This window comes from Peromyscus leucopus, chromosome 15, assembly GCF_004664715.2.
Source record: "Peromyscus leucopus breed LL Stock chromosome 15, UCI_PerLeu_2.1, whole genome shotgun sequence".
In the NCBI taxonomy this organism is placed as follows: domain Eukaryota; kingdom Metazoa; phylum Chordata; class Mammalia; order Rodentia; family Cricetidae; genus Peromyscus; species Peromyscus leucopus.
The window spans coordinates 79,150,776-79,222,864 of NC_051076.1; positions in this window are offsets into that span (position 1 = coordinate 79,150,776).

Here is a 72,089-nt window from a genome sequence, read left to right on the forward strand (position 1 = left end):
ATACACATATCCATATAAATAAAATCTTTCAAAAATTAAGAAGAGAAAATTTGTTAATTTATCTAAAGTAAATTAAAACTTATTGAAAGAAATTAAAGATGTAAATATTTAGAGATGTGTTTGATGTACAAAAATTGAAAAACTCACCAGTATGACATGGTCAGTAGTACTCAAGACATTATATGGACATAAAATTCATGTGAACATATTTGCAGAATATGGCCATCTTACAATAACCTAATGAGTGTTTAAAAGGAAAAACAGGGGCTAGGAAAATTATCCATTGGGTAATTTGAATATTGTTCAAGCATAAGGTTCTGAATTCAGATCCCCAATACCTAGTATCCCTGTAAAAGCCAGGCATGTTGGCACAGGCCTGCATATATAACATGTTGGAGTAGAAACCGGTAGATCCAGGATACTCACTGAGCAGCCTGTCTGTCCACTAGTGGGCTCTTGGTTCAGTCAGAAATTCTGTCTTAAGAAAAATAATCAAGAGGAAAAATAATTGAAGAAGACATTTCAAGGTAAATCCCTGGCCTCAATATACACGTGTTAGGGCAATTGCATGTACATATAATTGCATAAACACACACACACACACACACACACACACACACACACACACACTCACACACACACAAATAGTAAATTGGAGGCTTTATATGTTCTGATTCAAAAATTATTACTGTCTTAATTAGGATTTCTAATGCTATGAAGAGACACCAATGCAACTCTTATAAACGAAAGCATTTAATTGAGGTTTAGTCCATTATTATCATAAGTGGGATATGGCAGTGTGTAGGCACACATGATGCTGTAGATGGAGCAGAGAGGTCTACACCTGGATCTGCAGGCAGTAGAAAGAGAGAGACACTTGGCCTGGCTTGAGCATATTAAACATCAAAACTTTCTCCAACAAGGGCACACCTACTCCAAGAGAGCCACACATCCTAATGCCAATCCCTTAGCATTCAAATTGAGTCTATGGGGGCCATTCTTATTCAAAACACCGCACTTAACAAGCTATGTTAACAAAACCTGGCAGTATGATAAAGATAAATATAGAAGAGCAGAGGATGGAGGAGGGACCAGAAATAAAGCCATTGTGCACCAGTCATTATGAGAAATGTCCTGAGGCTATTCTTTATTAAAAGACAAGGTTCTATCTTTTTGCTAATTTCTTTTCTCAAAAACAAATTTTCACTAGATATATTCTGACTATGATTTCCCATGCCCTAACTCCTCTGAGATCCTCACCACCTCCCTTTGGATATATACCCTTTCTGTATATCATTAGAAAAAAAACTAAAAAAAAAAAATAATAATAAAATGAATTAAAAGCAAAACAAAAAATCAGAATTAGAAAAAACAAACAAAAGAACCAAAACAACAACAACAAAAAGCACAAGAGACACACATACATAAAGACAAGTTCACACATATAAGAATCCCATAAAAAATACAAAATTAGAAGATATAACATATACACAAAGGACCTGTAAGGTAAAGAAGAAAGGAGTAAAGAAAAGAAATAAGAAAGGTCATGACACAACTTTATGAGACAAAGAAACTCCATAGATGCCTTGAGCCATTCTGTGTATATTATATTCTTCTGGGTATGTACATGGGGGCTCTCCTTAAGAGTGACTTGCATCTCTAGTGAGAACCTGTTGGAGAAAAAAATTTTTCATTTGTGATTTGTTAGAAAAGACAGGATTTATTTTCAATAAACAGTGTTAGGGAAAGTGAAAATCAATGCACAAAAGAATGAAGTTGGATCTTAGTTTATCCTGTGTATCAAAGTTAACTCAAAATCAATCAGATGCCTAATGAGATCCCAAAGTCTACAACTTCAAATATCTCCATGACATTTAATTTGGCCAGAGAATATACCATGAATACACAAGAAAATAAGACAAAAATGAATAAATAATACTATACCAAAGTACAGAACTTTGTTCAAAAATAATAATAATTAATAATAATAATAATAATAACAACAACAACACAGGGAAACAGTGGTGTAGAGACAGGGTAGAGCCTATGCAGGTTACTCTCTTACACTCTGCCATTCTTTTTTTTATTCTCCAAAAATGAACAAACAGAAGGTTATTCCTATTCCCATGATTAAAAAAAAAAAAGAATCAACCAACCAAGTAAACTAACAAAACTTTTTGTTTCTGTTTTTTTTTTTTTTACTCAGCATTCATTGGTAGCCATACACTTATGATATTTTCAAGTAAATTCATTGAATCTGATTTATTTTGATACCCAAATATCAAATATGTGGGGCATCGCTATACTTCATTTACAAAACCAAAGCCCCAAATCTTTCTAATCAAGGGCAAAGTTGAAATGACTCATATAAAAAATAAATAAGCATGTGAGATGATGCTCTTAATGACTATTTTATGAAAGGAGAGAAAGTTAAAATTGAAATGACATGTGCACCCATTAGAATGCCCATTAAAACAGAGAGATACTGACAAGTGGTAGGAAGAACGTCATGAAAAATTGAAAATGGTTTCAATTTTTAAAAATTCCTTCTATTTTTGAGATTATCATATAATTGCATAATTCTACCCTCCTTTCCCTCCCTCCAAACTCTTCTATATACCCTTACTTTCATGCTTTTGAATTTCATTAATTTATATACATATATGCAATTATTTACCTACATACACATATGTCTTAGTAACTGTTCTATTGCTATGAAGACAGAGAGAGAGACTGGGGCTGGCATAACATTTTTCAACCTCAAAGCCCACTCCCATTAACACACCTCCAACAAAGCTATACTTGCTCCAATATGGCCCCATCTCATAATATTTGTAATCATTTCAAACAGTTTTATTCCCTGGTGACCAATCATTCAAATATATGGAGGACATTCTTATTCAAACCACAAGTGTATGCACACACACACACACACACACACACACACACACACACACACACACTCATTTATACATATAGATTCCTAAATACAACCTGCTCAGTCTGTATAATGTAACTTGTATGTATGTTTTTGTGATTTACTATTTGGTATTGGATGACCAATTGGTGTATTCTTTCCATGGAAGACTTTCTCCCACTCTTAGTATTCTTTAGTTGCTGGTAGTTGTTTGCAACTTTTTGACAGTTTCATCTATCTATGTATGTGATGTATTATATCTTCCCCATTACACTCTCCTATCTCCCCTACTCTGGGGGATATCATTTTTCTTTCTAGCTATTCTTGTCTTTAATGTCTTTTTGTATATATGTACATTTTATCTGTTCATGTTTACAAAGACCATATCATGCCTAGAACACAGCATTTCACTGTGGTCTTCCCCATCCTCTGGCTCTTAGATCCTTTCCATACTCCCTTCTCTGATGTTTCTTTGGCTTTAGAGTGATATAGACATCCTCTTTAGGAATAAGCACTTAACAGTCACGTATTCTTATCACTATGATCTCTTACAAGCCTCTGCAATAACCATCACACACTGTATGAAAAGGAAACCACACACAGGGTTCATGAAAGAGCAAATATTGCAGCTCATGTGAAGCACTATGGCATTTCCTTAAACCATTTGAAATCAAATCTAGTAATTCAGCAGTCGTACTTCAGGGTATATCCTCAATATCTGGTAACCAGGATCTTGAGGGGATTCTTGTACCCTCATGCATATAGTTACACTGTTTACAATAGTTAGGAAAAAAAATGAGTTAACTAATAAATTTGTAGGCAAATGAATGGTTCTGGGCACACACATGCATTGAAAATTCAGCCTGAAAAATTGAATTTCAAATAAATGTTATAGGATATTACAGGATATATTAGGACATTATTATAAGTTAAATAATCCTGCCTTAAAATAAAATATTATGCTATTCCATTTAAAAAGCATGCTTCGGAGCCGGGCGGTGGTGGCGCACGCCTTTAATCCCAGCACTCGGGAGGCAGAGCCAGGCGGATCTCTGTGAGTTCGAGGCCAGCCTGGGCTACCAAGTGAATTCCAGGAAAGGCGCAAAGCTACACAGAGAAACCCTGTCTCGAAAAACCAAAAGAAAAAAAAAAAAGCATGCTTCGGGTGCATAGAATGCATATAGACAGAAAGTAGAAGGATGTCAGAAAAGGAATGGGTGATTGTTCAATGACTGGATATATCTTGATATGGTATGTATATCTACAATTAGGTAGATGCATTGAATAATTTGAATCTGTAAATTAATAGTTCTGGTAGTTATGGAACAGTGAGAGTATACTTCAGGACACAAAATTCTACACTTTAAACACAATAAAATTATATAAATAAAGGAGAGATGGAATAAAGAAAAAGAAAAGGAAGTGATAGTTAGAGCAAAGAATGAAACAGAGCTAGAGACCTGGTTGGATCCAGAGTAAGTTATGGTTACTCTACCGTGCATATGACATATGAGTGAGTGTTATATACATGTGGGTATGCTATATAAATGTGTGTTTGTACACACTGATGTACCTGCTTGTGCATATTCACGTGAAGGCCATCTTGTGTTTTTGGACATCTCACTGAAACTATGTGTAAGTCATGACTCAGGTAGGCTGGCTCTGAGAGGCTGGCTGGACAGCACAAGGGAAATATTTGGTTGTTGCTGCCTATCCTTTTCCTTCACATCAGTGCTGCAGTTACAGGTAGAGGCAGGTTTCTACCTTTTTACATGACTTTCGTGGTTCCAGCTCAGGTACTTATATTTGAACAAAAGTCGCTTTAATACATTTAAGTTTTTAAGAGAAAAAATTGAACATTTTGTTTTGCAAAGTATCAGATGTTTTAGTTTCTTATGAATACTTCTAGAAAAGTTATATGATTTTGTTATATAATTCACACTGAGCAAAGTGTGAGCAAAAGAAGCCTCAAAGCCTGTGGCTCTTACAATAATACACTTCTTCCAACAAGGCCATACCCATTCCAACAAAGCCCTGCCTCCTAATAGTGCCACCCTTTTGGGACCACTTTCTTTCAAACCACAACATTCCACTCCCTGACCCCCAAAGGCTTTATAACCATATCATAATGCAAAGTATGCATTCAGTCCAACTTCAAAAGTCCCCATAGTCTATAACAGTCTCAAACTTGTTTCAAAGTCCAAAGTCCAAAGTCTCTTCTGAGGAGCATGGCAATCTCTTAAATTGAATCTACCTGTAAAAATCAATATCAAAATGAAGATCACCCACTTCCAACATATAATGGCACAGGACATACATTGCCAATCCAAAATACAGGGAGGAGAATATAGTAAGCAAATACTGGACCAACACAAGACCAAAAACAAGCAGGGTAAACTCCGAATTCTGCATTGCCATGTCTAATGACAAAATGCTCTTCAGATCTCCATTTCTGTTCAACTTTCTTGGCTGCAACACATTTCTTCCTCTTGGGTTGGTTCCATTCCCTGTTAGTAGCTCTCCTTGGCAGGTATCCCACAATTCTGACATCAATTAGAATGTAGATTCACACTTGTTATTAATGTAATATATGGTGGATTAATACTTTGTTGCAATTAAATTTTACCATCTATCTAGAATGTATAAAAATTTAACTCAATCTCTTTTCAAATTCTTGACATCTTGAAACTTGTGCATGGGCCACAGTAGCTGCTTAGAGAACATTAGAGTGGAATGGGCAGCATATGTCCTTATGAGCCATGTTATGAGGGTCAGTGTGTGTTCCAAGTTTTGGGGGCCAACTTAGGGTGTGTCTGTGGGAGCAGACAGCACTGCTCAATAAATGCTGGCTTAAATTCATAGCTTGCATTATGTTTTCTTTATTATCAACCATTCACATGCCTGGATTCAGGAAATTACCACAGTAAAACCATTCATAACTGGTGTTATCACTTTTCACTATGTGGAGATTGCATACTACTTGGCCAAAGATCTACAACTAGGGGATGGCTAGAATGGCATTTCCAACCAAAGTTTAATGGATGGAGCCCTTATTTTTTGTGTAATACAACCCTATACTGCCTAATTACAATTGAAATGCTGATGTGGGTAGATTTTAATTGGAGAATTCATTATCTGTTGTCCTTTGAGAATGAAAAGAATAGAGAAATAATGCCAAGAGTCAGTTGACCACAGATTCTAATAGTAATATGCTCTATTCTGAGATTCCAGTGGCAGGTCCATGTGGGTGATTAGAAGAGTTTACCATTCTGTATTTTTTCATTATTCCAGGGCCCATGACCCAAACTCCTAAGCTGACATCACCTCTTTTAATTGGCCATTTTTCCTCCCCATTTATAGCCCAGCAGATACATCTATGTTAGGCAGGATGGTCAAGCTACCTAAACGTGATTCATGTGCTACTTGTATTTATTTATATTACAAGAAGATGTATTAGCCACACTTGAGGCTATATCATTTATCCAGTAAGAATTTACTGCTAGCCTAATGTGGGCCAGGCCTGGTGGGAAGGTGCAAAATGAAATGTATCTTAGTGTTCTGCTGCTGTGAAGAGACACCATGAAAATGACAACCGTTATAAAGAAAAATATTTAATTTGGAGCTGGATTACAGTTAAGAGGTTTATTCCATTATCATTATTATGGGAAGCATAGTGGCTTTCAGGCAGAGACAGTGCTGGAGAGGTAGCTGAGAGTTCTATGTCTGGATTGGAAGGCAGCCAGAGGAAAAAGACACAAGGCCTATCTTGAGCATTCAAAACAACAAAGCCCACCCTTAGTGACATAATTTCTCTAACAAGACCACACATACTCTAATAAGGCCAAACCTCTTAATTCTGGTCAAATAGCTTGACTCCTTAATGACCTATCATTCAAATACATGAGCCTATTGGGGGCATTCCTATTCAAAACACCACATTCAACTCCCAGGCCACATAGACTTGGAGCCATATCACAATGCAGAAATGTAATTCAATCCAAATTCAAAAGTCACCATAGTCTGCAAGAGACTCAACACTTTTAAAATGAAAAGTAAAGTCTCTTCTGAGACAAGGCAATCTCTTAACTATAATCTACTATGATCCAGAAAAAAAAGTAGACTACATATTTCCAACATAAAATAGCACAGAATATGCATTACTATTTCAAAGGGGAGTAAAGGGAGCATATAGAGGAAATGTTGGATTAAAGCAAGACTGAAAACCATGTGGGCAAACAATAATCTCTTTATCTCTATGTCTGGTGTCTAAATGCTCTTCAGATTTCTGCCTCCTTTCAGCCTTGTTAACTGCAAAACATTTCTCATTCTTGGGCTGGTTCCACTTTCTCTTAACAGTTCTCCTTAGCAGGTACCCCACAACTTTGTCATGTCTAACATTTTGGGGGCTGCAAGGTAATCCATTCTTTACCTTCACAGATTCACAAAATGGCCTTTCTAGGCCTCTATGCAGGGACACCCCTCACACATGCCTGGCCTCATCAGCTCTACTTACTCACTTAAGGAAATCCCACACCCTCGTTCTTGTTTTCTTGACTCTAAAGCTGGAAGAAAGTGTTCAAAGCTGACAAGATTTTCTGCTTATTGGGACAGGAACATGGACTCTCATTCATATATATTTTCACAAGATTTATGTTTTTGACTGTTTCCTTCACTGCCTAAGCTTTGCTGTCTGAGAATCTGCTCTATAGTCCAATCTGTCCTCAAATCCAGAGATCCACTAGCCTCTGGCTGTAGCTGGAGAGCTTCTCTCTGGGTTCCGCCGAACCCTGGCAGTCCGACAGCCCACTTATAAAATAAACACACAGATGCTTATATTATTTACAAACTGTATGGCCATGGCAGGCTTCTTGCTAACTGTTCTTATAGCTTACATTAATCCATTTCCTTAAATTAATCCATAAATCTATACCTTGCCATGTGGCCCGTGGCTTACCAGCATCTTCACATGCTGCTTGTCATGGAGGCGGCTGGCAGTGACTCCTTCCGCCTTCCTGTTCCTTCTTTTCTCCTCTCTGTTAGTCCCACCTACACTTCCTGCCTGGCCACTGGCCAATCAGTGTTTTATTTATTAACCAATCAGAGCAATTTAACATACAGACCATCCCATAGCATCTGGCTCTCCCTCCTGAATTCTGGAATTAAACATTTATGCCACCAAGCTTTTCTTTAATTCCATCCCATAAATTGGAAACTTAGCTGAGTGGGTTCTTACCACAAGGTCATCACTTCCTTTATTCCATTTAGAATCAGGATATTCTTTAAACTGTTTTACGATGATCCTTTTCTCTTTAAGATGCACATTTTGTATTTTTCTTTGCTCACCTTGCTCTTTTTTATTGTAAATATGCATAAGACTGGTCACTAATAATAGACACAGAGCATAGTCAATACTAGGCTGTTTTGAAATCTCTTGTGCCAATGTTGTTAAACTAAAACCTTTCAATTTAACTTCCAGTAAATTTTTGGACAAGGGTAGAAAAGTCATGTTTTCTAAAATATTACAGGCCTAGGCTACTTACTCACTTACTCACATTATTCTCCTCTGACACCTCATAATCTGAATTGCTCTCTAAACCACTGTCTTCTCTGCTCCTACTATTATGACCCATTAAGTGTTCAATTGCTTTCTTAATCCAAAATATCAGAGTTAACCTTACTTCAAGAAACAGAGTCCAGACTATCATAGCAATACCTCACACACAATAACAACTGATGTCTTTGGATTTCTATTGCTCTGAAGGGACACTATGACCACAGCAATGCTTATTAAGGAAAACATTCAATTGGGGCTGGATAACAGTTCAGAGAAGCCCATTTTAATCCCTTTTAGGCCTTATGGAAATTGGAGAGCACTGTGTTGGTATGCCAAGAGACATTGATTTGATAAGAAGGAAAAGTTAATAGTGACAGGGGATGATTCCCAACAGCAAACTTGGTCCTCTATATCCATGTCACACACACTTTTTGTGTGTACACACATGCAAACATGCATACAAACAGAGGTGAATATACTACCCACAAACATACATGTTTGTGCATGTTCATACACATACAGGGGACTTCATAGAAGATACAGGCAGAAAAAAATGAGAGCAAAGTTTATGAAGGACTTGTGCAAAGCAGTGTCTTCTGGACCTAACTGTGCCATTGCACTTACATACTCTGTAATCCTCTCATGAAGCTTCATCATTTGGGTTTCAGGGTCCTCTGACTTGGAAAGTTTGAACTTTAAGATAAAACTTTTATGGTTAGTTATGGAAATGGTTCAGTGTGTAAGAACATTTGCTAGGTAAGGATGAAGGGTTGAGTACTAATTCTTGTAAGTCACATAAATAACCAGGTATGCTCATGTACCTACATGTAACCCTAACAGGATGTACAAGAAACAGGGGGAAACTGGGGCTTTCTGGCCACCAGTCTAATACTGGACTCACTAAAAGCCATGTCTCATCAGAATAAGATGAATATTGATAGGGCAGAACATCCACACAACAACTCTATGGCTTCTGCTTAAACACAGGTTAGAGCATGAATGTACACACACACACACACACACACACACACACACACACACACACACACACACAATTTCAATGAGTAACTGTTTCCTTAGGAAACTAAGCTGATAATTGGACCAGAAGCATCAGCAATTCATGAAGAGAAGCAGGGATGCTTAGAGCCTAAACTCCACATGACTGTATTCCCCTATATATTGCTTCTTGGCCAATCAAACACATAATGTAACTTCCTAAGTGATTTAGAACTTCTGGTGAAGAAAACCATCCCCTTAATCTTCATCTTCTTATCATTTTTCCTAATTTATAGCAATAAATCTCAGTAATGGAGAAAATATCATATCTATTTAAGAACCTCACATATTAATCTTGGGCCTTCCACCCCCTGTATTTCTGTGACCCTGGTTCATCAAAGTCTATCTTTCCATCTGCTACCAGAGGATGTTACTGGACAAATAGAATGCAAACAACTCACAGGGCAAGAGAGATTCTTCTCTTAACCTGAGGCTCTATCTGTGCGACTTGTTCACTTGCAAGCTCTCTGAATCTTTCCACTTTTGAAATATTGTCCCAGATGTGGCCTGTGTAAGAATCACACCTCCAAATAGGATCCTTATTCCACTTCTGCCAAAGCACCTGGGAGTCTTCAAATTTAACAATATTGCAAGGCCAGGGGGACGGTAGAGGAGTCTGTAAATTTACCCTTATTCCAACAAACCACACATCCAATCTGGATTGTTTGTGGATCTGGGAGTCAATATTGTGATTGGGTATCATTTTGCATTTTGCATGGCTGCCTCTGCTGTCAGCACACAGCAGGTAGCTGGAGGTGGGAAACTTATGAAAGCTATTCCCATTACAAAGCATTTATTTCGTGTAAACAGTAGAAATAAAGTCTAAACTCTTCCAGGAATAAGATGCAAGTATTAGAACTTTATTTTTCAATATGAATTTATGCAATTGCCTTTGAATTAAAATAAAGAATAGCTTTAAGGCATCTCAAAGTTTTTTTTATATATTTTTCCATGTTGCTGAGTTCTGCTGAAAATCTATTCTCCCAACTGAACTGTACAGATTCCTAATAAATTTTCTAAATTTTTGGTTTTGAAGGCTAATCTCCATATTAACAAAATATGAAAGGAAACACTTAATAATAATGAATAATTAGAAAAATAACATTTTCAAAATAGAATGAAGTTAATTTTTAAGTAATTATGCTCTATCGGCTTTCTATTTTTTTCTTTTCTTTCATTTTTGTCTTTTTATTCCGTTTTCATGTGCATGTGGCACCATAGCTAGTGTGAGTGTGTAAGTGCAATGGACTGTTAGGTCCAGAAGACACTGCTTTGCAGTAGTCCTTCCTAAACCTTTGCTCTCAATTTCTTTCAGCCTGTATCTTCTTTGAAGTCCCCTGTATGTGTATGAACACACACAAACATGTATGTTGGTGTATGTGTATTCACCTCTGTTTGCATGCATGTTTACATGTGTGTATATACAAAAAGTGTGTGTGACATGGATGTAGAGGACCAAGTTTGGTATTGGGAATCATCCCCTGTCACTGTTAACTTTTCCATATTATCATATCAATGTCTCTTGGAGTACCAATGCAGGGCTCTTCGATTTCCATAAGGCCTAAAAGAGATTAAAATGGGCTTCTAAACACAGAATAATGGAGCCAAAAACAGCTTTCTACTTCACATCTCATGTGGGTTAGATATAGAGATGCCAAGGCACAGAAGCATCATGGTGTGTAGACTTGAGATATAGTATGGTGGGTACACAGTGTATGGGCTTGAGTACAGCATGGTGGATTCCTGCCACTGTACACAGTGGTGACTGCAAGCCACACAGTATGGTGTATGGTGGATATAGCTTTTGGTAGTACAGACAAAAAAAGAAAAGAAAAAAGTTTCCGGGCTACCTGGTGCTGGATGGAGGCATGGACCCACTGCCTCCCCAAGTCAGCAGACACCATGGCTCTCAGAGCTATAGGTGAATTACCTCCATCATGTTGAAATGTTGAAATGGACAGAGTCAGCAGCCAAGGCTACTGCTTCAGTCCTAAATATGCAGTTTGGCAGGTTAAAATTTCTTTTGGTCAGAGAAGGATTATAGATTCACAATGAGAAAGATTCAGATGAAATAAACCTCTAAATGGGTTACATTGTGTGTAAAAATGTACATGGGCTTGGAAGATAGAGGACAAGCAGGATGTACAATTATATAAAGAAATAGTTTTTAAAAATAAAGTCTTTAAAAGGACAGTAAAAGTAATAAAAATGAGCCATATAAAGATGGAAATCACACAGAGTGTCTAGATTATATTGTCTTTGGGATTTTTAACTGTAGAGAGACATTTGATTGTAAAGGCTGCTCAGTTAAACCCATATTTATATTTTAAAAGTATCTTGACATCAAAATTTGTGTTTATGGATATATTGCTTTGGAAAAGAGGCTCTGCTTTTGTTTCCATGGGAAGCAAGAAGCTATGTGTAGCTGGAGTTATTTCTCTCCGGGTCCTGCCAAGCCCTGGCAGTCTGTCAGCTCACTTATAAAATAAACAAACAGATGCTTAGATTATTTAAACTGTTTGGCCTAATGGCTCAGGCTTCTAGCTATCTAATTCTTACATCTTAAATTAATCCATTTCTATAAATCTATACCTTGCCACCTGGCTCGTGGCTTACCAGCATCTTCACATGCTGTTTGTCATGGTGGCGGCTGGCAGTGTCTCCCTCCGCTTTCCTGTTCTCTCAATTCTCCTCTCTGTTAGTCCTGCCTATACTTCCTGCCTGGCCACTGGCCAATCAGTGTTTTATTTATTGACTAATCAGAGCAACATACAGATCATCCCATAGCAGCTATGGATTTGTTTCAGGTTAAGATGGATCGGATTTGATCAAACCAGACCTCCTGAATCTTAACATATGGCACCTATCAACAAAGGTTATAGCAGGTCTTTCCAGGACTTGACCATTGTCTCAAATTTTCTCAGGATCCGCATAAGACTATCCATGACCCCTATCACCAGAAAGTAGGTTAGAACACTACATCCACTTTCCCCAAGCAAATAGATTATGGGTGTTTGTCTTTGTTTAGGTTGTTGATTACAAATTGTTTTGATCATAGTCAATCTCTTTCTAAAAGAAGAAAGGGGATTTGATATATAAATATAGGATATAGATATGATAGGATAAAATGGTAGATTATTGAATCTACTTTTAAAGAGCAACAACTTGTTTGAAATGTTTTACATTTCTATGGATTTTAGTTTATTGATACAAGTTTAAACATAATTTTGTTATACTGCATGTATATTTCTACTCTTGTTTAAGTTATTATGTTTATACAGCTCATTTAAAATTGTAATGTATAATTAATAAATACCAATTAATAATTAGTCTTCTATGATAGTCAAACTTATAGTCATGTTAGTTAAGTTTTCTAGGTATACATAGATATAATTCAATTAGGTAGGTAATCTTCAAACACCTTAAAGACCTACAGAATGTGGCATTTAAAATGTTTTAAAACAAACTTTCTAAACTTTGAGACATGTCTGCTCCTGGCAACACTGAATTACTTCAAAGAACTAGATGGATGTTGAAGTTATGCCATTTAGAGTTTATCTTCTTCTTGGTAAAAATAGTCATTTGGGCAAGAAACTGTTCCTGCCTGGACTGTTTGACAAAATATTTTATCAACTGGACATGCAGGACCCATAGGAAAATAACCACTGAATTTGCCAAAACAAGGCAATATGGTCCTTTAGGTTCCTGCTTCTCAGAGGAGACTACCAGACATTCTACAGATCACAGAAAAAAAATGACTGAGAGAATAGGCCTGTGGGCTAATGATAGATGCTCCAACATTACAGAGGAACTTTGGATGACTGTCCAGGCAGGGAGCTGTCTCTGTCATTTCCAGAATTTTAGAAGTTGCTTACAATGCATTTCCTGTTTAACTTGGGTGATATATTCTTCTGAGGTCTTTGATGTAGCCAAAGACTAGATAGTTATAATTATAATTTTATTTGTTTATGATAAAAGATAAATTAGATATGAAACTTTAGACTCATAAATATAGGATAGAGTATATTATTTTTGCCAAATACAAATGAACTAGATATTATAATTATAATTCCTGCTTGATAATTATTATATTATTATATGTGATTTTACTATGTTAAAGTTAAAACCTTCCTTTTTGATTAGACAGAAAAGAGGCAATTCTGTGGAATAATGTTTTTGTACACTGGTTTAATAAAATGCTGATTAGCTAGTAGCCAGGCAGGAAGTATAGGCAGAGTAAGCAGATGATAATTCTGATAAGAAGAAAAGTTGAGTCAGGAGTTGCCAGCCAGACACAGAGGATGCAAAATAACAAGGCAGAACTGAGAAAAGGTACCAAGCCACACAGCTAAACATAGATAAGAATTGTGGATTAATTTAAATGTAGAAGCTAGTCAGTAGTAAGCCTGAACTAATGGCTGAGCAGTTATAATTAATACAAGTAAGTTTCTGAGTGATTATTTTATAAGTGGGCTATGGAGGCTTGGGGGGGCCAGAGAAACTTTTCAACTACAGTCTCTCAGTCTGAGTGCTCATAATGACTAATCTTGCAAGCCAGCTTTCCCTGGGGATACCCTAGGCTCTGCTTTCAGAAGCTGGAATTTCACGTGGGCTCCATCCTGATCATTTATGTGGGTTCTTTGGATGCACACTCCAGTTCTCATGCATATGCACAGCAAGTACTTTAAACACTGAGCCTTGACCCTGTATATCTAATACACTTTCTTAAATGAAATTATGAGCTGTAATTTGTCTTAACATCAAAAAGTTTTCCATGGCAAAAAGGGTATAGATACAATTTCCATCTCACAAAAAGCAAACAAAAATAAAAAAGAAGTTTGTGTTTTTAAAAATGAATTATAAAATAACTAAGAACATTTTTCTTTTACATGGAATAGTATAGTGCATAGGCCTGAATGGTCTTTAGATGGTCAAAGGATCCCTTAGAGGAACAAAGAGGTAAGTTAGTAAAGAGGAAGGACTTGAGGTTTTTTTCCAGAACCCACATGAAAATGCTGGACATGGAGTGTGACATGTGATGCTAGCACTGGAAAAGCACTTGACACAATCTCTCAGTAATAACATGATGGGTAAAGTCATTTTCTCTTTAGTTATTGTCCATCGTTCTAAGACCTTCTGTGTTTATATCCTATTGCTTGTGCTTTCCTACTCCCTAGAGCCTTCTCCTGTTCTTTCACCTCAGACAAATGATATTTCTATTCATAACTGAATAACATGAAGGCCTTGATCAGTCTCTTCTTTGTCCATTAAGTATCAACTAGGACTAGACAGTAGAACTGTAACAGAGATACTCTTGCACACCCAACTGACAACATACTGACATACCCAACATACAGCACCTAATTATCTAAATGAAAACAGAAAAGTTCTAACATATATTTGAAATATGTATTACATACTATTTATTTTTAAATATATTTTTATTTATTCTTTGAGAACTCATACATTTATATTTTTATCATACTCATCACCTCAATACTCAAACTCTTCCCAGAGATACTCATTGTATTCTTCCTCTAATGTCATGTGCCCACTCCATAATTCTCTAAGTATAATTAGTGTTGTTTGAATATGTGTTTAGAGCCATGCACTGGAACATGGACAACATACTAGAGATCAGCCTTTGAAACTCTTGATTCCCTCTCCTCCTCTCACCCACTAAATAGCTCATCCAGAGGCAGGGCTCATGACTTCTACCCTCCTTGATGCTAGAATGTTGACTGGCTTGATATCGTGCAGGTCTTATTTGAGAAACCAGTTGCTATCAGTTTTTAATTGCAACAGTCCTGTCTTGTCTAGAAGACAGTGTTTACAGTAGTCCATCAAATCCTCTGGCTCTTAAAGTCCTTCCATTTATCTTCCTTGATTTTCTCTGTACCTTGAGGGGAGGGTGTCATACAGACTTTAATTTAGGGCTGAGCATTTCAGCATTACATTTTCTGTCTACAAGCTCTCACTTTAGAGGTGGGATGGAATCCCACATATAATGGTAACACTCATAAAATGGGATTTAAGGGAGGAAACCAGTCTTCAAAAAAAGTAGCATAGAAGCAGGCTCAAGATGTGCTGATCACACCACATAGCACAACCCAGAACCCACCATTTTAAATGCACCCTGACCTGGACTGCTCATTGTTCAGCAGCTCAGAAGACACAATAAACTGTAAGCTCCAGACAGGAAAAAAAATACTAACAACTCTTCCTGGGTGATGCAGGTGTTTTAGTATTGAATCTAGAAATATTTCACAAGCTATAAAACTAACAACTTACAATGTACACTTCAATTCCTCTTACCATACTCACAGAGTTGTGGGTTTATTACAGTGATTGCATATTTTCATTACATTGAAGGAAATTAAACAGTCTTTGGCCATTATTCCTCAATTTAAGATTTAGCTGTATGTTTGTTAGAAAGAATTTTATGGTTTTATCCCATATGTTTTCTATATGACCTGCAAACACATCTCAGAGACATTATAAGCTCAGTTTCAAACCACTGCAATAAAGAAAATACAGCAATAAAGTGAGCCACAAACAGTTTTATGATTTCCCAGTGCATGTAGAACTTTTGTTTATACTATGGCCTATGTTCTCCCAATATGTTTTAAATTTGGATGACTTTTGTGATGATTAGGCAAATTTTGGTACATTTTCAGGCTTAATTTTTTTGCCCATGCACATGCATGTGTGAGTATACACACACACACACACACACACACACACACACACACACACACACACACACAGTGTGGGAGGAACCATTCACATAGGCAACACACTGGTGGATTAAGCTATTATGTGGGCTATTGGTATAGTCGGAAGAAGAGACTTCTAGATTGGGATGAGCAGAGAAATCTTTCTAAAGGAGGTAGATACAGGTCTTAAAGCATAAAATAATTATCAATAAGTAAATAAAGAGGTATCATTTATAGGTATGAGAAATTCTATGAAAAAACTTGTGGGGTTGGATTTGATTATGACTAAGAGATATGTAAAATTTCCAGGGTAATGCAGATTGCATAAGTAGCTGTAACAAATTATTAAGTTATATTTATAATTTTTGTACATGTTTTTGATGTAATGACTAGTGCAATGTCTAATGAACTGCTAGAGTTCATCTTCCTGTACTACAAATTAAATGAACATCTCTTGAGTGTAGACAAAGAGGGAAAATGATTAAGAAAGTACTTATATTCATTTTAATGTCTCCCAAAGTGCCAAAACTTGGCTATCCATAATCATGGAAAAACATACTTAATACAGCTTTTTGCGTGAAAATGGATTCTCTTGTTTGTACAAATTAATGGTGAAAGAGGGATCATGTGAAAAGAATAAACTTTCAAATTCCAAAAAAAATGTTCAGAAGATGCATAGCTAGATATTGTGGTAGATCTATTTCAGACTTTAAAGAATCTTCACAATGATTTCCATAGTGGCTGTAGAAGTGCGCATTCCACCATCAATAAAGAATTATTCCCCTTTCTTCGCATCTTCACTAGCATATGCTCTCTTGTTTTTGCCATTGAAAAAAACCTTATTTACTGCAGAGTTGCTTGCTCATCCATGTTCATTGGTGCTTTATTCACAATACTGAAGATTTAAAAACTGCCTAAATATCCATCAAGTGATGAATGATAACAGAAAATGTGCACTTTAAAAATGGAATATTACTCAACTATTAAAAATTAAATTTAAAATTTGTAGGTAAATAGATATGTAGTGGGTAGCCATTCCAACCTTGATCTGGAAGTTCCAACCCCCATTGAGGCTTTGGTAACTGTCATGCCTACAAGGCAAGGCCAAGAGAGGACCCTGAAGACCCGAGATCTGGATGCACTGTCTCTCTTAGTTCCTGGACCCTGGACGCTGTAGGTAGACTGAGCAGAGTTCTCCAGAGAACACCATCAGACTGTGCAGTGTCTTTCCCAGACCCTGCAACCTACTTATCCCTTCATTTGCAAGTTATACCACTAAATAAACCTCCCTTTTAAATATGTGGAGTGGCCTTAATAATTTCACCAATATAGATGAAACTTGAAATAATTATCCTGAGTGACATATCCCACTACCAGAGAAACAAATATCTCTTATTTTCTCCCATATGTAGGTGTTAGCTTTTAAGATTTAGATCTGGATGTTTTATTGGAATACTCACATAGACTGCAGAATTAGCAAGGTTCCAGTGAAGGGTGGATCTTTAATGGAAGGATAAATAGAATTTAGTTTTATGAAAGGGGAAAGGGGAAATTAAAATAGGGGAAAAGTACATGGGGATGGCATGGGGGTGGCATGGAGATGAGAAGACAAAACAGAGGCAAAAGCATGGGAAGAAGGAACGAATACTAAAGGTATTTTTGAGAAGCCATATAGAAAACAATTGTTGCGGATTTACTTTAAATATAGAAACCCTATAATTAGGCAACAGTACTCTAAATACCATACATTACCAAATAAGACATCTAGTGAGGAATGAGTTACCTCTTTCTGAGTTGTTAGTCACTGAAATTCCACCAACACTTTCAAGTAGTGCAAACTATTGCCAGTTCTATCAGTTACCCTACAGAATTTATGTTTATAACTTATTAATAATGGAATCACATATTTGAGTGATGGAGAAATCCAGCTGGTAATCAGCTGGAAGCTACATCTATACTGGGTAATATTAGTAATGCTGTAAGATGGTATATATGCTACCAGAGAAGAGAATGCATCATCAATCTCACCCAGCTGAGAACCCTGTAAGCTACAACAATGATCTGCCTCTCAATATATGCCCACTGGTGCAAACTGGCATGAATATTCTGGGAGTAACCAACCACTTTTCTAAAAATTTGTTTAAGGTTTGCCCTATGAGATGGAACCTGAACCTTATGCTGCCAATATGCCTGAGAATTCTAGCCAAGATAGGACATGGTCCCTAGTGGAAAACCTATTACTATTATTCTGTTGAATAAATAAAATAATAAAATAGCCCCTAATTACATATTGCTACATCCATGGATGAATACATCATTCAATTTTCATTAGAGAAACTTCTTCTTGAAGTAGATGGCAATTAATTTAAAAACCTGGTTAAGGTGCAGACAAAAAAGTCTTTGGAGTGACCAGACCTTTGTAGAACATATATGGAATACTCCTTTCCTTATGGTTCAAGAATTTTTGTGAAAAAAATTATGAAAAAATTGTAAGAGTCAGAGGTAGAGAATGACTTCAAGAAAACAGTATTTTGCACTTAATTGGAAAGATGCACATATAAATTTATAGCAACTATATCAGCATACACAAGTCTTTCACACGTTCAAGTGAGAAAATATCTGAGCTTTGAGAAGGGGAGACGAATACAAAGTACCAACATACCTGAGCTATTCCCTAAATGCTTGCAGAGAAAAGTTTGTTTTCTCCAGTGGTGTGGCCCTAGTATCTTGACTACATTCCAGAGCAGACTTCAGTCAACTTAAACTTTACTCAATGTGTTTATGGGAGAGAGAAAAATAGAAAAAAGAAAGAGTGACAGAGAAAAGAAAGAAAGAAAGAAAGAAAGAAAGAAAGAAGGAAGGAAGGAAGGAAGGAAGGAAGGAAGGAAGGAAGGAAGGAAGGAAGGAAGGAAGGAAGGAAAGAAAGAAAGAAGGAAGGAAAGAAAGAAAGAAAGGAAAGAAGGGAAAAAGGTTGAGTAGGTAAGTAGGAAGCTAGGGGAAGTAGATGAATACAAGAAGAATACATATATGGAACTCTTAGATAATTAATAATAACTTTATTAAAAACAGGGTAACTTGTTTAATTTTGATACTTTGTTTTGTCATCAGAAAATATGACATTTTATTGTTTAAATAATATGGTACTATCTACATTGAGGTACTAGTAGGAGATAGAATAAAATATGTACCTGGTACATATGTAAATATATATATATATATATATATATATATATATATATATATATATATATATATGGTAATTTGAAATAAATCAAACTTAGGAGTGTCAGATTATAGAATTGTTTCTGATGTATCCCCAACCACAATGACTTGCTTTACTTCTTGTTTAGATCCTGAACAATGGGCTAAGAATGCAAAAAAAATCTAATATTGTTCAACTCAATATGTAAAAGGATTTGGGTTCCTTTTCTTCCAGAAGAATTTAAAGTTGGTCTTCTCCTTCCCAGTATGGATCATATGGCCATAGTAGAAGTTAGTTTCATTTCATCCAACAAGTTTCAGATCTTCTTCAAAATCTGAATAACCAGCTTATTTCTTTGATGTAATCTGAAAAATAAATTCAAACAATTATTGAAGAAAGGCTTTGTATATAAATCAATATAAAAGGAAGATATATTAAATACTTGTTTTCATGCTGAAGAATTGGATCAGTATAGATCAAGTGCTTGTTTAGCAAGCATGAGCATCAGAGTTCAGATTTCCAGACCCTATGTAAAACCTGAGCAGGTGTGGCAGCCACCTGTTACCTGAGAAAGCAGAGATGGGGGCTCAGTGGTGGCAAGCTTGACAGCTAGATTAACTAAACTTGTAAGATCTGGGTTAGAAACAAACCTTAATAAGTAAAATGAAGAAAAATATAGGAAGATAATCTAATGTCAAATTTGGGTATCTACAGGCACAGGTTTATTTGCACAGGCATTTGCTCACACATATACATACATACATCTGGTATATGTGATATTCATACACATACACATTTGGTTCCCCCTACATAATCAATTTTATGAAGTTCTGTATCTATTATTTGCCTTAGTGGTATCCATTTCAATTTGTACCTTCTTGTTTAGGTTTAATTTCTGGCTCATCCTTCTGCCCCTCTTCATACCTTATTTTTATGATGCTACAGGCTCAATTGTTTTGTTCAAAGACAATGAAAATTCCAGCCCAAAACACAAGGATAGACATAATTTGATAAATCCCCTAGTTATTTTCAGCATATTTTATTGCACAGTTACCTGCAACTCATTAAGGAGTTAGCTAGTTAATGGATTAAATAGAGTGATGCCTACTGCTATCACAGAGTAACTCTTGAAAAGAACATTCTAAGAATATGAGCAAGAAATATGACTCGAGTACCAAGGAGAAAAGAAAAAGTCAATCTAGGTTTCACCAGTGATGGACTGCTCAGCTCTTTTGTAGTTGGTTTTCATACTTTATTGGTTCAGGAAGCTAACAAATACTGGAAATGATATTTGTTATAATAACCACCAAGAAACATATAAACATTTTCAATGTTTTTGAAATTATGCTATTTAATCTCATGACAAATTCAACATTCAAATGTGTAGATGTAACTCTCTTCTTAAATAAGAAACATAGAGCCGACTCAGAGATAAAAGCCAAGAGGTCAGAGCAATAGGTAAGAGCTGAGATTAAAAACCTTACCCTTTACTGCTGCTGCTGTCCTACCTCTACGCTAGAGACCTTTGTCCTGTGTGTTTGTGCTTTTTGTTGACTTTCTATTCTGCCTTCTCATTGGTTGTAAACCCAACCACAGGACCTCCTCATCACTGCCCATCTGTACAGACCTCCAGGTCTTCTATGATTGGTATTGAGATTAAAGGCATGTGTCTCCATGCTGGCTGTATCCTTGAACTCACAGAGATCTACCTAGCTTTGCCTCCCAAGACCAAGGATTAATGGCGTCCACCACCACCACCCAGTTTCTGCTATGGCTTGCTATTAGTTCTGACCCCCAGGCAACTTTATTTATTAATATACAAATAAAATCACATTTCAGTACAATTAAAATATTACCATACAAATGTTTTTGATTTTAAGTGTTAATAATAAGGGTGCAGTTTGCTGAAAATAATGAGAAAAAAATAAAGGTAATTCATCAATGTATTATTCAAAGTTCTCTAAAGAAACAGAACTGATGTAATGAAATAATATATGTATAGTTATGGATACACACACACACACACACACACACACACACACACACACACACACACGAGCCACATGGCAAGATATAGATTTATAGAAATGGATTAATTTAAGATATAAGAACAGTTAGCAAGAAGCCTGCCATGGCCATACAGTTTGTAAGCAATATAAGTCTCTGTGTTTACTTGGTTGGGTCTGAGCGGCTGTGGGACTGGCCAGTGACAAAGATTTATCCTGATTGTGGGCCAGGCAGGAAAACTCTAGCTACAAAGAAAAGCTGCAGGAGCAGAATAGATAAATTTTTCAGAAAGGGTGAGGACAAGCAGTTATAAGCCAGCTACCTACTTCCTTGTCCTCTTATGTGGATGATCACCAAAAGGTGCCACTCGTATGGGGGGGGGGGTCTTCTGCTTCAAATTATCTGATCAAGAAAATCCCTCATGAGAGATTCCAGTGGCTTGTATTTGAAATAACTCCAGGTCCATCAAAATTTACAACCATATTAGCCTTCAGTATCACATTGTATCTTTACATTTTAGAGCCTCTAGTGTTTATCACTTTAAACTTGGTGTTTCTTATTGAATAAACATGATTTTTCTAATTAAAAATAAAACTAGTCATCCCTACTTCAAATAGTTCCATTAAGATTAATTAAAATGAAAAGCCTATGAGAGAACCTAACTTGTTTCAAATGATGGGCACATTGACCTCTCTTTGCCTTATATTTTTGTGGGCACAAAGTACTAGGGAACTAGGAGTGTTAATCATGCAGTGGTCCTCAATGGGGGAGATAAAACCAAATTCCCTAATTCCTTCCAGAAAGTTGAGAGTGCATTTTGGTAAGAACCTGGTGACCTCTTGGCTATCTGTGGAGGTAAAGCTCACCCATGCTTTGGCTACAGAGGCAGAACTCACACAAATCACCCAGAATGTTTATCACATACCCTTCCTGTATAGATAGACCTCATCCTTAGGGGAATGTCACATATAATTTATCACCCTCTAACTTCTATGCTATCACACAGTCAGAGACCACACTGAATTCTAGGCCTTTTAGCTATAGACCACACTCTCATGTACACATGTACTTTGTAAAGGAGTTTCTGAGTAGTCACATGTTAAGATTGCTTGTGCAGCTGTGACTATTAATGATATTAGCATCATTAAAGAGAAACTACTTTGCACAGAAAAAATAATAAAGGTTCCTTAAATTCAAGAAGCCACCCATGGAAGGCTCCAACTCATGAAAAAGAAAGATTGTTTGAAAAGAAATACTGTAAGCTAAAAATGCCAAAGTTTTTCCCTACTCCTGAAAAACAAATGCCTGTAGAGGTTCTTCTGATCCCCAGTACACAGAGTAACTGTGATCCATGTCATGCTGGCAGCAGATTCTGGTAGTATCATTCTCATAGTACTGGTTTTGGAGGGAGATGAAACATGAAAAATTGAGAAAGTCTTAGAGTCTAGCTTCATTATTCTGGAGAGTTACTGTAACTAAGCAATTTGTAATATTTTGGAATCCCTACAAGGAGGCCCTGAGATAAAGCTGCATAGAGTTATTAAGGTGAAGTTTTGGCTTTATTGGAGACCACAAATTATTAAAGATGCCAGAGCCACAGGAGGTGTGCCAAGGAGAGTTGAATATAAGTGGTGGATTCAACCCAAGACAGATGTTGTGTGTTGCATACAACAACTCAACAGGGGACATGCCATCTCCTATTAGAGCTGAGCTGTTTTCATCATGTGTCCCAATGCTAGACTCAGAGTTCCTGGATTTTGGTATTTTACATGCTGAATTTGGTTTTGTTTTGCTTCAATTATTTCTCTGCTATGAGTCGATTATTTTCTTTTCAGGACAGAAATGTTTATATTATAAATACTAATATATTAGAAGTATATAACTTAGTTTTGATTTTGTAGGAACTCATACTTAATGTCTTAAAACTGTTAATGACTGTGGAGATTTTGATAGTCAATTTATTGCATTTTATTTTATAAGGTCTATGAGCTTATGGGGACATAGGGTGTAAGGTCATGACTTAAATGTGGTATTCTTGAGTATCAGATTGACAAAGAATGGAGTTGTGATTGTTAGTGTTGATTATGAACTTGACATAATCTACAATCACATTGGAAATGGTCACTGAGCAAAGTCAGGGCGCAGTTGTGAAGAATTATCTAGATTTAGGTTTTTGTCTGATACCCTCCGTAAGGGATTGTTTTGATTACATTAACTGATGCATGAAAGCATATGTATATTGTGATAGGGATCATTCCCTAGGCAGGGGATTTCAACTTACAAAACAGGAAAGGTAAGCTGAGCAGTAGTGTTCATGCTTTCATTATTCTTTATATTGTGGCTCTGGATTCAGTGTGACCAGATGCTTTAAGCTCCTGTTGCCTTGATTCTCTCCATAATGTAATATATCCTTGAACTGTGTTATGATGATTTTTTTCTTCTACAAGTTTCTATTGTATGAGTGTTTTTCATATCAGTGAGAAAGTAACTAAGACGCTTGTGTCATTATGCTGCTCTGTAATTAGCCAATGCACATTTAGCATTCTTCCAAAGTTCAGTTAGCAAAACCTGTTTACATTCACTCAGAAAAGAAAGAAATGACATTCTGTTTCAAGGTCATCTGAGCAGCCCCTGGAAAGTGACCTGTCACATCATTATGGTTCAGAATTTCATTCTGTTCTCATTCTCTGCTGATGTTATCTGGTTTTATCATATCAATGTCAATATAGTTATTGGTGAATATGATACCCTGTCATAGTGAAATGAGTGAAGTCATCCTCACAGCAGAGGAACCAAATTAACATCCTCTGTCGAAGCATCAAGTGTTCTTAGCCACTTAGCATCTCTTCAGCATATTTAACTCAGCTTTAGTGAGTGGTCTAGTGGGTAGGTTGGACACTGAGTGAGGCTATACTAAACAAATAAGGAATAATATTTTGGTCAAAACAGACTTGATTAATTCAAAATTTTACTGTTCTGCTCTGCAAAGTGTATGATTAGAAACCTATATACTGAGTATTTTTATAATTATTTACTTAACTATTTCACACCATGGATGACCATGAGTAACTGGAACCAAAGATTTTTGGGTAAGTGATGGAAGGTTTTTGCTGACTGGTTGCAGTCTCCACATGCCCTGGCAGCTTATCTCAATAGCTCAACAACATGGGACTCTGTCCCTCACCAGCAGAACTTCCTGCCTTTACCTTCCCTTATGCAGAGAATGTCCCTGGGCCTGGAGGACTGACTTTATCTGAAAGCTGTCTAGAACCAGATACCTATCTCTAAACCAGATGCCTGTCTCTATGCCAGATGCCTGATTCATCTTTAACTTGACACTAGGCACTGATTCCTGCTAAGAACATCAGTGTGAGGAGCAATGCTATAGGAACCTAATGCCAGATGCAGAGCATTGTGATAGGAGCATGCCACTTAATACAAATTAGTCCCCAGGCTTCCAAATTCTATATATTCCTTATATTCTGGAAAGAAGTTAAACAGATTGACTGAAGTTTGTCTTCTGGAGGATTGTCTCTGTTCATACCCACAGCCATCTTGAACCTTGTTCCTTGCTTCTGTTCCATCTAACTTCATGAAGCACAGTAGTCGATGATCTGGAGGAACCATAGGTAAGGAATGATGTATATGAATTATTGAATATAACATTTAACTGGTAACATATATATTCTGTGTGTTTAGAAAAATAATGCATGTAGAAAGTGAGGATTACAAAAATGTCATAGGCAATAACATAAATACAATGGTGGCAATTAATAATTTAGGTGTATACCTACAAGATGAATAACTTTGTAAGGAAGGAGCCTCATCAATAAAGGCTTACAGGACCACACTCTGAAAACTGGTTGCTTCTATCAGTTATTTTTTCTCATGTTTCACTACATTTCTTCCCTAAAAAATAGTTACGGGTATTTTCCTCACTGCCTGTGTGTTTATCTTGTGTAAATATTCCATCTGTTGGGCACACACATAACTTTGGATGGTCAGGAAGATGATGTCTTCCTAAGCTGTAGGATTTCGATAAATAGAAATAATACTAGGATATCTTTCATAGCTCAGGCTGGCATAGGCAACTCTTTATACATTTATCTGACTTAAGACATCAGAGAAAATTCACAGTAGACTGGTTGCCACTTCAAATGAATTGCAGAAGGACAGATTTCCAGGTGTCTGGTTGTTGACCCAGGATCAGGCATAAAACAACTTTATTGTCAGTTCTTCATTTGCAAAAGTCTGGCTGATAACATTAAAGACATAACCCCCTGCACAGATTGTCTCAGCAACTGACTGTCTGCATGTACTCCTAACATCAGATTTTTGATGAAGGACTCAAGGTACAGCCAAATAACTCTTCATTGTTTAGGTCCTGAATTTCAATGTCATTCTCCATTGAGAAATCCTAATAACTCAGCCTATGGTCTCCTGACTCTCTTTTACAGACTGCACATCAGGAAATTTTGCTGACAGCCAAGTACTACCATCATTGGCTAGTTAGCAAGACATATCTAGCTTTAAAGAAATTGTGTGATTTTTTTCCATGTGTTATAAGAATTCTCTAACCCTCAAAATGTAACTCATGTGTGCCCAGTGTTTTTGCCATTGGAGAAAGCTGTGTAGAAAAGAGATTTGTAGCTATGTAGAAGAGTGATATGTAGCTGGATAGAAAAAATATGTAGCTGTGTAAGGAGATATGTAGCTGTGTGGAGACACAAAGGTTTTTCAGAGGAGAGTTTTTGAAGATAAAGTAAAAGAGAAAAATACCATCAGAGCACCTGTGTTTTCTTTTCTATTACCCTCTTTATTTTGCTGACATTGTGTTTTTGTTTTTGTTTTTGTTTTTTTTGCATACCATGTGCTACTGGAGGCTGGTCCTCTAGTGCTGTGGATATCATTTTGTATAAATAAAACACTGATTAACCAGTGGCCAGGGAGGAAGTAGGCAGGACAAGGAGAGGAGAATTCTGGGAAGTGGAAGGCTGAGTGAGGGAGACACTGCCACCTGCTGCCATGACAAGAAGCATGTGAAGACACCAGTAAGCCACGAGCCATGTGGCAAGGTATAGATTTATAGAAATAGATTAATTTTAGATATAAGAATAATTAGCAAGAAGCCTGCCATGGCCATACAGTTTGTAAGCAATATAAGTCTCTGTGTTTACTTGGTTGGGTCTGAGCAGCTGTGAGACTGGCGGGTGACAAAGATTTGTCCTGACTGTGGGCCAGGCAGGAAAATTCTAGCTACACTCTAGACAGCAATATGATTATATAAAGAATGTAGAAAAAGAAACTGAATGAAATATTTGAAGCTAAAATATTCAGTAATATAATTCAAAATTGAGAGGGTTCAACATCTGAATATAAGTAAATAAAGCAGAAGATTTAGTAAAATAAAAATCACATCATTTAAAAATACATAGCTCAAAAACAAGAAAAGAGAAAGCAGGGAGTGAGGAGGAAAGGGAGGAAGGAAAAATGGCAGAGAGAGAGGGAGAGAGAAAACTAGGGGGGCAATAAGGATGGCTGAAAAGAATCAAAAGAGGAAAGGAAGAAGGAAGCAAATAAAAACTACAGAGATGGATAAGAAGTTAATTGCCCATAGTGTTCTTAAAGAAGACTCAAGTTCAAAACCCAGATTGCACATTAGGTGGTTCAAATCTCCTGTAACTTCTCAAGGGTACTCTGAGGGCACCTATATTCACATACACATAGCCACACAGACTTTCACATAATTAAAAATAAAATAAAAAACTAAAGCCTTTAAAATAAAAAAAAGAGAAATGAAAAAGAAATAAAGAAAAGTCAAGTAAAGAAGGAAGGACAAAGGGAAGGAGGTGAAGAAGTAAAGGAAAAAAGGAAGAGAAAGGGAATATAGACTGGGAAGATAGCTTACTGTGTAAACCACTTACTGCCCACACATGTACACACAAAGTTAAAATAAAAAAGGAAAAGAAAGAGGTGGTTGAGGAAAGGAAAGAAAAGAAAATTAATTAAAGTGTGATCTTACAAAAATCAAAAGATTACAGAAGAAAAGAAAAAAGAAAGGCAATAGAATATGGGAACAAACATCATTGTCATAGCCTTCCTTATATCAGTAATCAGGAAGTCATGGACAACGACAATGTCATCCAGCCTATAGCATATAGGAGGTGCCCAGGAATGTGCCCTTTGGACTGTGGTAGCTGAGTTTTCCTACCTCAGCTGTGCTAAAGACAAGAGTTGAATTTCACCACTCTTATATGTGTAGGTCTGTGATAACCAGTACTTAAAATATTCCTGCATATCAAATAACAGAGACCTGCAAATTGTTAATAGTCACTCTTAAAATGGTCAAGATTATGAAAGGGCAAGGAACTGTTTTATCTAACTTAGTTACTATTCTAAAATGCATGCTAGATGCTTCATAAATGTTAATTTGTTTAGTTTAAACAACAGGCATATATGGAACATATCAAAAGCTTTCTAGTGTGCATGGATATATGTACATGCACACTGGCATATGAAGAGGAAAGCACCTTGGGTGTTGTTCCTCACTCATCAACTATAATTTTTTGAGCCATGGTCTCTTACTGGAATTGAACTTGAAAAGAAGACCAAAGTGACTGTCTTTTAACTTCTCTAGTTGGCAGCATGATCATTAATAAACAAATAAATGAATAAATAAATGCCAGAGATGGTTGATTTTATAATGTCAGTGCTGAGCATGATCATGGGAGAGTTGGGCCTAAAATTGAGAGGAATAAAGTCTCATGCAATAGCCATCTTTATTCAGATCACCGGGCATTTTACACTCTCAGTTTTAGAAGAATAACATGAATAATGTGTTCAATCACAAGGACAGCCATGTGTGGAAAAATAGGTTTTTCCAAAGAGGTATATGAAACCAACAACAGCTGAAGTAAGTTCACGCCTATCTGGATCACATGAGAGGAGCACAAAAACACATTCCAAGGACAATTATGTTTTCTGAAGAAGCAGAGGTCACAAGACTCTTGTCCTGTTTTCTTGGAGTTTTCTCACAAGCATTCAGAATTCTCCTTTTATGGCTCCATTCTTGGCCGATGCTCTAGCCGCTGACCAGTGAGCCCCAGATCCACTGTGTCCACCTGCCCAGCACTAAGATTACAAAATCTACCATCACTGGATTTTATTTGTCTATTTATTTTTTAATGTGGTGCAAAGAATCAGATTCAGGCCTCCATTCTTGCAAAGTAAGTGCTTTGTAAACTGAGCTAGATCCTTAGTCTCCAGAATATTTTTCTTATGAAATTCAGAACATTTACAAGTATATCCGAATTTCACCTAGCTTTGTAGATTATATGCATACAGCATTGTCTTGGATTTTTAAAATTTATAATTTTACTCTCTTATCAAAACCAATTCCATTTATTGGAATATCGTCTGAGACAGGCTTCTGCCTATGCATGTTCCTTTTGATATTTGGTTCTTTCTGTGTTCTCTCTCCCTCTCAGTTCAGTCTACATGAGAAGTTTTCTCTAAATAATTCACAAATGTGCCCTCTTCTCTTCCATTTTATAGTTCCTAAGCTACTCTGTTTTTTCATCTAAAAGCACATCAATGGGTCTTTAAAAAATAAATGATCTTATCTAGAATAAGAAAAAGTATTCATTTTTTCATGTATTTATGTATTTGGTGGTAGGATGTGGTAAGCATGTTATAGCACGTGTGGTGTTCAAAGAACAGCTTCCAAGACTTGGTTCTTTTCTTCAACCATGTGTGTTCTGCAGATTCAACTCAGGTCATCGGGATTTGCTGCAAGCACCTCAATCCATATCTTAAGAAATCACTTCCTCACAACTTGAAATTTGCTGTGCATTCTGCAATAAAAAGGACTTTTTACAAATTTAAATTGGTAAGATGTAAATGAAGGTTATATGTTTAATCTGAAAGCACATAAATTTAATTTATGCCTGACTTCCTCTACTGAACTTGTCAATAACTGGCTGATCTTGAAAATGTTGCTTATCTTCTAGGATCTTCAATTTCCTCTAAGACAGTCACAGTAACAGCATTTCCTAATAATGTTTACAATAAGATGATTCAGCAAAACATCTGTCTCAAACAAGAAGTAAATGCCGTGAGTTCTTATATAATAATATCAGAACCAGAATAATGAGCTATGATAGCTATTTGAAAATGGGACTGCAACATGTGTGAGTATGTAATAGAATTTAAAATGGATGAACAAAGGGTAAACAGCAATGTGAGAGAGGTAAACCTGGTGCTGCATGCCAGTGTGGGTGTCACTAATGAAGCAGGAGGATAGAGTTGGAAGTTAGTCTGGGCTATGTAATGAGAACATGACACAAAGAAATACATAATTAAAAGAAAAAGCATTAGAAATTAAAATCTGTGTAAAATGTAATATGTTAACAAATTCAAAATACTGTGATACTGTAATGATAGCATTCAGTATCAATTCTGGCAGTTAAAAAGCATATAAAATAACTATATAAGTTAAGATAATATGTAGTATGGTCTACTTCAGGCTGTCAGAATATGTAGTCCTGTGTTGTGTGACAGTATTCATAAGGAGTCAGGAAGAAATGTCTACTTACCCCAGATTGGGAATTGGCACTAGACCAAAGTAAGGATGCCAACAAAGTCTAACTATGGGATGCATTAGCTTTATTGAAGTTCTTGTTTGCTTACAGTAGCAGAATAGACTCAAAGGTAGCTGAAAGCTCGCCCTTGCTGGGGTGATGACTCATGAAGCTGGAAACCTGGGGCTCTGCATGATTGTAGGCAACTACACAGCTCCTGGCGTGTCTTCCAGGAAGCTAGCCTGGTCTCGGGCTTCTTCCACGGCTCTCTTCCTGGCAGCCATAATGGGTTCTGTCTTGTCAGAAGTCCTTACTGTTTATACAGCCTCAAGAGGAAGGGACTGGCCTTGTTCATCTGGTCAGCAATAGGAACTTCTAAAGACTCTTGAAATGTTTACTTCCTGGGGCTTCCTACAGAGCATCCTAAATCTTAAGGAGCTTTGTCAGAAACTGCTACACAACATAATGAAGCTGTTTTCTCATCTTAGAAATCTTAACCTCATTGGCTGACTCTTTCCCATTTCTCTCCATGCACTTTTTCTTAGTGGAAATTTAGGCAAATGTCTCTGGCTTCACGAGGTCAAACAGGTTCTTGACTGAGTTACAAATGACTCACTCGTGTGCCTTCCTCACAGAGTGTAGGATTTGCTATTTTTTTCTTCAACTGATGAAATAATTTTATTTATTTATTGAGCTTAGGATCAACACAATCTTGATTTTATTCATGAAAAGAAAATACTGAAAAAAAAAGGTAAAAATTCATCATTTGAAAACTGAATTCTGACATGGGTGGTAGACACATTCTTGTAAGAAAGAGCTGAATAGATCACACTATACCGTGACTGGCTCCTACAGAATCTCAAAAATACGATAATTACTAATGCCTAGGCACTTAGAAAAAATTACACTGCTCTCATCTCCTGATTGTTTTTGGTTCCATTCCATCTCTCTGCTCTTTGACAAGTAAACTCAGCCTTTGAGGTTTGACTGTGTGATGGCAGTCCCTGAGAACAGTTTTGTGTTTGTCCTAAAAATGGTAACTTTGAAGAGCCACCCACCTGCTTGCAGAAAAAGTGTTACTGGGCTCTCTAACCTTTGAAAATGTAGGTGTAATAGCCACACAGAAGGACAGAAATTAAACAGGAACTGGATGACATAACTCCTTTTGTAAGTGTTGATCTTTTCCTGTGACTGCAAATTCTCAGAAAAAAAAATCTCTTGTCAAGGTCATTAAGCACTGGGACAGAGGTAAAGTGGAACCCTCTCTGCCAGTCCTGGTGAGAAGAGAGCTTAGAGCTTTCATGTTTCTCTTGACTTCCCTAAAGGTCAGGCATGTGACTCTCGGAGCCTCTCTTTCCTTCCTAGGACATGGTAAGAACCTATTTTCTTTCTTAAAAAACAAATATGTATCTTTAAAATGTTTTAATTTAAGAAACTACACTTATTAATTTTATTTTGCTGTAATGCATTCATGGGTGCATGAATGTATCTGTGTATTCATTTTTCCACATGCATGTATACATTGTGTGTGTGTGTGTGTGTGTGTGTGTGTGTGTGTGTGCACGCCTCAGTATTCATGTGGAGATTACAGGACCCCTTGAGGAATCAGTTCCCTCCTTCAACCATGTGAATCCTGGAGAAGGACCCTGGTTCATCAGTTTTTCTGCAATTCCAGAATCTTTACCAGCGAAGTCATCTCCTCTGTCCTATTTTTATTTCTTAAATTAACTTACTGTAGTGGGTAGCCATTCCAGCTTTGATCTGGAAGTTCCAACCCCCATTGAGGCTTCACAACTGTCACGCCTACAAGGCGGGGCCAAGGGAGGCGCCAAGAGACCCAAGATCTGGATGGGCCAGTGCACTCTCTGTTCCTGGACCCTAGATGGTGGAGGTTGACCAAGCAGAGCTCCAGAAAACACCGCTGGACTGTGATACACCTTCCCCAGACCCCGCGACTTACCTATCCCTTCATTTGTAAGTTATCCACTAAATAAATCTTCCTTTTAACTACGTGGAGTGGCCTTAATAATTTCACCAATATCTGGCACCCAACGTGGGGCACCGTTTGTTGCTGGAGAATTTCTCTTCAGCTCCCACGCCAATTCCTGCCTGTCCCAGAGCCCACTTATAAAATAAACACACAGACTCTTACATTATTTAAACTGCTTGGCCATTAGCTCAATCCTATCATTGTCTAGCTCTCACTCTTATAATCAGCCCATTTCTATTAATCTTTACTTTACCTAGTGGCTTACCGGTACTTTACATCTTCCTTGTCCTGGCAGCGGCTCCAGGCGGTCTCTATTTCCTTCCTCCTTCCTCAATTCCTCTCTCTCCTTGTCCCACCTATACTTCCTGCCTGGTCACTGGCCAATCAGTGCTTTATTTATATAGAGTGATATCCACAGCAACTTACAAAATAGGTTTCCTATTATGAATGGAATCTTATACAGTAGAACTCATTTGACAAGATACTAATAATATTTGTGGTTAGTTAAGTTCTTAAGTTTTCTTATGGCTTGTTGACTTTAATTTTAAATGGATTGGGTTCAATATTTCATAGTAATAGATTAATAAATTAATCTACCTTTGTAAAAAAAAATAACAGGTTTTCTTCCCTATGGCATTTTCATACACATGTTATTTTTTCTTTTACATCCACACTCCACTTCCCAACCCTCTTTTTCTCCTCTACTCTTTGGGCCCAGTACTTGCCATTTTACTTTGTTCTATTTTCTTTCCAAACATTTTCTTTAACACACTTCTCTCTGTGTCTCTGTTTCTCTCTCTCTCTCTCTCTCTCTCTCTCTCTCTCTCTCTCTCTCTCTCCAGTCACACTGATCTCTTTCTTGTTCCCTGTTCTTTACCCACATTTTCTAAGCTGCACACACATGTTTAACAGGTCCTGGCTGGGATCTCTATTGCACAAGTACAAAGAATGCACAGTTGCCTCCCTTAATATTATATTTTCCAGATTCATCCATTTCCATGCAAATTTCATAATTTTATTTATATTTGAATAAAATTCTACTCTAGTATTACATTTTACAAGGGGGTTTATGAGGGCACTGGTGTAACTTAATCTGACTGAGAAAGAAGGCTGTGTCCCTTTAAGAGGGGCCACTTGTTTTATATTTAAACCTACATACTGAAGTTAATCTCAGATCTTGTAAAAAAAAAAAGGCATTTCTGCAGAGATATATGAAGGCACCTAACATATAATCTTATATAAAGTTTCTAAATTTCCAGTCATTAAATAATAACCACACACCTTTGTCATGTACTTGTCTACTTGTCTATCAATAATGCACCTAAATTTATTGTAGGTGTTTTCATGGTGGAATGTGAACATTAAAACTGCTTCTAAGTACAGGTTGTAGTACTTATTTCTGGAGTTCCTAAAGTCACTATGTTGTCCAACAGACTTTGCAAATTTAGTTCTACATCATAGTTCATTATCAAAGAAAGTCAGGGCAGGAACCTGGAAGAAGTTACTCACAGTGATAAAAAGTCAATGTGCGTGTGTTTTTCTTGTATAATGGGTGTTTGTATTTTTGGGGAAGGATGAAAAGAGTTCTGAGTAACAGTTTACTGTTCACACATTCTGCTTCCCTGCAGGCTGCCTACTGCTATTCAGTAGCAAAGGTTCCCTTTCATGATTTTATAATCATTTGAGTTGATTACTAAGTTGCTGGAATAAAGTTGAAAAACAAATCCTACTTTTGCTTTTAACCTGCACTCTGAATGGGGGAGATGAAGAAATAAATTAGAAATGAGACAATTCAGAGGCATCATGAGCTTGAGAAATCAGAGCAACCTCTTTTAATGTTTGTAAGGGAAATATCCCACAGAGGTTCCAGTGTTTGAACATTTTGTTCCTGTGGCCTTTTCTTACCCCACAAGGTCTTAGCAATGGATTCAAGTCCTAATGCCTGGAAGAAAAAGCCAGCTGGTGAGAAGAGACCACCCAGGGAAGGATACCTGAGCAGAACCAACAAGACACAAGGAGAGGGACTCAGGAAAGCGGGCGCCCCAGTGTCCTATAAAACCTCCATCCCTAAGGCCCTCTGTGGGAGTCAAAGCTCTGGCATGCTGTTTGCTGTAATAACATTTGTTGTCTTCACTCTCCTCCCTGTCTGCTGCTTCCTCTTTCTAAGAGCCTGCTGCTGCCACTTCCTTCACACCTATGACTTTCTTGGTTCCTCTGGCCTTTCTGTTCCTTACATCTTTCACTTTTACTTTCTTCGCATCTCCGTGTTTTCCTTTCAGATGATACAATTCTTTGTCTCATGGACTGACTTCTAGTCAACCACTGCTCACCCTCTAGATCCTTTCAATGCTTATGGACAGGGGCCCAGGGGTGAATCATTTCCTTTTGGATACTACATCATTGTGAAAAGAAGGCATTGGGTGAGCAGGAGGAAGCTTATAAATAGGTATGCAGAAATCAGGTTGCCTTCCAATCTTTTTTCCTCTGTATGATCAAAAATGTGTAAAGAATGTTCTTTGGTGCTACTTTTATAAAGAAGGAGGCAACCAATGACTCCCTATTGTATCTACCTCTTCTCTCTGGGGTCCATTTTCTATACTGGGGAAATCCCTGGTATCCTGGTGATTCAGGGTACTTGAATTAGGTTATGAAGATCAAGGTCGCAGATGTGTGTTATGTAAAGTGTTGTGAAAAAGATAAACATACACAAAGAGCTAAGCTATATGAGTGTTGATAGAGCATGTGGAGAATTTGATATGGATTATATAAGCTGAGGTATAGATCCAAGTTGTTGCTTCAGACACAGAAAAAATAAATTCAAAATATTCCTTTGGCAAGATGTGAGATCCCTAGAGGTTACCAGTGTAGTTAACCATGACTTATGCAAAGAATAACAAAATATTACATGTCAAACAAAATAAAAAAGTGAGTACTAAACTTTGAGGTTGTTTTTTACTGTCCATATGCATATCGCAATGTATGTATACCACAGTCGCTCAGAGGAACATAAAAATACAAGAAAGTTTAAAAAAAAAAAAGCAGAAGAAGAAACGAGATGGTTGAAAGGGCCAGAAGGGAGTGACAATATTACCATCAGATGTTCTTGATCGAGTACATGTTCTCTGCCAATTAAAAAATTATAAGGCAGGAAAAAAATCTCAGACAGAGCATGAAGCAGCAGGTAACAATATCATTACAAGTTAAAACACACAATCACAGAGAGAGATGGAGGGGAAGGAGAAAGGAGCGGGTAAGCAGAGAGTCCCTACAAAGCAGAGAGAGATTGTTGATGGTTGCTGGTATTACGTGTTTGGAGTGGCTTGGGATGAGTGCCCTGCCTGTAATTTTGGGTTAGTCATCTTAAACAAAGAACTGAGCTCAGAGGCACACTCTTTCTAGTAAACATGTTTGTAGTGATAAGGAACAGATCCCATTTCTTCAGGATTGGGTTGGTCAACATAGATAGGGGAGTTGATATGCCCACAGCTTCAGGCAAACATGCCCAGGACTGGCCTTGAACATCCTGCCCATCTTGGACTGATAACTAGAAAGGCGACACAGCTGGAGGAAGTCAAAGTCCACTCTTCCTTTTTCTCAGGTCAGGTGATATCTCAGGCAAGGAACAACCTTGATGTTGTCATCTTTCCTGTCTGTCTGTGGAGCTTTTCCCTGTCTGGGATCTGTTTTCCTGTCTGGGATCTGTCTAGCACCTCAACCCTCAATAGCATATCTGTTCCCAGAGAATACATGGCAGTATATGAAGGCATGTGTGTTCTTCCATATATTTCTGTCACTTTGATCTTGAACTACACTATCTGTCTCACACTTTTGCGTCTGAGCCTAGGGAATTTTGAGGTACCTTCTCTTCATTAACACAGACTCCTGTCTTCAGCATTTTGTTCCAGAACTTTCCATGTGATGATATAATAATCTGACATAAAAACATTTACAATGTAATTCCCATTTCTGAACTTACCTTCTGGAGATCAGTTGTGAATTAAGTTACATATTACCTTGGGGACACGGTGAAAAATTAGATATGAATAAAGAGCAGGTGTTAAAGAGAAAAAAGTGAGTGTTGATAATATAACCATTTAAATCTCTGGTTAAATCTCCCATACATCCTCCAAATATGAATTAACAAGAGCCAAAGATTTACTTATCCCAAGGATGAAAATGTTCAATTTAAGTTCAGTTACAGATATATTGAAAAGGAAGTTTTGGCTTCTTGGTTTTTTTTTTTGGGGGGGGCAGGAGTTGGCATAATACCACATTAATATTAGGGAGAAAAAAATAAAGTACAACTAGTTATTCTCACAGTGAGTTTATTTGTAATAAATTCTTAAACTACTTTTCTTTACCTGTGCTATTGATTAACAGTGAACAAGTATATTTTTCTAAACAATATTACAGGCATCACTCACTTTCAAATACATCATGGAATTTAATGTTTCTGAACTAAGAATATTCCCAGAAATTTGATCATGATGATCCTGGCAAAACAGCAAAGTGGTTTCTGGGTCTATGGCAATGGAGCTATGATATGTACTGGGGGGTGAGGAGACCCTGTCTTGGAATACAACTATTACTCTCTTGACCAACAGCAAGTGATCTCCAGAGATACTACAGAGCACAGAAAGTGGGAGGTAAATTAAAAGCCAGAGTCCATGAGACAGTTTTCAACCTCTGGATGTATCACAATACCTGACTTTAAGCTCTACTATAGAGCTACAGTAATAAAAACAGCTTGATATTGGCATAAAAACCGACTTGTGGACCAATGGAATCGAATTGAAGACCCTAACATTAATCCGCACACCTATGAACATATAATTTTTGACCAAGAAGCCAAAAGTGTACAATGGAAAAAAGAAAGCATCTTCAACAAAAAGGCGCTGGCATAACTGGATATCATCATATTCTTATTGATGATTAGTTTAGACCTATGACAGTGCAACTGTGTTTTTATCACCTACTGTCCAGTAAGTAATTCCTCATCCTAACTTTTTTGGAATGCCAAATTGACTCTTGGTCAAAGCAGGTAGAGTTTGGAGTGTCATTGTTACCTATGTTGGGTGAATGGACTCAATGTTGTAACTCCCCTAGAAAAATTAAGACAACAACTTTGAATATGAAATATGAATACAGTATTGTCATAAGGAGAACACACCAATGAGGGAAGGAAAGAAAATTTCCACAAATGTGGAGGGAGAATGAGGACACCACATGAGACATGGCAGCAATACTGATTAAGACTTGCTAAGAAAGGATTATTAACAAACTCTTCATAGACACTTTTCCAAACGCTCACCAAAACCAATGTAAACAATAGTCTCTTATAAGATTTGGAACTACACCATCACATAATATCATTATGAAACTACTTTCAAGTTATCAAACTTGAACAACTAATGAGATGTATTAGATCCAATACATAACATTGCAAAGGTAATTTTTATAATCACAGGTCATTGAAAAATCTTCAGGAAGACTTTATATTGCATTTTTGTCAAATTTGGTAAGTATAGTGGAAGTATGTCATTCTTTTTGTGTGAGGGTGAAAAGAGGAAAGAGGGGAAAGGAAGGAAAGGAAGAGAAAGAAAAAGAGGGGGAAAGAAGTTATCAAGTATGCAAGCTTGATACAATGAAGTTTTTGTTGTTGTTATTATTTTGCTTTCAGAATGATTTGGAAATATTTTCAAAGTGACTGTGGCTTTTTTATAACTAATGATGACAAAATTTTTAATTTAATTCACCCTTAGTCATCTGTCAAAGGCACTGAACCATTCTCAGAAGCCAGAGATGGATTCCTAGTAGAAGGTCAGATACCAAAATGACAAAACTCAGAAAACATAATAAGTACTGTCTCATAGACTTCTTGTTACATTATTTATAAACTAATACTTACTAAACTTTTGGGTGCTAGTCCATTTGCAATCAGTAACTGCATTTATGGGTTTTTTATTGGCAAGTGCATACTGAGGAGTTGTATATAAATGAAACAAAATGCCTATATATTCAAATACATAAAAGTGTAATTATTAGTGTTAATTGTCATGTTGACAGAATCTAGAATACCCATGAGACTATCCTCAAGGAACACACTTGGAGGATTATCTAAATAAAGTCTAGTCTCTGAAAATGTCTGTGATGTGTCATCTCTAATTAAATTATTTACTGTGGGAGCATTCATATTATTATAATCAAGACCATTCCCCAAACAGAAGCTTCTGGGCTGTATACATGAAAGAAGCAAGTTGAGCCAAAGAAGGCATTCATTAGTCTCCGCACTCTGACCAGGGTTGCCTTGTGACGAGGCATTTCAAGCTCCTCCTTTCTTGACTTACTGATAGTAATGGACTTTACCATGAACTGTGATGCAGAAAAAGCTCTTACTATTTTCCTTACATTGATTTTGTTAGTGTATTTTAACATAGTAACAGGAAAAGGAACTGAAAAGCAAAGAGTCCTCACAGGAACACCCTCAATCTTAAATGATGATCCAGACTGGAAAGTAGCTTGGTCTGTAAAATGTCAGCCTTTTGAGTATGTGAATCTGAGTTTAACTGATCCCAGTATCCATGTAAAAATGCCTGCTATGATGATAATCCCAGACATGTGCTTGCAATACCAACATCACAGAAGTAGACACAGGAGAATCCCTGGAGTTCAATGGCTAGTCTAGTTTATTGTTTGTTGAGTTCCAAATCAATAAAAGACCGTATTTCAAAGGAGATAGATAGCCTTTTTGAGGAAGACACCTAAGATTGTCCTTAAGCTTCCACAAAAAATGCAAAAATCCCATGGAGTCTGCTCAAAGGGCGAAGAAATTAATTAAGGAAGAAAATCTCACTGTACAGAATAAAAATTAACACAGGTTCTATAGTGCTCTTCAGACTTTCTGAGTCAGTCCTGCATTCAAGTTTCATGAGGGAACGTAAAGAGAGTGTGCCTACATGTCTCTCAGCTCTTAAGGGTTGCCTAGAGGCCATGCCCCAAGGGCACGTGCTTCAATGTCACAGGCAGATGGAGCAGTTACATGCTGCATCTCTTAATTAAGGTGCTCTAAGGTCAGAGACAGAACAGCTACCCACTACACACAGAGCCATGCATAACCAACATGTGTACATCTCCCCCGTAAATACATGGGCATGAACATAGCACACACACATTTATAAAAATGACAAGTCACTGTCAAAATATTTACCTGTAAATTTCCTTATTGCCAACTAATCCAAAATGCTTTCAGAATATTTTGCATAAAACTTGTGGAAAAACAGTATTTATTATGTAAAGTAACTATTTTGGAGTCTTGAAAAAGGAATAAATTATATTTTAAAGTAATTTATGAAGTAGTATAATTTTATGAAAGAAGTACAGGATGCTCAAAAATTAAACTGGTAGATTTTCTCCATTTACAAAATTGTAAAAAGTTTTAAAGAATAACCTGGGTAAATTCAGGAAGTAGTTTACAGATTTAAAGGTTTTGGTGACTATACTTTTTGGTGACAGCAATTATAAAGTTTCAAGATTGAACAACTAAGTTGTATGCTGATAGCACTTATATGCTCAGTACAAATGTACACCACAGCTGCAATGTGTTGGAACACAACCAGAAGCAGAAGGAGAGGGAAGGAGCTCACTGGGAAATGCATGAACACATTGACTAAGGGTAATGCTGCTCTACCTTTTCTGCAAAAGTTCTATGGAAGTTAAGTATCAAACATGTAAACTGGAAAAAAAACATGAATCCAAGTGAGAGCAATTAATGTATTAAGGGATAAAGAAATAAATGTAAGATGCTAAGAATAAAGGACAGTAGAGGGCTCAGTATTAAGTAAAACATTTTTAAAACCTGATCTAAGGCTAGTGAACACTGAGAAAGAGGGGGCTGAAGGAATATAATATATGGGAAATAGAGAAAAGGGCTTCAAAATGCCATTTTCTTGGCATGGCAATGTCAACCTAATTATGTACTCATGGTAGCTGTATTTGTTGGCAAATAGACTGCATGAGATTGAGTCTCTCAATAGTCAGCCTCATATGGGAAAACCTCACAGGGTCTTTCCCATTACTGCTGTACTATAGACAATTGACAGATTATGGAGGAATGAGAGTCATTGTTTCTGGCTATGCACCGAGTTGTGGCCCATCATGCCTCAAAGGATCACACTAAGCAAGCTAAGACAAAAAAACAGACAGCACTGGTTAAACTCAGCAGATCACAAAGCCCACTCCAAAGTCATGACTGATGGAAAGAAATATGTCAGGGAAGAAAGGGGGCTGACAAATGGGTTTAGATAATTAAGAGAGGAAAGGAGAGCAATAAGAGTGCCTTATGTCCATACATATAACTGGCATAAAACAAAATATATTAGTAAGAAGTTAAAAACTTTAGTGTATGTTAGCATTGTCAAAAATGGTTTATTGAGCTCAGACAAATCAATGCATGGGTTGTGTAAATTCACATGAGATTTAACAATGTATTTGCATAAGATGGGGTGAGGAGGAGAAAGGGATAGAGCCACAGAGATGGAGAAAGAACACATTATTAGCAGAAAATAGAAGAGAGAGCAATATTTCAGACTCAATAAACACTGAAAGGTTATAAGAGGTTAATAATTTGGTGGCCGGGGAATGGCTCAGTTGGCTAAGTGCATACTGAACAAGCAAAAGGACCTGATTTAAGAGTCCCAACTCCCACATATAGTCAGGCATAATAGTATCCAGGCTGGAAAACAGAGTTAGAAGGTTCCATGAGGTTTGCTGAATGTTAGCCTAAGTGAAATGAAGAGCTCCAGTTTCAGTGAAAGACCCTGTCTCAAATAAATAAAATAAAAGATGGAGAAGGGAAAGTGGAAGATACCCAAAGATAAAGTCTGTCCTCCACATGCTCATTCATAGGTGAGTACAATCCTATAGATATACATACATGCACATCACACACACACACACACACACACACACACACACACACACACTTTGATGGTTATCTAATTGACACCATTAAACTATATGCACAGTCATTTAAATGTGTAATTCTCATAAACAAGAAAATATATTAAATTTTCATTTAAGCTTTATCCATGAATAAAGCCATCAACAACAACAACAACAACAACAAAAAAAAAACTTTACATCTAAATGGCTTCACTGGTGATTTCTGTCAAACTCTGAAAGAAGAAACAGTATCAGTACTAACCACACTTATCTAAAGATATAAATGAAACAAGAATCCTTGTTGTATTAGTCAAACAGTGCTGATGTCAGTGCTTGGCAGGAGCACACCAAGAAAGAAATGTAAGTGGAACACAGTCCATAGACAATAACCAAACCACGGTCAGCTATATGGAGTTTAAGTCCATAACAGCTAAGTAGTACTTATTAAGAAATACAACATACACAGGAAATCCTTAAGCATACAAACTTATAAAAAGTATTATCAGACTAAACAAAAAAAAAACTATTTATTTGAAAAGGTACAGGAAATGTATCCAGCTGTTTAACACAGACTTCTTGTCTAAAACTGTCTTAGTAAAAATGAATACAAAAAATATCATTCTTTTTTGTTGTTTGTTGTAGATAAATAAAAAATTGGGGGCTGGAGAGATGATTGTATTTATTATTATTTATTTTTGTTATTATTATTATCATTATTATTATTATTATTATTATTTTGTGTGAGTTTGACACGTTAGAGCCATTTGGAAAGAGGAACTTCAATTGAGAAAAATGTCTCCATCAGAGCCTTCCTGATTTTGGCATACCAACATAGGGCTCTCCAATTTCCATAAGGCCTAAAAGAGTTTAAAAAGGGCTTTTAAACACACAGTAACAGCCAACACCAGCATTCTACTTCATGTCTCATGCAGGTCAAGATATAGAGACACCAATATACAGAGACACCATGGTGTGAGGACTTGAGCTACTCTAAGGTAGGTTCATGGCATGTGGGCTTGACCTGCAGCATGATAGGTTCCCACCATGGTACACAGAGGTGTCCCCAAACTGCACATTACTCAGCATGGTGGATTTAGCCTTTACTAGTACAGACCAAAAAAAAAAAAAAAAGTAAAATGGGCTTTTAAAAAAGTTCTGGGCTACATGCTGCTTTGATAGAAGTATAGACCCACTGCCTCCCAGATTCAGTGGACAGCATGGCTCCCAGAGCAGAAGGTGAATTATCTCCACCATGTTGAAGAGCTGAGATGGACAGAGTCAGCAGCCAAGACTGCTGCTTCAGTACTAACCACTGCAGCATAAAGCAATAGATTCACAATAAGGCAGATTCAGATAAAATAAGATTTTAAATGGTTTACAGTGTGTGTAAAAATGTATGTAGGCTTGGAAGAGACAAGAAAATGAATATAGGCAGTTATATAAAGAAATAGTTTTAAAATAATAAGGTCTTTAAAGAGACAGTAAAGGTAATATAAAAAATAAACAACATAAAGATGGATATTACACAGAGAATCTAGATTGTGTTGTTTTGGGTATTTTTAACTGCAGAAAGACAATTGCTTGTAAAAGCTGCTGAATTAAGAATATATATATATATATATATATATATATATATATATATATATATATATATATTAAAGGTATCTGGACTTCAAAGGTTGTGCCTAAGGATTTGTTCCTTTAGAAAAGAGGTTCTGCTTTTGTTTCCACAGATGATGAGAACCTGTGGATTGCTTCCAGACTAACATGATTTGACCAGTCAAGACCCCCTGAAAGGTCTCCAATGACAACATGGCCCAGATGATCCAACATCTAGAACAGTTTCAAGACAACTGGCTCAGACAATGCAGCCTCACAGACTACTCCAGTCAGGACTTGACCATAATTCTTAATTTTCTCAGGATCCCCATAAGAATACAGCACCCTTTATCAACAGAAAGTAGCCTATAAAACTACCCCCACATTTTCCCAAAAATAGATTATGTTTGTTTTTGCTTAGGTTATTGGTTACAAAATGTTATGGGTCATAGTCAATATATTTCTAAAAGAAGAAAGGGGGATATAATATGGAAATAAAGAATATAGATATGATAGGATAAAAAGATAGATTGTTGAACCTACTTTTAAAGAGCAACTTGTTTCAAAATGTTTTACATTGTTATGGATTTTAGTTCATTGATACAAAGTTAGAATTAAATTTACTGTGTGGTATGTATATATCTACTCTTTTTAATATATTGTGTTTGTGCACTTCAATTGAAATTGTAATGTATAATTGAGAAATATAGATTAATAATTAGTCATCCATGATAATCAAGCTTATAGTCATGTTAGTTAAGTTTTATAGATATACATAGATATATTTCAATTAGGTAGGTAAACTTCAAACACTTCAAAGACTTACAGAATATGGCATTTAAAATGTTTGAAAAACTTAGACTTTATGAACAGTGAAACATGTCTGATCCTGGCAGCACTGATTTATTTCAAAAAGGAAGATGGGCATTGAAGACAATTCATACAGGATTTATCTTCTTGGCAAAAAATAGCCATTTGGGCAAGAAACTGCTCTTGCCTGGACTGCTGATAATAAATTGTATAAACTAGGCATACAAGACCCAAAGGAAAATGACCACTGAATTTGCCAAAACAAGGCAAAATGGTTCTTCAGGTTTCTGCTTTGCAGAGGAGACTGCCAGACATCGTACAGGACACAGAGAAAAGTAACTGAAAGACTCTAGGTCTTTAGACTGAAAAATGGATGCCCCAATGTTACACAGGAACTTTGGATGACTATCCAGGTAGCCAGCTATCTCTGTCATTCTAGATTTTGGAAGTTGCTTAAAATGCTCTTCCTGTTTACTTAGGTAATATTATATCCTTCTGAGCTCTTTGATGTAGTCATAGACTAGATAGTTATAATTTCCCTTGGTTATGATAAAAGAAAAATTAGATATGAAACTTTAGACTCACAAATATAGGATAAGTAGAATACTGTCTTTAATTTTGCCAAATACAAATAGACTAGATGTTGTAACTGTAATTCTTCCTTGATAACTGTTCTATTATATGTAATTTTACTATGTTAAAGTCAAAACCTTCCTTTTTGATTAGACAGAAAAGGGTAGGTGCTATGGTATGTTCTGTATAATGTGAATGTGTGTTTCTCTGATTGGTTGATAAATAAAATGTTGATTGGCCAGCAGTCAGGCAGGAAGTATAGGTGGGATGAGCAGATGAAGAGAATTCTGGGAAGAGGAAGGACAGAGTGAGGAGTCACCAGTCACAGAGGAAGCAAGATGACAAGGCAGAACTGAGAACAGGTACCAAGACACATGGCTAAATGTAGATAAGAATTATGGGTTAATTTAAGTGTAAGAGCTAGTCAGTAATAAGTCTGTGCAAATGGCCAAGCAATTATAAATAATATGAAGCCTCTGTGTAATTATTTTATAAAAGGCTGCGAGACTGGGTGAGAGATTTGTCCTGACTGTGGGCCAGGTTGGACATGGAAAACTTCCATCTGCAGGAGAGATGAATGTATTTTATTATTAGTAGTATTAGTATTTATTAGTATTAGTATTAGTATTATTAATATTTTGTGTGAGTTTGATACAAGTTAGAGCCAGTTGAAAAGAGGAACTTCAATTGAGAAAAATGCTTCCATCATCCTGGCCTGGAGACACTTCTGGTGGATTTTCTTGATAGGTGATTGATGCAAAAGAGCACACCCCACTATGTGCTTTGCCACCCCTGGGCTGTTGGTCTGGAGTGGTACAACAAAGCAGCTGAGCAAATTATGGGAAAGAATCCAGTAAGCAGCATTCCTCCAGGGTTTCTGCTTCAATTCCCACCTCCAGGTTCCTTCTGTTACTCACTGCGTTGGGTCCCTTCATGGTGGATTATCACCCGTGAGACAAATAAACTCTTTTCTCCCCAAGTTGTTCACTGTTTTTGTCAAAGAAATATGAAGAAACAAAAAGCCTCAAAACAAAACAAAAACAAACAAACAAACAAACAAACAAAAACTCAGCAGTATATGGTGGTACAAGAGACTGGAATAATGTTCTTGGTAACCACATTCAGCGGCTCACCACTGCCAGTAATTCCAGCTCCAAGTGATTCCATATCCTTTTCTGGTCACCAGGACACCTGCACTTGCCTGTGCTAATATCTCCTCCACAAGATAGATATAATAAATATTTTAAAAATGAAATACGTATAGCAAGTCCAAAAGTAATGGTTAAAAAAAATCAACCAAACAAATAACAAAAACAAAACCCATTGATTATTGTATAGATATAACTGATGATAGGCATTGTTGTAATTTTACTACTATTTCTTTTTTTTTAACTTATTTTTTCTCTTATTTTACAATAGTATTCAGTTCTACATAACAGCCACAGATTCCCTTATTCTCCCCCTTCCTGCCCCCCTCACCTTCCCCCCAGCCCACCCCCCATTCCCACCACCTCCAGATCAAGGCCACCCCTGAGGACTGAGATCGACCTGATAGACTCAGTCCAGGCAGGTCCAGTGCCCTCCTCCCAGACTGAGCCAAGCGTCCCTGTATAAGTCCCAGGTTTCAAACAGCTATCTCATGCAGCGAGCCCAGGACCTGGTACCACTGCCTAGATGACTCCCAAACAGATCAAGCAAATCCAGTTGGGGGCCCCTCAGCCTTTGGTTCATAGTTCATGTGTTTCCATTCATTTGGTTATTTGTCCCTATGCTTTATCCAACCTTGGTTTCAACAATTCTCGCTCATATAAACCTTCCTCTTTCTCGCTAATTAGACTCCCAGCGCTCCACTCAGGGCCTAGCAGTAGATGTCTGCATCCAGATTCCCCAGTCCTTGGATGGGGTTTCTGGCACAACTATTAGGGTGTTTGGCCATCCCATCACCAGAGTAGGTCAGTCCCGGCTGTCTCTCGGCCATTGCCAGCAGTCTTTTTGTGGGGTTATCTTTGTGGATTTCTGTGGGCCTCTTTAGCACTTTGTTTCTTCCTTTTCTCATGTGGTCTTCATTTACCATGGTCTCCAATTCCTTGTTCTCCCTCTCTGTTCTTGATCCAGGTGGGATCTCTCGCTCTCTTTCCCTCGACCCTCGCCCTTCATTGCTCCCACTCATGTCCAGGCTGTTCATGTAGATCTCATCCATTTCTCCGTCACTGGGTGACCCCAGTGTCTTTCTTGGGGTCCTCTTTTCCAGGTAGCCTCTCTGGTGATGTGAGTAGCAGTCCAGTCATCCTTGTTCCACATCTAGTATCCTCCTATGAGTGAGTACATACCATATTTGTCTTTCTGAGTCTGGGTTACCTCACTCAGGATGATTTTTTCTAGATCCATCCATTTGCCTGCAAACCTCATGTTGTGATTGTTTTTCTCTGCTGAGTAGTATTCCATTGGGTATATGTGCCACAATTTATTTATCCATTCTTCAGTTGAAGGGCATCTAGGTTGTTTCCAGGTTTTGGCTATTGCAAACAATGCTGATATAAACAAAGCTGAGCAAGTGCTCTTGTGGTATGATTGAGCATTTCTTGGGTATATGCCCAAGAGTGGTATAGCTGGATCTTGGGGGAGATTGATTCCCAATTTTCTAAGAAAGCACCATATTGATTTCCAAAGTGGTTGTACAAGCTTGCATTCCCACCAGCAGTGAAGGAGAGTTCCCTGAGTTCCACATCCTCTCCAGCATAAAGAAATATGACCTGATAATTCTCTGGATTTCCTCAATGTCTGTTTTTATATCCCCCTTTTCATTTCTGTTTTTGTTGATTTGGATTCTCTCTCTCTGTCTTTTGGTTAGTTTGGATAAGGGCTTGTCTATCTTGTTGATTTTCTCAAAGAACCAACTCTTTGTTTCATTAATTTTTTGTATTTTTCTCTTAGTTTCTATTTTATTAATTTCACCTCTCACTTTGATAATTTCCTGGCGTCTATTCTTCCTGGGAGACTTTGGTTCTTCTTGTTCTAGAGCTTTCAGGTGTGCTATTAAGTCACTAGTGTGAGATTTCTCCAACTTCTTCATGTGGGCATTTAGTGCTATGAATTTCCCTCTTAGCACTGCTTTCATAGTGTCTCATAAGTTTGGGTATGCGGTGTCTTCATTTTCGTTGATCTCTAGGAAGTCTTTAATTTCTTTTTTTATTTCTTCCTTAACCCATTGGTGATTCAGTTGAGCATTATTCAGCTTCCATGAGATTGTAGGTTTTCTGTAGTTTTTGTTGTTGTTGAAATCTAAATTTAAACCATGGTGGTCTGATAGAACACAGGAGGTTATTCCAATTGTTTTTTATCTGTTGAGATTTGCTTTGTGGCCAAGTATGTGGTCAATTTTAGAGAAAGTTCCATGGGGTGCTGAGAAGAAGGTATATTCTTTTTTGTTAGGATGGAATGTTCTGTAGATATCTATTAGGTCCATTTGGGTCATGACATCAGTTAAGTCCTTTATTTCTCTGTTAAGATTCAATTTGGGAGATCTGTCCAGTGGTGAAAGTGGGGTGTTGAGATCTCCCACATTAATGTGTGAGGTTTTATATGTGGTTTAAGCTTTAGTAATGTTTCTTTTACATATGTGGGTGCCCTTGTGTTTGGGGCATAAATGTTCAGAATTGAAACTTCATCTTGGTGGATCTTTCCTGTGATGAGTATGTAATGCCCTTCTTGATCTCTTTTTATTGATTTTAGTTTGAAGTCTATTTTGTTGGATATCAGGATGGCTACCCCTGCTTGTTTCTTAAGACCATTTGATTGGAAAGTCTTTTCCCAGCCTTTTATTCTTAGGTAGTGTCTGTCTTTGAGTTTGAGATGTGTTTCTTGTATGCAGCAGAAAGATGGGTCCTGCTTTCATATCCATTCTGTAAGCCTATGTCTTTTTATAGGTGAATTAAGTCTGTTGACATTAAGGGATATTAATGACCAGTAATTGTTCATCCCTGTCATTTTTTGTGGTAGTGTGTGTGTACTTCTCTTCTTTGGGGTTTACTGCTGTGGCTTTATCTATTGCCTGTGTTTTCAAGTGTGTATCTGACTTCCTTCGCTTGGAATTTTCCTTCTAGTGCTTTCTGTAGGACTGGGTTTGTGGATAATTATTGTTTGAATCTGGCTTTGTCTTGGAATGTCTTGTTCATTCCATCTATGATGATTGAAAGTTTTGCTGGGTATATTAGTCTGGGCTGACATCCATGGTCTCTTAGTGTCTGCATTATATCTGTCCAGGGCCTTCTGGCTTTCAAAGTCTCCATTGAGAAATCCAGTGTTATTCTGATGGGTTTACCTTTATAGGTCACTTGGCCTTTTTCCTGGGCTGCTCTTAATATTCTTTCTTTATTCTGTACATTTAGTTGTTTAATTATTATGTGTCGAGGGGACTTATTTGGGGGGTCTAGTCTGTTTGGTGTTCTATAGGCTTGTTGTATCTTCATAGGCACTTCCTTTTTTAAGTTGGGAAAGTTTTCTTCTATGATTTTGTTGAATATATTTTCTGTGCCTTTGAGTTGGTGTTCTTCACCTTCTTCTATCCCTATAATTCGTAGGTTTGGTCTTTTCATGGTGTCCCAAATTTCTTGGACATTTTGGTTCATGACTTTGTTGGCTTTAGTGTTTTCTTTGATTGATGAATCTATTTCTTCTACTGTATCTTCAATGCCAGAGATTCTCTCTTCCATCTCTTGCATTCTGTTGGTTATACTTGCATCTGAAGTTCCCGATCTTTTACTCAGATTTTCTATTTCCAGCATTCCCTCTGTTTGTGTCTTCTTCATTTTTTCCATTTCCCTTTTCAGGTCTTGGACTGTTTCCTTTATTTGTTTCATTGCTTTTTCATGATTTTCTTTCAGTACTTTATTGTTTTCTTCCAGGACTTTATTGTTTGCTTCTAATTTGTTTGCCCATTCCTCTAGTTGTTTACAGCGTTCTTCCCATTTTTTTGTCTTTTCCTCTACACAAGCCTCTAACTTCTTCATGATGTTATTCATAAGGCTGTTTTCTTCTGCTTCTTCCAATTTTTGATGTTCAGATCTAGATGTTGGAGGCGGGCTAGGTTCTGGTGATGCTGTATTGCTCTTCATTTTGTTGTATGTACTTCTGCCTTGACGTCTGCCCATCTCCTTATGGTTCGTTCTTGGCCTTATCAGTGCACTTATTTCAGACAGAGCTGACAGATTCAGGAAGTCTCTCTCTCTTGTCCAGATGGGAGCTCCCATGTCCAAATGGGAACTCTGGGGCAGAATGGAAGGTCTTATCTGGATGGGAAACTGGGGAAGGATGGGAGCTTTTGTCCAGATAGGAAGTCAGTGGTAGGATGGGCGCTCTTATCCTGAAGGGAAGTCCATGGCAGGATGTGTGCTCTTGTCCAGAAGGGAAGTCCAGGGCAGGATGTGAGCTCTTGTCCAGAAGGGAAGTCCAGGGCAGGATGGGAGCCCTTTCTGGTCCAGAAGGGAAGTCTGGGCAGGATGGGAGCTGGGGGCCAGTCTCTAAGTCTCAGGAAGTGCCGGGGGCTTGGACAAGGGGATCCTTCCCGGTGGGGCTGGAAGGGGACCTGCCTGGTGGCCAGAACCTGGGGCCAAGTTGGGCAGGTGTTCCCAGAAGTGGCTGGTGCCCAGGGATGGGGTCTGGGATGGTCCCGGATACTACCTCTGGTCCAGAAGGGAAGTCGGGCGGGGGGGGGGGGCAGGATGGGAGCTGAGGGCCGGTCTCTAAGTCTCAGGATGTGGCTGGGGTCTCGGGCAGATGGGTGTGGGGGCAGGGTGTGGAGATTGCAGGGGCTGCTGGGGGCTTGGACAAGGAAATCCTTCCCGGTGGGGCTAGAAAGGGACCTGCCTGGTGGCCAGAACCTGGGGCCAAGTTGGGCAGCTGTTCCCAGAAGTGGCTGGTGCCCAGGGATGGAGTCTGGGATGGGCCCGGATACTCACCTCTGGTCCAGAAGGGAAGTTGGGGGCAGGATAGGAGCTGGGGGCCAGTCTCTAATTCTCAGGAAGTGGCTGGGGTCTCGGGCAGATGGGCAGGTGTTCCCAGAAGTGGCCGGTGCCCAGGGATGGGGTCAGGGATGGGCCCGGATACTCAACTTTGGTCCGTTACTACTATTTCTTAATGAAAATTTGGAGTCCTAGCTATTTCAATCATATATGTGAAAGAAATAAAGACTGAAAAAAATAAAATTTTATATTTGGAGACAACATTTTTATCATTAAAATAATAGGAAATCTAGAACAAACATGAATTTAGGAAGTTACACAATTATATTATTTGTTTTATTTTTGGAAAATAATTAGAAATGTAGTGGGAAATAAAATCACCTCATCTATAGAGAGTTACTAAAGAGAAATCAAGCAAATCTTAATTTTAATAATATGATACAATCACAAAGAAGAATCTAAAAGATTCTTCTATAGAAGACTCTATAGACATTGAAAATATTCTAAATTTACTGAGAATGTATAAGACTGCATTTACTAAAATATTTTAAAGGAAAACATTTAGAACATTTTTTATCCATATTTAAGAGCTTACTGCAAAGTTTATGAAACCCAGCAGCATCTTTTGTAAAGGACCTGATTTTAAAAAATCATTTCAATAAATGGAAAAAAATCTAGAAATATGGTAATACAGATAAAGTTATTTTTTAGTATTAAGATTCTCTAATTATTCTTTATTATTGAAAATGGATTATTGTCTCATAAAATATATCTTAATTACAGTTTCCACTACTTTTGTTCCTCCCAGTCCCTGCCTTCCTCGCCTTCCCTCTGGACCCACAGCTTTTGTATCTCTCCTTAGAAAAGGATAGGCTTCTGGTAGATACAAACTAAAAATGACAAAATAAAATATAATAAGATAAAACAAAAAATCACATAGAGGCTTGTAGCTGGAAGTTTTCCTGTGTCCTGCCCAGTCTTGCAACTGCTCAGACCCAAATAAACACAAAGAGGCTTATACTATTTCAAACTATATGGCCTAATGGCTCAGGCTTCTCACTGACTACCTCTTATCTCTTAAATTAACCGATTTCTAAAAATCTATGCTTTGCCACGTGGCTTTTGGCTCACTGATACTTAACATCTTGCTTCTTTAGGCAATGTCTAGCACTGACTTCTCTCTGTCCTGCCTTTCTCCTTCCTTCTTTCTAGTTAGAATGTCCCTTCTAACCTTATTCTGCCTCACCTTTGGCCAAACAGCTTTATTTATCAATCAATCAGAGCAACATATATTCATAGCATACAGAGTGACATCCCCATTATTTCGCCTTTTCACACACAGGAAAAATGACTGAGAGAATAGGCCTATCGGCTGAAAAAGGATGATCCAACATTGCAGAAGAACTTTGGGTTTCTCTGATTCTTGGTCACCCAAAAAGTGATGAGCATGGGATCTGTCTTATGGAGTGGTTCTTAACTCAAATCAGACATTGGTTGGCTATTCCCACAAGGTCTGTACCACCATTGCCTTAGTATATCTGGTAGACTTGACATATTGTAGGTAAAATATTTTTTACTCTATTTGTGTGTATGTATTTGATTTAGTAGCCTACAGAGGTCCTTCTCACACTAAAAACACTAGAATGTAGGGATTAAGGTTCCATAAAGTCTCAAGGCAAAATTCTCCATTACAATGAGTTGTATGGGTGTTGTCCCTTGTAACAGGGGTGCTCCAGTCACTTTGTGGAGAGTAACTGATTGCCTTATCAATAACCAGGGTTCTTTGGGAATTTTTATGGGAACTCAATTGAATACAACCCAGTCATGGTAGTAGAAATACTGGAAAACTGATTTGGTGACAAGAGAGAGAATTGGACTCCATCATGCCCATTATTAAAAATTTTCCATTAGTATTCCCTTCATATATTTGGGGAATTTTCCACACCATTGGGTTTCCATACTATCCCTCAAATGACCCCCAGTTCTTGCTATCTATTCCTGCATTCCCTGTCTCAATCCTGTCCCCATCCTTCCTACTTAATAATCAAATTTGATCCCAACGTGCCCCTGATCTAATCATATAATTCATTCTATTTATCCTTACCAGAGAGATACCCTAGTATCTTTCTTTTTACCTAACCCAACTGGGTCTACAAATCGCAGGTTGATTAATATTTACTTAATAGCTAAAATGCACATCTAAGTGAATACATACTATATTTATGTTTCTGGGTCTGGGTTACCTCAGTCAGGATGATTTTTTATAGTTGCATTCATTTGATTGCAAATTTCATGATCTATTGTTTTTAATAGCTAAGTAATACTCTATTGTTTAAATATACCACATTTAGTTTATTCATTATTCTGTTGAGGAACATCTACATTGTTTCCAGTTTCTAGTTATTATAACTGAAGTTACAATGAACATGGTTGAGTAACTGTCCTTCCCGGCAGGATGGAACAACCTTTGGGTATATACCCCAGAGTAATATTGCTGGATCTTAAGATAGATAGCATTTCTTACTTTCTGAGGAACTGCCATTTTGATTTCCATGGTGACTGTACAAGTTTGCACTCCCACCAAAAATAGAGAAGTTTTCCCCTTGCTTCACATGCTTCAACAGCATAAGCTGACACTTGTGTTATTGATCTTAAGCATTGGGATGGGTGTTAAGACAGAATCTCAAAGTAGATTTGATTTACATTTCCCTAATGGCTAAGGATGTTGAACATTTCTTTATGTGTTTCTCAGTCATTTGAGTTTCATCTATTGAGAATTCTCTTTTCAGATCTGTAGCCCATTTAGTGATTTGATTATTATATTTATGATAGGTTATGATATATTTAGGTTCTTGTGTACTTAATATTTTGGAAATTAGTCTACTATTAGATGTGGAGTTAGTAAAATTCTTTTCCCATTCTGTATGGTGCCACTTTGTCCAAATCACAGTGTGCTTTGCTTTATAGAAACTTCTGAGTTTCCTGAGGTCCCATTTATTAATTGTTGATCTTGGTGCTTGTTATTGGTGTTTTGTGCAGAAAGTGTTCTAGGTTATCAGTGATTCCACAGCTATTCCTCACTTTCTCTTCCTTCATGTTCAGTGTATCTGGTTTTATGTTGAGGTCTATAATCCATTTAGACCTGAGGTTTGTGCAGGATGATTAAGTATGGATCTGCTACTATTCTTCTACTAGCACATACCCAATTTGACCTGCACCATTTGTTGAAGTTCCTGTCTTTTTTCTGGTATATATTTCTGGCTCCTTAAAAAAAAATTGGGTATCCATAGTTGTGTGGATTTATGTCTCAGACTTCAAATTGATTCCAGTGATCAACATATCTGTTTTATGTCAATACAATGTAATTTATATTACTATATCTCTGTAGCACAGCTTGACATCAGGGATGCTGATATCTCCAGAAATTCTTTTATCATTCCGGATTGTTTTAGATATGCAGTGTTTTCCCTATGAAGTTAAGTACTGTCCTTTCTAGGTCAATAAAGAATTGTGTTAGAATTTTGAAGATGATTGCAGTGAATCTGCATTTATTTTTGATAGAATGGCCATTTTTACTAAGCTAAATGTAAAGATTCATGCACATGGGAGATCTTTCCAACTTCTGATATCTTTCTCAATTCTTTCTTCAAAGACTTGAAGTTTTTAATCATACAAGTATTTCACTTACTTCAGTAGAGTTACCCCAAAATATTTTATATTGTTTGAGGCTGGTGTGAAAGGTATACTTTCCATGATTTCTTTCTCAGTCTGTTTGTGATTTGTATATAGGCGGGATACTGATCTTTTAAAGTTTATATTGTATCCAGCCATTTTGCTGAAAGTGTTTTACAGCTATAGGAGTTTCCTGCTGGAAATTTTATAGCCATTTATGTATACTATTATATCACCTGCAAATAATAATAACTTGACTTCTTACTTTCCAATTTGTATACACTTGACCTCCTTTACTTGTCTAATTGCTCTGACTTAGACTTCAAATATTATATTGAGTATGTATGGAGAGAGTGAACAACCTTGTTTTCTTCCTGATTTTAGTGGATATATTTTCAGCTTCTCTCCGTTTAATTTGATGTTGGCTATAGGCTTGCTGTAAATTAATGTTATTATATGTAGGTATGTCTCTAATTTCTTCAATACTTTTATCATGAAGGAGTGCTATATTTTTCTAATTCCTCCTCTGTATCTAATAAGATGAGTATGGGGATTTTCCTTCAGTTTGTTTATATGGTGGATTATATTTATTGATTTTTCTTATATTGAGCCATCCCTCTATCTCTGCAATGAAGCCTACTTGATCATGGTAGATGATTTTTTGATGTGTTCTTAGAATTTGTTTCCAAGTAGTTTACTGAGTATTTTTGCATTTATGTTCATAAGGGAAACTGGCCTGTAATTCTCTTTCTCTTTTGTGTCTTTTTATGGTATGTGTATCTGGGAAACTGTGGCCTGATAAAAATAATTGGGTAATGTTCCCTCTGTTTGTATTCTGTAGAATAATATAAGAGTATTGGCATTAGCTCTTCTTTGAAAGTTAGGTAGAATTCTGGGCTAAAATAAAATGGCTCTGCACTTTTTCTTGGGGTATGGAGAGTGAGATTTTAATGACTGCTTCTATTTTACTAGGGGTTACAAGTGTATAACTTATAAGTGATTTAGCTTTGATAAGTGGTACCAACTAAGAAAATTATCTATTTTCCATTTTTGGGAGTACAAATTTCTAAAGTATTCTAATGATTCTTTGGATTTCCTCATTGTTGGTTGTTATGTTCACCTTTTTTTCTGATTTTGTTAATTTGTATATTCTCTTCCTACCATTTAATTAGGTTAGACAAGTGTTGTCTATCTTGTTAATTTTTCTCAAAGAACAAACTTTTTATTACATTGACTTTTGTATTGGTCTCCAGTGTACTAATTTTCATTGAATTCTCAAAAGTGTTTAATTGCTATTTTTATTTGTCTTGACTCAATTTTCATTCAGTAGAGAGTTTTCCAGTTGCCATGAAGTTGTATGATTTCTGTTGCTTCTGTTATTGTTATATCCTGTTTTAATCCATGATGGTCCACAGGGAGTTAAATCAGTTTTCTTGAGACTGTTTAGACTTACTTTGTGGCCAAGTACATTGTCAATTTTAGAGAAAGTTCCATTAGGTGCAGAGAAGAATGTACATTCTTTTGTGTTTGATGTAGTGTTCTCTAAATGTTCATTAGGTCCATTGTTTCATATCAATTTGTTAGGTCCAACATTTCTCTGCTTTTTGTCTGGATCACCTGTCCATTAATGAGAGTGAGTTATTCAAGTCTTCTACTACCAGTCTGTGAGGGTCAATATGTGATATAAGCTGTTTTAGTAATTTTATAAAAAACTATATGCCCTTGTGTTTAGGGAAGAGATGTTAAATGTTGAAAAAAAAAAGCTAGACGTGGAGGCTTATGCCTTTAATCCTGGCACCAGAAGGCAGAGGCAGTAGAATCACTATGAGTTTGAGGGCAACCTAGTCTACAAAGTAAGTTCTAAGACAGCTAAAGCTGTTCTACAGAGAATTCCTGCCTAGCAAACCAAAAACAAAAATTGAAATATAATCTTAGTTGATTTTTCCTATCTCTTTTGATAAATTTAGTTTAACATATATTTTGTTAGAAATTAAAATGGCTACAACAGCTTGCTTTTGAGATCCATATGTTTGAAATATTTTTGCAATCCTTTACACTGTGTCAATGTCTATCATTGGATTTTGTGGTGTGTTTCTTGTCTGTAGCATAAGAATGGATTCTGTTTTTGCATCCATTTTGTTAGTTTGTGTTTTTTATTGGTGAATTAAAGTCAATGATATTTAGAGATCAATGAGCAATGACTTTTGATTCATGTTATTTTGTTGTTGATATTGATGATGGCAGTATGTGTATGTGTTTGTATGTATGCATGTGCATGTCTCTGTGTGTGCTTTCCTTCTTTCATAGTATGAGATAATTTATTCCCTGTGTTTTCATGACTACTTAAGCTGCTTAAGGTTGAAATTCACTTGCTATCATCTTTTGTGAGGCTGGATTTCTAGATAGATATTGTTTAAACTTTATTTTATCATGAAATATATTATTTTCTCCATCTATGATGTATGATGATTGAAAGTTTTGCTGGGTATGGTAGTCTGGGTTTGCATCTGTGGTCTCTTAGAATCTTCCATACATCTGTCCTGGCCTTTCTGGCTTTTATAGTCTTCACTGAGAAATCAAGTATAATTCTCATAGGTATGCCTTTATATGCTATTTGTTATTTTTCCTTTTCAGCTTTTAATATTTTTCTTTGTTTCTTATTGTTTTATATTACCAAGTTTAATGAACTATAAATTTTTGTTATTTTTCAGTGTTTGCAAATAAAATCTGTTTTACTGATTTTACTAATCTGTGTAAAAATAAAAACTAAACAAAGTTAAATAAAAAAAGAAATTAAGAAAATTTAAGCTATTGTTATTTTAGAATTTTCATTAATTTTATAGAGATTAAAAGTAATGCATCTGATTACTAAGGCAAGTAGAATATTCTGAATGAGAATGTGCATCTGTCCTTTCATTCAAGAGGCTGGTAACCTATGTGCTAGTTAAAGATAATAGGTAATGCAGCATAGTGGGAGGGTTCTAAATGTTCATAAGACTAGTGTTGCATTAGAATAGAGGTAAATAGTTCTACTGTATCACAGTATTGCTCTTGAGACTGCTCTCCATCATATCACAGTATGCAATTAATGAACCACAATTAAACATCTGCAAGGAAAAAAAATCTTTCTTTGTTTTGTACATTTTAATGTTTTGATTATTATATGCTGAGATCACTTTCTTTTCAGGTTCAATCTATTTGGTGGTTTGTGTGCTTCTTATGCCTTTATAGGCATCTCCTTCTAAAGGTTAGGAAGTTTTTCTTCTATGATATTGGTGAAAACATGTTCTGGCCTTTAAGTTGTATTTCTTCTTCTTCTTTTTCCTTGCTTAATATTCTTAGGTTTGGTCTTTTCATAATGTCCTATCTTATCTGGTTGCTTCATGTCAGAATTTTTGTTTTTGATTTAACATTTTCTTTCTGCTATAGAGCTGCAGATGAGACTGGGGGATTAGATCTTGGGTGAAGAAGAAGGGTGGGTCTGCTGTGAGCCTACTGTTTCCCTTACTGAGCAACCCTTGGTGTAGCTGGAGAGTTTTCTATCCGGATCCCACCAAGCTCTAGCAGTCCGACAGCCCATTTATAAAATAAACACACAACCACTTATATTACTTATAAACTGTATGGCCATGGCAGGCTTCTTGCTATCTACTTCTTCTATCTTAAATTAACACATTTCTATTAATCTATAAATTGCCACTTGGCTCATGGCTTACCGGTACCTTACATCTTGCTTGTCATGGCGGCTGGCAGGTCTCTCTGCATCAACCTTCCACTTCCCCCAATTCCCTTTTCTTTGTCTGGCCTATACTTCCTGCCTGGCTACTGGCCAATCAGTGTTTTATTTATTTCCCAATCAAGCAACACACGTAACATACAGAACATCCCACAGCACTTCCTCTTTTCTCTTTTTCTAAAAGGAAGGTTTTAACTTTTGTATGGTAAAATTACAGATAACAAAACAATTATCAAGCAATAATTATAGTTAAAATATGTAGTCTATTTATAATAACTAGTTTATTTGGCAAAATTAAAGAAGATATCCTATCCATCTTCCATTTCTCAGGTACCATTATATTCCTTCTCAGGTCTTTGATGGGATTGAAGACTAGCAGTTATAGTTACAACTTTATTTAGACAAAAGGGGGAGATGTAGTGGGTAGCCATTCCAGCCTTGATCTAGAAGTTCCAACCCCCACTGAGGCTTCGGTAACTGTCATGCCTACAAGGCGGGGCTGAGAGAGGACACTGAAGACCTGAGATCCAGATGCACAGTCTCTCTTGGTTCCTGGACCCTGGACGCTGGAGGTAGACCAAGCAGAGTTCTCCAGAGGATACTGCTGGACTGTGCTACACCTTGTCCAGACCCTGTAACCTATCCCCTCACTTGTAAGTCACCCCACAAAATAAACCTCACTTTTAACTACATGGAGTGGCCTTAATAATTTCACCAATACCTTGGTTTAGCAGGAGGAGTCTATTGGGGTTGGAGTCTGGGAATAAGCAACTAATAAGGTGTGGGAGGTTAGATGTGAAAGCTCAGTAAGATACACAGGAGATGAGAATAGGAGGGCAGATAAAAATGCCACAGGTGTTCTGTTGCAGAGCTGGTGATGAGACTAGGGTATTGAATCCAGGGAACAAAGAGAAAAGAGAGAATTTGCAGGCAGTCTACCTAGATTTCTTGATAAAATTAATTTTTAACCGAAGTATCCATTACTTTTATCATGGGAGAATGATGAATTTGTAAAGGAATGTTTTTTTTTTTTCTTTTTCTTTTTTTTTTTTTTTTGCACTGTAATCATGGGATTGTTTTCTTTCATTAACTTAAGTGCTACATTAAATTTCTTGATTTGTGCATGTAAATCTGTCATTGTAACTCTATCTTGATACATGCCATTCCATTTAGTTTTGAACTCAACATGCAAGAATTTCACTAAAGATTATTGAATTCATGATCTTCAAGAATATTGATATATTTGTATTTATTTGTTTTGATGTATATCATCAGAGCCTAATAGCATGAAAGAGCTCTTCCTCTTTCTTACTATTTTATGAAACATTTTGAATAGCATTGGCAGTAGCTTTTTAGAAGTATAATAAAATTCAAGATGTGAAAAAGACTCATACCCTACAGCTCTTGCTGCTTTATTCACATGCATAAGGATCTTAGTTCAGATCACCAAAACACTCAGACAAGTCTGATGCTGTCAGCAGTGTACATTGGTAATCTAAGCTCTGTGATGGCAACATGAGGGGCAAAGACAGGAGTCTCTGGTGCTTTTAGCCAAATAAATTGGTGTATGTGGCAGTCAGGACTAACAACAAAGTTTGTTCCTTCATGTCCATCTATATGCTATGACACTTACACACATAGTGACACACATACATCATACAACATATCCACACACAAAAATAAAAATCAAAATTTCATAAAGTTTAATAATAAGTACATCTGTTCACCAGTTTTGTTTGATTGTAGGATATTTTGCCTCTTTGATCTCATTTATTATGTATATATTTGAATTTTCCCATCTTCTTGATTAAACTTTGGTATGTCTTATGTCCACATGGGAAGAGGACCAAAAGAAAAAATAAACAAAAACAAAACAAAAATTCAATTTTCCTTGCTTTCCAATTTATTGAAATGTAGTTTTTGAAAACATGTTGTAAAAATACTATGATTCCAGTGATGTTGATGTAATATTCTCCTTCTAGCATAACCCTCTGACTTAAAAGCTGAAATGGATCTCTACAGAATGCAGTGGGCTTTGCATGCACCTGAGTGTGAGTTGCAACACTGTGGCTCAGATCCTTTCCTGGTTTTAAAATTTGCTTCTTTACGTTATTAGAAACTTAAAGTGAAATCAAATGTGACCTCAATAATTGTAAAACTGACAGAGATCCTCCTGCCTCTGCCTCCCAAGTGCTGGGGTTAAGGGTATGTGTCACCACACCTGGAAAAAATATTAAAATTAATTGTTATTAACACATACTGATGAATATTTTAGGAGGTAACTGAAAATTTTAATCCCTAAAATACAAGTAGAAAGACCACCAACCCAAATCATCATCTCTAAATTAATTAAAAGAAGCAATTAATAAAAGCAAGTTTTTTATTAGTGTACACAGGCTGCCTGCCCCAACAGTGATGTTTAAGAGGTCAGCAAGGGACATAGGGAAAATAAGGGCCTTTATAGCTCAAGGGGAGGTGATTTACAAACTGGGGGTTGGCAGAATGTGGCAGGGTCCTGTGCTGTTGTTCCCTTTGGTGGAGGGGGCCAAGTAGGCGCAGAGTAAAATCACACAGACTCCAGGAGAATGTCGAAACAACAAGCTCAGTTTTTTCAGGAAGAGGCAAGCCTTATATACCCTCCACCCCACGCTGGGGAAAGGTCTGATGAATATGCATCTGCTGGTGTGACATGGCTGCCTCTCATTGGTCCAAGTCATTTCCCGATCATGTCTCAACTGCTGTTGCTAAGGCTCTTAGGCAGACCCAGGTTGGCTCTCAGAAAGTATCATTTTACTGATTTGGGCCAGCTGTTAGGGATGAGTCACCACACAACAGAAAAAGAGGATTATAGATTCAGAACATCATAAAACAGTGATTATAACAAGGTAGTCATAACAAATGATGCTTATATTAGTTATGAAACAAAGATAGGGTTCCAAGGTGGCCATAATACATTTTTGAGAGAAAAGCATGGTTGTCATTTCCTGGATAGGTAGTACAAAACCATTTGCAGTCAAGGTTATAGGTGGGGCAGAGCCCAAACCTTGAGAAAGAGAAGTATAAACATAAACAAGAATGAATCTAGTTTGTCTTTACTGTACGATGGCTTTCAAGCCTAAGATGGAGGCTGGCAGTTTCATCAAAATGCATGAATATTGTCTTATGGAGGTGATGCATGTCTTAGAAACCTTTAAAGGTAGAAGATATGCAAATACAAGTGTGTTAGAAGAATACACATTTATTTTGAAAACTCCTAACCAAAGTTATTTTTTAATTTATCATCCAAACTGTTGAATTTAGAGAAATTTAATGAGTCTCTATTATGTTAAATTGTGATATCAGATTATCACATATAAACTGGTTGTGCAAAGTCACTCATTTCCTAAGTTTTGTTTGTTCTAATGAGGATGATATTTATTTTCAGGTACTCTTCATATCTTCCCTTTTTCCTTCCTTCCTTCCTCCCTCCCTGCCTCCCTTCCTTCCTTCTTTCCTTCTTTTCTTCCTTCCTTCCCTCTTCCCTTCTTTCCTTCCTTTCTTCCTTCTTCCATTCATTTTCTTTTATTTTTCCTTGCTTTCCCTCTCCTTTTTTCCTCCTCCTCTTCTCATTTCCTCCTCTCAGTGTCTTTGCCCCCCCCCCCCCATTTTTGGAAGGAGTTTTTTACTCTGTAGCTCAGATTGCTTTAAAACTCACTATGCATACCAGGCTAACCTCAAACCTGTAGCTATTTCTCTGCTTCATTTCTCAAGTCCTAGGATTATAGCGTGAGCCACCACCATGCTCAGATTAGGTTTTTCTTTTGACAATAGAAAACACTGTTATTTATCTCTTCAACTTTCCTGTTGTGCTGATGGATTTAGGACTATTTATAAGCTAGGACAATGTTCTACCAGAGAGCTACATGTTAGCCTCCTCTTATATCTTAAAAAGAAATTTACATAGCTGAGTTGTTTAAAAGTGTCATTTGAAAATATGAGATTGATTTAATTGGTAGGTCAAATACTAAAAAATGAGATTATATCAAATGAATTATAGTACAAATGAAAAATGAACAATTTGCATGACTTTTAAAAAATGAATTTTGGGGAACACTTGGTTACAGGGGAAGGTGCTGATTATCTTTTAGAAAATGAGAAATGTGTTGTGGAGCTGGAGAAGTGCTCAGTGGTTAAGAACAATGGGTGCTGTTTGCAGAGGACTCGATTTCATTTCCTAGTACTCAAGTAAAGCTCCACACTCCCATGTCAAAAAGCTCATAACTATCTGCAACGATGACACCAAGGGATCCATTGCTCTTTTTTTGGTCTCATGTGCACATACTGACATCTAGACACTCAGACATACTCATAATAAAAAAATAAATTAAATAATTTTAAAATGTATTTTTTAACAGTATGGAATAATGTGCTTGCAAATGAACATGGCTATTTGGGGGAGAATCACTGCTATCTGGATATGAAAAATCATACTTTGGTGTGAATTATTATTTTCATGTTTATCCCCTTTGTCATTAGTGGTCATTTAATAATTTTTCAGTCAGAAAATGAAAAAAAGAACAAATGCACTAAAACCCAAAATTTTATTGGTATTGACATTGTTAACTATTACTGTCTAGTTTAGAATCCAAAAGGTTACACTGCCCAAACCATTTATATCTTTTAATTCATCAACTTTCATGACCTAGTCAAATAAATGAAAAGGGAGGAGGCCATGAAAGGTAATATGAATTGACACCTCAATGGGATCTAGAGTCACCTAGATAACAAGACCCTTGGCATGTCTGTTGGGGGGTTCCCTAGATTGTGTTAGTTGAAGCAGGAAGACACAGAACAATTCTATGTGGGCAGCACACTTTTATGCTGGGATTCTGGAATTTAAATAAAAAATAAAATGAGCAAGGAAATTTAGCAGCAGCATTTATCTGCCTCTGTTTCCTGATTGGTAGATATAATAGACGGTTTTACATTCCTGCCACCACGCCTTCTTTGCTAGGATACTCTGTACTTTTAATGTGTTAAGCCAAATAAACTTTTCTGGCCTTAAGTGGCTTTAGCAGGGTATTTTCACAGCCATGAGAAGAGTAAGTAAGACAGTGAGTAATACAGAAGTTATGATGTTCATCACATTCTCTGGGCCAGGCACAATATCTTTTCATGTCTCAAAATGGATCTGAGTATATATTCAGGTATATATATTCATCTTGCATAGGATACTGAAAAGTTGGTAGTGAGGTAGCATAGCAGAGCCTGTTGAGTTTGCGTTCCCTATGGACAACTTTCCAGGAATATTTTTCTCTCTTGAAGCATCTTCCTAATTTCACAGGGATACAAGCAGCCAAGGTTGAAACCCTTCAACAATTCTCCCAAGCTGTTAATGAACATCTGAGCAGTTTTGTTCATAGAAAGCTCATTGCCTTCAGAAACTGGTTCATTATTTGAAAGTTGTTAAAGAAGAAATGGAATTCATTTCCTGGTAGATTTCTCATCTGTAGGAAAAGATAAAATCAGCTTTCAATAATTAAAAACAAATGTTCTGGAAACTATTATCCAAATGTTACCCTAGGTGTCCTTCCATGTTCAAGGTGAATGTCTCTTGCTCTATGTAAGAACACAGATAATTACATATGTTTTTCCAAAACTGTCTTCATCTTTGTCATCAGAGACAGGCTTTATTAGGAGAACATCCCCAACACCCAAGCACTGTTCTTGTTCAATAAAACAAACCATAACTTATCCTCAGAGCATCCTTTTGGTATCTTTGCCATGGAAATTTCTACATTTCCATTTCAACCAAAATGCCAAGCTCCAGAACTAACAACTGGCCATGCTTGATAAAACCATGTAGATAAATACAGAAGAAGCCATTGGCAGTATCTGCTGGCCTCTATATAGTCTCATAAGCATTCATGGGCATATAGACCTATACCCGTAGGCATATATTACATACAGAGACATGAAATAAAAGTAAAACAATGTGCCTTTTTACTACTAAATGTTTACTTCCAAAGATTACCTCTTACCTCTTCAAACTATGACATTCTCTAATGGGTCTCATTGACCTTGAGTATTAAAGGTTGTAAGAAATTTATCACAGCTTTTCTGCTTCTTACTATTGAAGAGTAAAGTAATGAGGTGAATCCTGTGACTGATGACTTGACCTTAATTAACTTGGCCACCTGAACCCAATTCCTTTGATAAACTCTCTAAATTTCATGTCTTCTTGCTTTTATAATATACACCAGCCACTGGAGAGAATGTGGATTTTTTTTTTTTTCTTTTTGGTCAGGATGGCTCAGGGGTAAAAGTGCTTGCCTTGTAAGTCTGGGGACCAGAGATCTATCTCTAGAACACATGTAAGAAGTAAGATGTTGTGGTTTGCAACAGCAACCCAGGAGTCCTATGTCAAGATGTGAGATGGAAAAAAGAGCACTACCTGGAAGCTTGCCAGCTGCTTAGGCCTAAATATATAGTGCGGCAGAACACAAGAGAAGACCCTCTTTAACCAGGAAGAAGGTGAGAACTAACTATTAAACATCATTCTATAGTTGTAAACCTAAATGCACACAAGCATATAATACTACACACACACACACACACACACACACACACACACACACACACACACACACGATAAAGAGTGGTGTGGGGGAGCAGAGAGAGTGGGGAAGGGGAAGAGGGAGAGGGGGAAGGAGACACACACACACACACAGAAAGAGAGAGAGAGAGAGAGAGAGAGAGAGAGAGAGAGAGAGAGAGAGAGAGAGAGAGAACAGAAACAAGGATTTATTTATGTCATCACTTTTCTGCTACACATTTTCAGCTCCTGCCTTTTCAGTGACATGCTTCAAAAAAAATACTGAAAATTGCTTTTCAGGTGACAGACTGTCTGCACAGGCTTAGGAAAAAAGAAATCTCATGTTTGGAACTTTAAAAGAACAGGAGTGATGCCAGTTACAGGTGTTGGTTTATATTCAAAGCTTAGAGCTGGTAGATGTTCATATCCTGGGGTTTTTCAGAGACTTTTAACAGTGGCTGTTTCACAGCCATCATCAGTTGGAAGGATTCCAGAGGAAGAGGTCAGTGTGAGTCCTTAGCTCTGGGAGGATACAGTGGATATGGGGTTGTTTAATCTGTACATGTGATTTATCCATACTGTCTAACCAAATGCTTTATTAATTCTGATGGTGTCGTGACTTTAATTTATTGTATATCTTTTACAGCTCAGGCCAAATACTTTACTAATCAACACATGTGTTTCAATGACTGAGGTGTACATTAAAATATCTGACTGGCTCCCCATTAATCTACATGCTGTAGCCTACTGTGCACTCTGTTGATGGAATCTCACATTTTATGGTCCTGTTTTTGAATTCTGATGATTTGGTTCAATATTGTTAGCAGGGCACTTGACTTCTTGAAGAATATATCGCACATTAAGAGTGACACGCTAGGGTGATTGGGATGTGTTGTGATTTAACAATAGAGTTTATAATTGCATGCCCTCCACTAGTTCCACGGCTTTCTCTACTGAGAGATTTCAGTGTCTGGGTGTTTATCTGCAAAGAGTTTCTTCTCTTCTATTTAGAGTCAAATGGATGCAAGAGCATTTCAATCACTGTGTGAGCAATATTCCTGGGACAGATTTTTCTTTACTATAAGCCAAAATAGAAGGTCGTTGGAGACAAGAAATCAGAGAAAAGAAGAAAGCAGAAGAAAATTTGAAGAAAAGGTGGAAGAAGCTCAAGATACATTACCTCACTTCCCTCCTTCCTTTGCGAACTTCCTTCCTTGCTGTGGGATGTTCTGTATATCCTGTGGCTTCCTCGTGGCTTTACCCAGCAGGTCTGCATAGAGGATGATTAGGACTACGGGCCTGAGTGCAGGTGTCTGAGATGATCTGCACTTGACTGTGCTGGGGGATGGTCTGTATGTCAAGTTGCTCTAATTGGTCAATAAATAAAACCTGATTGGCTGTGGCTAGGAAGGAAGTATAGGTGGGACTAACAGAGGGGAGAAATAAAAGAACAGGAAGGCAGGAGTCACTGCCTGCAGCAGCCACCAGGACAAGGAAGATGTAAAGTACCGGTGAGCCATGTGGCAAGGTATAGATTTATGGGAATGGATTAATTTAAGCTATAAGAACAGTTAGCAAGAAGCCTGCCATGGCCATACAGTTTGTAAGCAATATAAGTCTCTATGTTTACTTGGTTAGGTCTGAGTGGCTGTGGAACTGGCGGGTGAGAGAGATTTGTCCTGACTGTGGGCAAGGCAGGAAAACTCTAGCTACACTTCCTTCCTTTCCTCATCCTTCCTCCAATCCTTTCCCTTTCTCCTTCCCTCTCTCCCTTCCTTCTTTCCTCTCTACCTCCCTCCCTCCTTTCCTTCCTTCCTTCCTTCCTCCCTCCATCCTTCTCCCTTCTTTTCCTCATCCTTTCCTCCATCTCTTCTTTTATTCCTTCCTCCCTCGCTTCCTTTCTTAATCTCTCTCACCTTTCCCATTTCTTTTCTCTCTCACTTCCCTTCTTCACGTCTTCCTACCTCACTCCCTTTCGTCATCCTTATTTCCTTCATCCTTTCCTCACACTCTCTCACTGTTTCTCTGTTAACACAGGGATTGCTATGTAGACCTTGGGTAGCCTTAAATTCATTATATAGCTCAGGCTGGCTTTGAACTTGTGTTGTAATCAACCTACCTCATTCTTGTTGAAATTGTAGCTGTGTACACATATCTGACCTAGGTACTAGATTTAATAAACTCCTACTGTTTCAAATTTATTTCCAGATAAACTAGAATTACACAGAGGAAAGAAAACCAAAATCTTCTTTGTGTTTTCTTTTTTTTTTCTTTTTTTTTTTTTTACTTATCATCATAACTACTGTATGTATGTGAAATATTTTCTTTCAGTTATCTTAGTATGGGATCCTCACAACCTTGAACTTTGTCTGTACTGTTCAGAAAAAGCCTTTTGTATAATGCTTAACAATTAATTTGATGTGTGTTTCAGGAGCTATTTTCCCTGAAGTATCACTAACAAGACCCTCAAAGCCATGATTGGATGGCACAAGTGAGGAGCTAAAAAATATTAACTCTTCAAAAATCAGTGTATGAATTTTCCAGAAAACTTATCCCCCAGGAACAGGAAATCACGCCTGAGAGGATTTGCTATCAGCAGAGGGTAACTGAAAAGGTCATATTTAGTTTCGCTATGCATTAACTATGACAGCTGCTAGAGGTGGATCTGCAATCAGCCTTGGGTACCAATAGGAAACTGTAAGCATCATTACACCATCTGCTCTTCTATGCTGAACACATTGCCATCCCTTCACTCCTTGCTTTTCCATTCATCTTCCAACTCAAAATTCCTCAAAGAACATTTCTATGATTTAATTCTGACTCCCATTTTGACTATTTTGTGGAAGATTTCACTTCTTTCCTCCTAGATCATGATTTATTCTGTAAATGTGCTGAAACACTACCAAAAGCAACTTAGGGAGGATGGAGTTTATTTGATTTAATGTAGTCATCATTTTTCATTATTGTGATAAAACACCATTACTATGAAGAATGTTTATTTGAGTTTAAAGTTCCAAGAGAAGATCCCATAATTATGGAGGGATCAAACGGGGTCAAAGCAGGAAGTTGAGCATCACATCTCCATCCACCAATAGGAAACAGTAAAGTGGGAGAAGGGTAAGGATATTAAAACTTAAAGCCTACCATCAGTGATGTACTTCCTCCAGCAAGGCAGCACCCCATAAATATTCCAAACTTTCACACACGGAACCACCAACTAGGACAAAGGGGTCAAATAACTGGACATTTCTCATGTAAGCCAGTGCTCACTTCCAGGCCACAGTGGAGGGAACACATGGCAGCATGTCAAGCAGAAACTATGACAGAAATCAAAGCTGTCTCATTTACGGGCATATCTGCTTTAGCTAGATTTCTTATGCAGTTCAGGACTACATGATCAGGGAATGGCATGACCCAAGTGGATTCAGCCCACTTACATCAATCAGCAGTCAGTCTTATCTCCCAAAGGCCAGTCTGAACTATAATTCTGTGAAATGTAGTGTCCTTTCTCAGGTTACTCTTAGCTGTGTCAAGTTTACCATTAAAGATAAATAGGACAGTGGATTTATAGACAGATGTCCTAGAAAACTTCATAAAGACATATGCTGTATCTATGAGAATGATGTTCTTTAAATACTCTCTAGTCCATATTATAAAAATGAGCTATTTCATTACTTAGACCTTAATCTCCTATTACTGTTTGAATGTCATTTCACCTTAAAGGACATTTTAAGTTCACAATCAGACCCCAGACAATATTCTATAGTAATATCTAGAACTAGATTGAAATTATTAGAAAAATAGTAGCATATTGTGAACCTTCAAATAATGTCTTTGATCTTTTGATGGTTATATTTAATTTCACTTTTTAAAAAGTTAGGGCAGGATGGAGCTCAGTTCCCAGTGCTTGCCTGGCATCCACAGTGCTGTGGGTTGGATATCCAGCACACCAAAAGCTTGGCATAGTGGTCCATAGCTATAATCGCAGCCCTTGGGATGTGGAGTCAGGAGGATCAGAAGTTCTCATCCTTAGCTATGTAGTGTGTCTAAGGCTAGGCTTGGCCACTTCAGATATTGTCAAATAGTGGGAAATTAAGTCTCCACAGATTGAATTTGGGCTTAACAAGGGAAAATGAATGGAGAGTGTTTTCAAAATAGTAACATTGTCATGGACAGTAAATTGCTCTATCTTTCCTGGCAATGTGCCAAGTGGTGTATTCGTGTGATATGGTCAACGTGAAAGTGATAACCTCAGACATTTCAGAAACAACACATTGGGAAAGGCAGAAAGTGGTGAAGCTTGAAGAGCACCATTAAATTATAGATTGGTGCCCTGTAAGAATGCCACAATGAGCTTAGTTTTGTAGAGTAATATGTTGGGTTATATAGAAGCTTCCAAAATTTGGAGCCAAATAAACAAATATATTCAAAATGAATATCAGTTTCTGATCCTCATCATGATGTTACGTCCTTGGAAATTTCACTATCATCCTCAAAGGAAGGCCTCTGTAAAGAGCTTATGCTTACTAGCCTAGACATCTCTACATTCATAGATAATTACAGGGAGTGTCAAATAAAATTTTGTTAATTATAAAAATTAATTATCCTCTCTTTGCAACCTCTAAACTTGGTGGGTTTTCTATTATTCTAGTTATTTTCTTCTGTTTAATATTGTACTAGATAAAATACATTTTCTGGCATTATTTCTTTAGTAAATTTTCATGGTAGCATGCCTTAACACAAAGCTTCGCACATTTTAGAAGCTAATATGTCTCCAATCCTCCATTCCCTCAGCTCTTACCCTAGACCTTAGATATCAACACTGAAGAGGAGCTATACTGTTCTGAGCTATTCTCTGCCCAGTGTACAGACAGAAATGATAGTTTTGACAACAGTGGGAATTCTCATTTTTCCCAAACTCCAAATTTTCATAAAAACACTTCAGACATAGATCATAAATTAATTTATTTAAAAATGACTTCACAAAGAAAGGAGGAGCTGGCCTGACCTCTAGTTATTCTAACATCAATGTTATTATTTTTTATTATAATATTAAGTCCTTAAGAAACATTAATGCATGCTCTTAGAACATGGCTATTTGTTTCAGTCATATTTTCATATGCAGAGTGCTACTTCAGGTCATTGCCATGAGTTTTGAAGGGTTTTTATAAACTCACATTCACTTATGTGCATCTGTGAGGGTAGATGTGTATCACAAGGTTCATATCTACATATGGAAGTCAGAGAACAACTTACAGAGTCATTTTTCTGGGTCTACCATAAAGTCCCTAGTTATCAAACTCAGGGCTGTCTTACAGACTCTACATGCTATGCCATTTTACTTATCATTAATATTTGACTCCTTAATCATGCACATAGGTCTCAGTGAGTGAGAAAGCTTTCACCCTGATCATCCCATTGGTTGTCCTTTGTGCACTGTAATATTTTATTACAGTTTACTTATTCTCTCTCTCTCTCTCTCTCTCTCTCTCTCTCTCTCTCTCTCTCTCTCTGTGTGTGTGTGTGTGTGTGTGTGTGTGTGTGTGTGTGTGTGTGTGTTGGGGGGTGGTAGATGCATGTTGTCACACCATGTGTGTGAAACTCAGAGGATAACTTCCGGGAATTGTTTCTCTCTTACCGCTGTGGTGGGTCCAGGAGATTAAACTCAAGTCGTCATATTTAGTGACAAGCCTCTTTACCTGCTAAGCCATCTTACCATCCTGCCAGACCAGCATAGGAAGTTTTGGGAGTCATTCATAAACCAGCATGGTAGCCTTACAAATAATAAGTAATTCCTGGAATTTATTAGGAAGTTTTAAATTTATTTATTCTGATGGTGTTGGCAGGCTCTTCCCCTACAAAATCCCTAAAAGAACTGAAATTTTCCTTGCCATTGTATTACATTAACAACTAAAATTAACCCCCACAGCCACTGGCTTCAATTTGGTCTTAACTTGGAGACTACACCCTGGAGCTCTGCTTCTTTGATCATCCACTTACTGCTGTATATGACACCTCTTGTATGGGTCATAGTGATGGTGGTCACCCACAATTCTTCCAAGATACTTCAAGGCTTCAAGGCCATGGTTTCCAAAGCTCTGACTCTACTTGGGATGGTGTAGGCAACAGATGGATGTCTGTAGCTACAATGGAACTCCTTGTATCTGCCTTCATGTTGTGTGTTTCTTCTCTTCTGACTTATCTGTTGGGCCATATTTCTACAGAAAGATCCAGAGGCAGAAAAACTGCTGTCCCTGGAGGTGCCATATTCATTCATCCTGCCCTTTGCTCATTTCCCATGAGAAAACCTGAAATTCATGCTGTATTCTTGTGATATAAACCACCAAAATGTTCCCAAAGTGGAACATCTTGGCACCAAGAAAAGGTAATGAAATACATGAAGTTTGCTACTTGAAGTGGGCCTCAAAAAGGCAAGTTCCCTGACTTGGTTATCTGGGAAACACTGCTTTCTCCATGTAATTCTGACCTGGGCCTCCTCTAAACATCCTTCATTTCTCCAAGGCCTTGGAATGGACATTGGGTCATTAGTCTGCCTCCTATCCAAGTTACCACCATTACAAATAAAGGCTTTCTTTTCCACAACACTTATTTTGCAAGGATGTGGTGCTTTCCTTTCAGAGCTGAATTGAATGACCCAAGCAAGGTTTAAACAGGCACGTGCTAGTTGTCTACCTTCAATCTTTAAGAAGTTTTATTTTGATATTTCCTATAACTAAATGGTCTATGAAAAACTAATAAAATAAAAACAAAGTAAAACCACTTGAGTAGAGAAAATGGAGGGGAAGCTATTTGCTTCTTGTCTTTCTTAAGATTTGCTTTAAAGGCACAACAGTTCCTGGTATATAAGATAGAAAGGATCAACTCTCTGCTCCATTTAGTTAACCACTTTTTCCCTCAATTGGGTTTGAAAGGAAAACATTTAATGCTAAAATCATCAGTACTGTGGCCATGATGGTAAACTAACACAGAGCTAGTTAGTAAGGTAAACCACATGCCTCTAGGATCAGCTATAATTCAAGGAGTAGGCAGTTGCTTGCCAAGTGGTTAATGGTAACCACTTGAGCTTATGATTAAAAATACCCATGTACTGTTGTGTGTGTCCTTTCACTCAGTACACCTGGGGTGTTGTAGTAGCTTCACTGAAAATGGTGAGGTGCTAAATCAACTAAGAAAGTCACTGATCATTCAAAAATTGAGAAAAGACACCAAGGTTGACCTATGGCCTCCACATTTATGTGCATACATATGCACTACCACACAGATAGAAATATATGTATACACACACACACACACAGAGAGAGAGAGAGAGAGAGAGAGAGAGAGAGAGAGAGAGAGAGAGAAAGAGAAAGAGAGGCAGAGAGAGAGAGAGAGAGACAGATAGACACACATGGAGAGGAAATTACTGAGATAGATGAGTTAGAGAATTTCTCTGTGATACACATTAGCAATAGACAATATTCAACTATTTGAAGTTTCCACAGTTTTGTTTGCATTAATAACTAGTTCTAACATGCAGACAGGTGAACTGGGAGCCATATTACTATATGCAAAATTCAAACAATAGTCTCTGAATGAGGGTGATTTTCCTTAGGAAATTTTGACTCTATGATGGTGTAGAGATAATGTGAACTCCTATTTCCCTTCCACTGAGGGTATGTGAAACTATACTCCCTCTATGCTGGGAATCTGCCATTAGCTCCATCAGGCATGCAATCATGAGGCTGTTACACAGATACAGGTTTTCTGTTTGATGTTTTTGTCTCACTGAAGTTTGATACAATGGCTCCAAGCACACTAATGGTAGACTAAACTAAATGCTGATGGAAGTACTACATGCAATTTCAGCACAATATATTAAAATTCCAATAAGTTTATCAATGAGTACCTCATGGTACAGTAAAAAGCATCATATGTGAGTGCACATGTTCAGCAAGTACATGCATATGGATATTGCCATTAAGTGCTTCCATTTGGACATAGTCTAGTGGTCAAAAGATTAACTTCCATGAATGACTTTCTAGGTTCAATCTAGAGGATTGGGTGCTGTGAAGATTTTCTGTTCTAGGGAAGAATGTTCATGGTTCCAAGAGACAGACATTTATCAGACTGTGATTGCTCCAAACCACAGAGGAGGCAAAAAAAAAAAAAAAAAAAAAAAAAAAAATCTGCAGGAAACCATGACC